The sequence below is a fragment of the Hippocampus bargibanti genome, linkage group LG16, assembly GCF_051943395.1.
Source record: "Hippocampus bargibanti isolate YZ-2025 linkage group LG16, ASM5194339v1, whole genome shotgun sequence".
NCBI classification, from domain to species: Eukaryota; Metazoa; Chordata; class Actinopteri; order Syngnathiformes; family Syngnathidae; genus Hippocampus; species Hippocampus bargibanti.
The window spans coordinates 13,835,213-13,892,635 of record NC_142749.1 but is presented as its reverse complement, the minus strand read 5'-3'; the positions used below and the strand labels follow the sequence as shown (position 1 = coordinate 13,892,635).

The 57,423-nt window shown below is 41.4% G+C and overlaps 1 protein-coding gene across 1 annotated transcript; it reads right to left on the bottom strand.

Moving 5' to 3' along the window:
• Positions 1-3,054: 3,054 nt before the first annotated feature.
• ephb4a (eph receptor B4a) lies at positions 3,055-53,575 on the bottom strand. The gene is made up of 17 exons (XM_089016545.1): positions 52,847-53,575; positions 23,091-23,161; positions 21,200-21,481; positions 19,201-19,591; positions 17,172-17,324; positions 14,222-14,557; positions 14,026-14,150; positions 13,339-13,504; positions 12,048-12,147; positions 10,238-10,302; positions 10,009-10,122; positions 8,633-8,880; positions 8,339-8,554; positions 8,049-8,198; positions 6,758-6,951; positions 6,219-6,377; positions 3,055-6,104 (listed from the first exon to the last, which is right to left on the bottom strand). The coding sequence occupies exons 1-17, from the start codon at positions 52,923-52,925 to the stop codon at positions 5,996-5,998; spliced, it is 2,958 nt and encodes a 985-aa protein (XP_088872671.1). The 5' UTR covers positions 52,926-53,575; the 3' UTR covers positions 3,055-5,995.
• Between the last annotated feature and the right edge of the window lie 3,848 nt (positions 53,576-57,423).

Sequence of the window (57,423 nt, the reverse complement as noted above, 5' to 3'; positions counted from 1 at the left end):
AATCGTCTTCCCGAGGCCTCCCCCCCCCCATCTCCACGCCACATACTTTCAAGTCCACGCCGCACATAAAGAATGAGAAACCAAATGAGCTTCCTAAACGTTTGAACAGCCACACGCAAATTGCTGCACTGATTTTCATTGATGACTTTACTACACACTCTGCAATGTACATTTGGAACAGTAATGGAAGGATTTTTTTATTTGGCCCCCATACACGATCACATGCCGCTTCCCCAACCCCTGCAGGGCCCCCTTATCCTTTCCAATACACACACACATGTACCTGTTCCACTGACAGACCCCCCCCCCCCCACACACACACACATACGCACACAAGCCCCACACTTCAATGCACTCAGGAATGTGAGTGGAATGACACAATCCGCCCAATGCAAAAAGAGCTGGTGGGTCTGCTCGCTTAATGAATAGCCATTCAGACGGCGGGACAAAGCTGCAGCTGGATTTGCCCCTCTACCGCGAGGTCAAAGGTCACTGACAAGTACAAAACCATGAGGGATGAATGCAATAGCTTTTTTTAATCAAAAATTAATATATATATATATATATATATATATATATATATTTTTTTTTTTGCTAAAAACAGCTATAGCATTCATCAAGTACAGTGATACCTTGCCTTACGAACTTAATTGGTTCCCAGACAGTGCGAAAGTGTGTATCCCAAAAATTAATTTCCCATAGGAAACCATTAAAATGAGAATAATCTGTTCCAACGTCCCCATAAAACAGAATTTTCTACTTTCTAATTTTCTAAGCCTTAAAACTACACAAAATATACTTTATTTTATGTATAATAAATTTGCTATGGTATGGTATGGTCTTTTTATTTACCTTTGTGATGGTCATTGATGGCTTGATGGAATGGAGTGTCCGGTTTCCTTAGCATTAAACACTAGATGAGGAACATAGCCTTCTTCTTTCACCATCTTGAGGAATGATCCCTTGTAGGTGTTTTCTCTGCGATAATTTTACCTAGTTTGTCATCAATTGTGTTCTGCTTCGCTGATGCATCAAGTGTACAGATGGCTTGTGCGGGTTATTTGTGGAGCCTGATTGATGGGAATTTTAACCTTGCAGTCTACACTCTGCATTTGAACCATCAAAGTTAAAAGGAGTCCAAATTTCACTGTTTTCTATCCATTATGTGACTCTCTCTCTGTCATCTGCCTGTCTCTTTAATGTTTAAACCACCTCCTCTCACTGCTGCGTTTTTGACCAATCACGTGGCTTTAACCAAAGACTGGGGGCGGGGAATAGAGGACAAAAACAGTCGGCTGCCATTTTGTTGTTCGAAGAACGGGCTCATTCGCGAACGACACATCACTCATTGAGGCAGCTCTGTGTGTATCGCGAAAAAAGTTTGTATGCCAAGGTAAAATTATCAAAAATCTACCGTTCGTAAACCGAAAAGTTCGTAAGCTGAGGGGTTCGTAAACCGAGGTATCACTGTATAAGGCTTTTATTTACCGCCACTGTCTGGTTGTTTCCGGGGCCGCGCAGATAGAGCAACGAATCAGGAATGAGATCATCAAAGCGCATTCATCAGGCAGACTTTCCAAAAGAAATAAAAATAAATAAAAGACCCGGCAGGTTCGCCGGAGTTTAAGACTCGTCGTCCTGTTAGCCCGAGGCGGAAGGCAAGAAAAAGAACATCTCCTCCTGATTAAAAAGGAGGCCGAGGACCAGGAAGGGAAAACATAGCAGAGGACAAGCTCTTCAGCCTTTGGGGCAAAAGCTCTCTGGAGGAACGCAAACCGGGAGTCAGCCTCAATATTGCACTCTTGTTAATAAAAGTGGAACAGGAGGGAGAGATGAGAGACCCCCTACCCCCAAAAGAAGCCCTTTAGCCCTTTTTGATATGAACAAGAAAGACAAGGAGCTGCAACTTCACATCTGTTAGCAATGAAAAGAACGGCAAGGTTGAAACCGATCTGGAAATGTCTTTGGTCAAAAATGGCGGATCTGCTTTATTGTACCGTTTAGACTTCGAGACGGGAGTTGTAGAGGGGTCACGGAGGGGGGGGGGGCGATCTGTCAGAAGAGAACGAAGACAGACTCATGACGTGGATGTTCACTTGAAGGCCACATGAGGACTTTGTGATATCATCTTAAGAGTACTTTTACGCAAAGGGGGGAATTTTCCAAGCACGTTGTTCAAATTAAGAAACCTAAAAAAAAACTGAATCTTGAGCTAATAGTCCAATGCAATTGATTTTTTCGAGGATTGGATTAGCCTTTCTTAGTTTCGCGGTGGAGAAATTTACATTTCACAGCAGTAAAGCTTTGAACGTAAGAGGAAAGGAAAGGAAGAAGTCGAAAAACAAAATCTCAGAGTTGCTGGAAAGGCAGCCACTCTCGCGGCGCCATCTTGAAGTCAAGAGAATTCAAAAATAACAAAATAATGACAAGACAAAGACACAGACATTCAATCTTAAGCACTATTATTATAATTAACAATAATATAATTATATATTATATTATATAAATTACATAAAATAATTATATAAACATAAATTCTCTATTTGATATTTAGCTGGCATCTATCTATCTAGCTAGCTAGTTATTAGCTATCTATTAGCTCGCGAGCTAGCTTTCTATCTATTTGAGTTACTTTCAGGTTGAGTGAATGCTGGCGCGTGTGGCTGCCGCTGCTCACCCACAGAAAAACGGATCCTGTGACTGTAAAGTGACTGTAAAGAGTTTTGAAAGGCGCTTATGAATTAAATGTATTATTATTATTATTATTATTATTATTTCCACACCCTCTTTGTTGCATAAAGCTGTTCTAGATGAAACAGGAGAGAATCATAGCCTCCTTTTCACCAGTGGATCAGCTACATCATAGTGAAATGCGCTGGTCTGCTACAAGCTAAATGTTGAAAGGAAACACAAAGCTGTCGCATCCATTGACGAAAAGAAATTGTCTCACATCTCCTGTCCCACGTGCTGTAAATACGCTTCAATTCCAAGCCGCGCCATCTTGGACTTCCTTCTCGTGGCTACCGACAAATAAAACGTCTTATACATTGAATAGTTACGAGCATCTTTATTTGTGAATGCTGAATACAAAGTAGCCTACACACAGGACTGTAATCAAACATGATTTTTTTTTTTTTTGGTACTCTTATTATTTCAAAATGGAGGACGGCGAGATCTTCAATATGAAGACCTCGCATCTTCCCACGATCCTTCATAAGGACCATCTGTCATACTTGCGTTACATCCCCCAGCGCTTTGGATGAAGGCTTGTCATGGTTTAGATGAGCATTAGAAAAGATGGCACACTAAGCGCCGCCAATTTGATCTACGCTGATTGCGGTCTCGGGTCCATTTTGTATTGATTATAAAAGTACGGCAGGAAAATGGCCGCATGTTTCCTGCACCTCATTTTCGCCGGCTTCTTGTTAATCACTTCGGGTTAATTGTGTCTTGATCTTTAAAGCCACCGAAAATGATCCCAGATGATGGAAAAGCCACGTTTAAGCTCCTCTGCGCCATCAGGTACAGCGAAGGGGGAAAAAAATGGATATGAGGTTGTGTGAGGGGGGGAGGGGCGTTGTGTATTACATGACTGATATTTAGTGGTGCAAAAAAAGGGATTCTGTGTCTTACGGCCTACAGAATGGAGCATTTCGAAAGATCCAACATGGCCGTTGCATGGATGGGTTTCTCCATTCAGCCTCCTGGGTCGGTGTTATGCAAACTACTGTGTTTTCCAGTGTATAAGGTGCACCCAAAAGTCTTAAATTTCTTCAAAAGATGACCCTCCAAAAGGTGCGCCTTATATGTGAAGTAATGAGCCACAACAGGTCTCGCAACGACTGTCAGGGGCCAACCATCCCCCACTGTAGCGCCTTATAATATGGTGTGTCTTATATTTGGAAAACTTTTATATATTTATATATTTGGAAAACTTTTGTCATTCATGGAAGGTGGGCCTTATAGTCCTGTGCGCCTGATGGATGGAACAAGTTTCAAAATACACCAATCATGGGGGTGCGCCTTATATATGGAAAATGTTTGAAAATACACCAAACATGGGGGTGCGCCTTATCTATGGAAACGGTTTGGAAATACACCAAACATGGGGGTGCGCCTTATCTATGGAAAAAGTTTGGAAATACTCCGGTGCACCTTATACAGGGAAAAGTTTGAAAATACTATTATTTCAAATGCTGGAGACATTTTTCTCCAGCCGCTCCATTCTTTGGGGGTGCGCCTTATACTCCGGTGTGCCTTATATATGGAGAATGTTTGAAAATACACCATTCATTGGGGGTGCACCTTATACTCCAGTGTGCCTTATATATGGAAAAAGTTTGAAAATACACCAATCATGTGGGTGCGCCTTATGTATGGAAAAGGTTTGAAAATACACCAATCATGGGGGTGCGCCTTATACAGTATATGGAAAAGGTTTGAAAATACACCAATCATGGGGGTGCGCCTTATACTCTGGTGCGCCTTATCTATGGAAAACGTTTGAAAATACACCAATCATGGGGGTGCACCTTATGTATGGAAAAGGTTTGAAAATACACCAATCATGGGGGTGCGCCTTATACTCTGGTGCGCCTTATCTATGGAAAAAGTTTGAAAATACACCAATCTTTGGGGGTGCATCTTATCCACCGGTGCGCCTTATATATGGAACAAGTTTGAAAATACACCATTCTTTGGGGGTGCGCCTTATATATGGAAATTGTTTGAAAATACACCAATCATGAGGGTGCGCCTTATACAATAAATGGAAAACGTTTGAAAATACACCAATCGTAGGGGTGCGCCTTATACTCCGGTGCACCTTATACAGGAAAAAAAGTTTGAAAATACACCATTCATTGGGGTGCGCCTTATTCTCCGGTGCGCCTTATATATGGAACAAGTTTGAAAATACACCATTATTTGGGGGTGTGTCTTATTCTCCGGTGCGCCTTATATATGGAACAAGTTTGAAAATACACCATTCATTGGGGGTGCGCCTTGTACTCCGGTGCACCTTATACACCTGAAAATACGGTAATTGCCGTATTTTCCGTCAGAAAGACTTTCCCCCTTCAAAAGATGCAAAATCTTGGAATTAGAGTGGAATTATTCACCAAAGTGCCTGTAGTTAGTAAAACGAAGTGGGGGGGGATTAGCACAGATCTAATCAAACAGCAGCTCTGCGCAGTTATCGACATTCCATTCTGAAACCGGGTGTGTTCGCCACACTGCGGGGCGTTATTTGTAATCTGGGTTTCTAAAGAAGACTTTTTGTACAGTTGGCGGCGAAAAAAAAAAAAACATATGATGTTGAAAAAGGCAAAATAATATCATAAAAAATACACTTTCTGTACATTTAAATGTAGCAAAATCGTCCAACGCTCCAAAAAAAAGTCAGTATTTCCACATTGACATACAAAAAAAATGGCACTGGAAGATAATGAACGTGACGTATGCATTGACGTTCAAGGTCCATATTCAAGTTTCCGTATATGCTGCAGAAAATATTCCGCTCCTTGAAAATGTCCTCTTTTATTTTGAAGGAGGAGGATGAGAGGAGTTACTGTATGATGACAAGCGAGCACGGCAAAGCCTGCTTTTCATGCCACACCTGAGTAAAAGAGAGGTCATGTTGAAATCAAATGCATGACTCAGAGGGTGGGGTAGGGGTGCAGATGGGGGTCGAAAACCTTGTTCAAGTGTTCCGTTGGGCGATACGAAAAATGGCAGTGGACGTACGTGAGTGGTTCTAACACAGCGGTGTGCGACCTCTTCATTGGCCTTTAGCTTCTTTTGCCTGCATTTGACTAGCAGCTGTTTTTCATCACCGTCTTCTTTATCCTTTTTCAACGCTTGGCACTTGAAATGGGTGATTCTCCCCCCTCCCCCGCCCCCTTAGAGGTGATGAATAATAAATCTGCCCAAAGTGTCACTTTGGGTCCAAAATACTTCATGGAAGAGTTTCTGACATCCCCTGTTTGGGCGAGAGCTAGAAGGTCACAGGTGACTGGCTCTTATTTTGAAAGTTCATGGTCTGGATGCTGGAGATGATCTTTCGCTGATGGCCGGCCAAAGTCACGCCCATGTGGAGCAAGTCTCTAAAAAAAAAGGGGGTGGGGGGTGCGGTGGTAGAAGTTACAATTAAAAAGAATATAGTTAAGTGGGCGACTGACTGACCCCATGACGGAAATAAACGAGAATCGGCTACTAACTGTGTCGTGATCTGGCCCAGCTGTTCCACAGTAGCGAGTCCGGCTTGCAAGAAGCTATCTTCGTAGCGTTCCATCTTAATGGCCCTCAGCCATTCACCCACCGAGGCGCAGGATGACAGGGCCATCGGTGACCGCTGGCCCAGCAGGGGGTAGGAAGGCCTTATGGGTGGGGAGGGGGAGGAAGCGAGAGAAGAAACAAAGGAAGTCAAGCACACAACAGCAAAAAAAAAATAGTTGACATACTTGGCTTGACGGCTGCATTCTTGTTGACATACCGACATATCACGTGAACCGCGTGATTGACAGCGGCAAATAATTGGATTTGTCAAGGGTGGGGTGTGATCTACCGAGTTGGGGGGGATAGCTGGACGGGGGGGGGGAACGCACACGGCAAGCTGCTGACAGGTCACAGCGGGACTTTGTAGGGTTTGATGAATGCCCGTCACGTGACTGACACAACAGCGGAATCATCACGAAAAAGTACACCCACGCACCCGTCGCTACCCCTGAACTGACCGCCGACCCATCCGTCCACTCACCCGGCTCCGTCCTGGGCGACTATTTTCAGCGACGCCGGATTGCGGATCAGTTTGTCCAAAGCGCTGACCAGTTCGGCGAAACGAGGCCGCGCCGAGCGGTCCTTCTGCCAGCAGTCCAGCATCAGCTGGTGGAGGTGCGTCGGGCAGTCGGGCGGTGGGGGAAGCCGATAGTCTTGCTCGATCGCGTTGATGACCTGGAACAAAGCGAATAACTACATTATTTCTCGTTATTTCATGGAATGGGCTCCTGATTTGAAATTTGACTGTTTTTTTTTTAAATAGCAAATCACACATTTTTGCTTGACTACTATCGTGTCGTATCGTGTCATATCGTGTCATATCGTGTCATATCGTCTCGTATCGTGTCGTTTCGTGTCATATCGTGTCATATCGTCTCATATCGTGTCGTTTCGTGTCATATCGTGTCATATTGTGTCAAATCGTGTCAAATCGTGTCATTTCGTGTCATTTCGTGTCAAATCGTGTCAAATCGTGTCATTTCGTGTCATATTGTGTCAAATCGTGTCATTTCGTGTCATATCGTGTCATATTGTGTCATATCGTGTCATATTGTGTCATATCTTGTCATATCATGTCATAAAATTAATTAATATACCATAAGGTCATATAATATAATGTAGTGTAATATAATATCATATAATTGATATATAATATAATATAATATAATTAATTCATCTCATATATTGTAGTATAATATAATTAATATAATATAACATAATATAATTAATATAATAGTGTAGTATAATATAATTAATACAATATAATTAATATAGTGTAGTGTAATATAATCAAATTAATATTATATATAATAAAGTGCAGTATAATATAATAGTATAATATATAATATATAATAATATAATATAATATAATATAATATAATATAATATAATATAATATAATATATCAGAAAACCTTTATTTGTCCCACAGTGGGGAATTAAGATTCACAATCCGATTCTTACCATTTAAAAAATCCTTTTTAAGAATATTGAGTAAAACTAAGCTTATGTTTTTTTGACAACGATACTAGTACAGCGTGTTCTACCGGAAACAAATTCCTTGTGTGTCCTACATACTTGGCAATAAAGATGATTCTGAAGATATTGATGTTTTCGATGGTGAAGTTTTCGATTGTGCCAGTGTACCTAATCATGTAATCAATAAGCGACCATATCTGATTAAATGATATTCCGACATATATATATATATATATATATATATATATATATATATATATATATATATTAGAGTATATTTTGTGGTCAACTTACATCTTGGTTGCTCATGTCCCAGTAAGGCCTCTCTCCAAAAGACATGACCTCCCACATGACGATACCGTAGCTCCACACATCTGAGGCTGACGTGAACTTTCTGAAGGCGATCGCCTCCGGCGCCGTCCAGCGGATTGGAATTTTACCTCCCTGGACAAGTGGGGGGAAGGGGGGAGGAGTTGAAACTTCTATCCCTTTGTTGACCATCAAATGTAAATTGTGCTTATATAATATAGTTCTTGTAACAGACCGTAGTCTCCTAGCTATTTATTTAATAATGTATTGCTTACCAAAGAACTGGTGTAGGTTGGGTCAGACGAGTTCTCCTGCAGGAAGCGCGATAAACCAAAATCCGACACCTTGCACACCAGGTTGCTGTTGATCAAAATGTTTCGGGCCGCCAGGTCTCGATGGACGTAGCTCATCTCCGCCAGGTATTTCATGCCCGAGGCGATTCCGCGCAGCATCCCCACCAGCTGGATGGGCGTGAACTGGCTGTCGTTGAGCTAGGCGGGGGAACACGGGGAGAGGTAGGTTTCAGTCCGACGATGCGCGACGGGTTGCGATTTAGTCAAGCAACTCACCCGCAAAAACGAATCCAAAGCGCCGTTCTCCATAAACTCGGTGAGGATCATAACCGGGCAGCTGGCTGTGATGATGCCCTCCAGGTGGATAATATTGGGGTGTTGGAACTGACCCATGATGGACGCCTCGGACAGGAAGTCGCGCCGCTGCTTTTCAGTGTAGCCGCCTTTCAGAGTCTTGATGGCGACGTAATTTTCTTTTTTCCCGGGAACCCTCAGTCGGCCTCTGCACACCTCGCCAAACTCTCCTGTGGCGACACACCCGCACATTTAGCCACTCGGCATCATCAGGGAGGGGATGAGTTAAAGGACAACCGACACCATTATTTTGTTTCCAAACTGACATCAGAAAAACGTTTTATAGCATCTAAAATACCCAAAACACGCAGGTTGATATTTTTTGTCAAATGCAAAACACCAATAAAAAATGAGTTAAAGTGTCCCAAAACTACTTCAAAATGACCTCGGGATGGCGAGTTTCAGAAGGTCCCGCCCCCTAGTTCGTGACGTCACGCTAGAACGTCTTGCCTTGCTCGAGAACCAAAACAATGGCTTCAGATTTGGAGATGCTTTCTTGTTACTCATCCAGTTATGAATATGATTCCGATAGTTCTGAAGAGGAAAGCATAAATGTTTGCAATCGATTAAAGAAGTCCTTCCGTATCATTTTGAGGCATCTGGACTCCAATGTAGCGTCAAAGAAAATGCACAAGATGGCGCCAAGCTCCGTTAGAAATGGGCTGATTTGTCTGCTGGGACTTTGTGTCAACTAGTATCAAATAGTAGTCTTGGACCAACACACAATGATTCACCATTGCGTTATTTATGTTTTTTCCTTCTAATTTCGCCATCAACGTGGCTCAACATGAAGTTTTCAGACCAAGTACCCAAAATGCATTGTGTGTCACTTTCTCGGTCAGGGGCGTTCCTTCAGTGACGTCACGTCAGGAATCGTCACCAACTCGAAAACAAGACTTCCTGAATATTCAGCGCGAGTCTTAAAACGTAAAATATCGCTATATGCGGTGGAATCTTTGTAAAATGCGCTCAGTAGAAGTCATTTGAAGTGATTTGACAAATTATGGACGCAACTAGTCCGAAGGCGTCGGTTGTCCTTTAATGTAAAGCTTGCTTGCAGCTAGCGTTGGCCTTTGCTTATAACGGGAACCGTTCGTACGGCTAACGCGTTTATCAGTTAATAGCTTTATACCGGCGTCGAATTCACCGCGATAAAGAAGAATGACGCAAATTGCTTTTAAATGTCACCATACCTGTTTAGCCTCGTCAATTCGATAAACTTCACATAATGACATTTCAAAAGAAGATCATCAGCGGTTAAACAAAACGCCAAATGTTGGTCAAATGAAGTTTCTTACCGGCTCCGATAACCTCTTCGATCTTGACAAAGGAAACATCGATTTCCTTGGCAAATTCACGCACTGCCTCATTGGGGTCCTCGTAGGTGAAGGGGTCGATATAAACTTTGACCCCTATGGGGAGTAAAGCAAACAAAGTCGTGGGAAAGGAAAACAAAGGTTAGACAAGTCCGAGTGGCAAGATTTTTGTTTTTCATGATATTAGCATGTTATAGCGAACGCGTTTTACCTTGGCCTACTAAGTACTGGCTGTTTTTGTCGCTCATTTCTGGATCCTTGATGCGGCTGTGTCTGCTGCAGATAGACGGGGACAAAATACGATTAGAAGGAGACAAGAGGTGCAACGACTTTGATTTTTTTAATGTTTTTTTTCCCCCTCTAGCCACGACTGTCATGCTCCATTGGTTGAATACTAGGCGTATCAAATGAATGCAAATTAACACATGCGAAAGATGAAAATCACACAATGGCTGATTGTTTTGTTTTTATTTTTTTTTTGTCATTAAAAAAATGCGTGGGGAAAATAAAAACACGGGATGATGACATGATTATTTAGAAATTAAAAAAAAAAATTAAGAATTTTTTTTCTGCTTAAAGCCAATATTGAATGACACACTTTATTTATTTATGTATTTATTCATTTATTTATTTAATCACCTATTTATCCTTCCATTTTCATGACCATTTTATATTTATGGATTTATTTATTTATTTATTTATTTATTTATTTGTCCATCCATTTTACAGACTGCGTTTTTAAATTTATTTCTTTATTCACTTATTTATCCATCCATTTTCCAGTACGTTTTATATTCATTTATTTATTTGTTTATTTATTTAGTTGTTTATGTTTTCATTTATTTATTCACCTATTTATCTATCATCCATGCATTCATTTTCCAGACCGCTTTTTATGTATGTATTTATTAATTTGTTATTTATTTAGTTATTTACGTATTTATTTATTTATTCGCCTATTTATTCATCATCCATCCATCTAGACCGCTTCTTATTCATTTATTTATTTACTTATTTTTATGTATTCGCCCATTTATTTATTTATTCATATTTTTATTTATTCACCTTTTTCCAGATAAGTTTTTATTTATTTGTGTCATTCATTCATTCATTCATTCATTCATTCATTCACCTATTTATCCATCCATTTTCCAGTCCACTTTATATTTATTTCTTTATGTGTTTATTTATTTATTTAAGCATGTATTTATTCACCTGTATATTCAGCCATTTTCCAGACTGCTTCATGTGTTTATTTATTTATGTATTTATTTATTTAACAATACGGGTGAAAAATATATGGTGGCGACGATCATGTTTTTTAAATAAGAAAACACGTCATTCATTTGACACATTATTAATGATGATCTTGTAAAACTCCATTAGCCGTGTAGCCGCTGCAATCCTGCCACCCTCCATTTCTAGTCCCTTACCCTCACCTCATACGCCTAAAATAGCAATCGTGCACCACCCTTACAAGTAGATCTGGACCTCTGACACTCGTGTGTGTGCGTGCGTGTGTGTGTGTGTGTGTGTGTGTGTGTGTGTGTGTGTGTGTGTGTGTGTGTGTGTGTGTGTGTGTGTGTGTGTGTGTGTGTGTGTGTGCGTGTATGTGTCACGAGGTCACTGCTATTGTTCTCCTGTCCTGTGGAAACAGGGTTGGGACGCCTGCATCCTGTCTCTCTCCCCTTGCCCGCTACCTCCAGCGTCATTTCACCCTCTCTCACCCACATCAACGTACACAAAAACACACACTTTCACAACTTGAGACACAGCATCGCGCACGTCTCGCCCGAACAATGAAGCCCAACCGAGGCGGCCCTTCCAACAGGAATACGTTTTAGCTACGCAAGCAAAACAAGCGTGTCGCTCGACCACAAAAAGCAGCGTGCCCGGCGACAAACGATTTTTGCGTCAACAAATGAACAAAGCGACGAGAGACGGTCAAACGCCACATTCCCTCTCTGTCGTTTTCCATTTCCTGTTATTCTTGTCTCTCCTCCCCTTGCCCTGAGTCTCACCGTATGCAATAAGCGGCCACAAAGATGAAAGTGACGAGCAGCAGCATCCCGATGGCGATAAGGATGCCCGGTACCAAGAACTGGGAGGAAGAGTCCATTCCTGGCAGAAGAGAATAGAGCAAATAAATTAATTAAAAAAAACAAAGTAGTGGTAGCGGAAGTCAAAAGAGGAAATTTACATCAATGACCAACAAAAGTATGAGGCGGAAATGAAGGAAAGCAGAAAAAAAATGTCATTTTCACTCGAATACCAGGACCCACAGTATATTGAGTTTTCAGACTACATAAACATTCGTAAGAAACCTAAGACATTCTTCTTTCATCAGTAAAAAAATCGAGTTAATTCCTAAATTACATGTGTCTGGAGTTATATGAGCTTGAAATGGGGGTAGATGTCCAAATTACAATGCAATACATACATATTGGTTTATACAGACGCTCCCCAACTTACGAACGACATACGTTCCGAATGGTTGTTCGTAAGGTGAATTTGTTCGTAAGTTGCTTCAGTGTTATATTTTGTATCGAATGTATGTTTAAGGTTTATATAAGTATGTTTAAGGCTCGTAGAAGTAACATGTATTGGTTTGTACTGTAGAATAAACATTTAAATAAAATATATGCTCTATAAATATATGTACATGTACAACCGGAGAGAATACTACGTATGTTACTACAAAAAATGTTCGTTTGTACCGTTGTTCGTAACTCGAATGTTCGTAAGTCGAATGTTCGTAACTTGAATGTTCATAACTCGACTGTTCGTAACTTCATTGTTCGTAAGTATAGGAAGCTGAAACAAAGCGCTAACATGCAAAAAAGGGAAAGGCTGCCCTCTTGTGAAAAAGAAAAAACATTGCCAGAGGCCATGGCCAGCGTTTTATCGGCACCCAAGCATGAAAAAAACAAAACCCGAACAAATTCGGGAATGGCGCTCTACGTCACATTTTCAATTCCCGAATACATTTGTGAATGGCAGTGAATGAGTTAATTTCATTTCAAGAAAAACAAAAATCTTTGGTTTTAACCTCCCTGAAAGAGGTTACGGTTTCATCACATGTAGCGTTTCGTAAGTGAGATGATACTACAAGTAAACCGCGAAGGTCATCTTGGTGTAGACTCAGGAATGATTTGTACTTTCATCAACATGGCAAGACGTTCGGTATCCGCCATGAATCATTCCAATGACGCTCGCAGGGGAGTTGAGCGGGGTCGTTTTGGCACAGGTAGTCTTTTTCTACATCCCACCCCAGCGCCTGTGTGGTTTTCCCGATATTTATTTTTGTATTACCGTCGGGCAAGGTGCGGAAGACTGCGGCGGGACTGAAGCTGCCGTAGCCGGCCATGGTGCGCGCCCGCACTTGGACTTCATACTGAGTGGCTCTGCGGAGGTCCGTCAGCACGGCCTGGTTTTTGTTAGTCTCTGCAAAGTGGCACGGATCCTCGGTGCGTCGTTCCTACAGACGGAACGAAAACAGTGTTTGGCAGGGGTAATGGATGTGTGAGTGAAACGCCAACGAATGAGGAGACGACAGACACGTCAAACATGGGCGCCAGACAGTTACAATGCGGCGTTTGTGCTCGTAACTCCGAACGATTTCGGCCAAAATAAATCAGGACTTGTTGAAATTGGTTACAGAAACAAATAAGACCGTCATCTGACGATGACAACAACAATTAAGATTGATCGTAAAAAAAATACTTGGGCTGAACTATTTTGAATATATATATATATATATATATATATATATATATATATATACTTGCACACTGCAAGACTCAAGACAAATCCTACTGGACCCTCCGCACCCTGCCCACCACCTTGACCAGTGACTCCCACATTTAAACAGCTTCTTCTTCCGTCGCCATTAACTCTCTGAACAGTAACCCAAATCTAACTGTATAGTACCTCTTTGGAATTTTGCACAATTCTGTGTCCAGAAAGCTTAGCTTGTTAGCTTATGTATGCTAACTGTACCTTCTCACAGTAGCGTAGTTGATACTGTAGGATGGTGTAGTGGGGCTGCACAGGGACCGACCAGTGAAGGGTTAAGCTGCTCTCCGTGGAGTCACTCTTGCGAATGACAGACACCAGCGACGGCACTGTGCGGATACGCGAAAAGAATTAAAAACCGTTCGGCGTGACTTGATCGACTTTTCTAGCAATTTCTTACCATCGTAGCTGGTAGTGATATTGACGCCTTCGCTGGCGGGGTCCTTGCCGCTAAACTGGGACACCCCGTTTAGAGCCTGGATGGCGAAGGTGTACGTGGTGTGAGGCAGCAGGCCCCACACCTCCACTCGTCGACTGGTCAGGCCGTGCTGAGCCGGCCGGTAGCTGACGCTGTCGCCGCAGGACACGCAAGAGCCTCTCGGCGTTCTACACATCAGGCACCTGATGCTGTAGCTCAGGTCGGCTCTGCCGCCGTTATCCAGAGGCTCGTTCCACTCCAGTCGTAGCGACGTGCCGTTAATCTGGGAGGCAATGCTACGAGGTGCCGAGGGAGGCCCTGCGGTGCAAAGTTTCAAACCATCAACCATTTACTAGAACATTTTGGGTTATTTTGCCCGCCGGAACACTTTCAAGGTTCATTTTCTCCTGCTCCTTTAGCACGCTATCACTTCGCAATAAGCTAACGGTCCTTTCGAAGACATGCTATGATGCTACAAATAAACAAAATTATAGTGAAACAGTTTCTTCAGCTGTCATATGTTACTTCTTTAAAAGGTTCTCGACCACTTCGCTCCTCATCCGAAAAGCTTAGTCAGCGAACTAAAGTAGCGCTGGTAGCTCTGGCTCTATAAATATACAGTATCCCTGAGGTGGCGGTGCCAGACCTCTAATTTGATTGGTCCTTGCTCTTTCAAGATTCATGTCCATGCTCCTTTAGCACGCTACCACTTCTGCGTTAAGCTAACGGTGCTTTTGAAGACATTATGATGCTGCAAACAAACCAAATTATAGTTCGTAATAGCAAATGGACACAAATTCAAACTATACAGGCAATTATTTTACGTCTTGGTCTAACATTTGTCAGAAAAATATCAAAATCTAAAGGTTTGCTGTAGCGATCCATGAATAACGGCACTCCCAAAGCCACCATAAGAAATGCGTTTATCGAATATTTGTATTCATTTTCATCGTGAACGCTATAAATACAAAAAAAAAAAAAAAAACAGCGGCATAACCCCTACACCAATATTGTATCATTACATTGTGAAAATGTAATCAGAATTTAATTCGACTGGTTTTTTTTAACCTGATGTAATCAAAGCATAGCAATTTTTTCACCATCAAATCCAATTAAAACCCCTGCTGTTGGCTTTTTACGCTGTTTCACCTTCCCGTGACCCACAACAGTCATATTTGTTTTTCATATCGGGAAAAGACACAAGATTCCGTTTTTACACGTAGCCGGGAAACAGAACGGTGAATGTTCACGTCGCAACGCGGGGAGAGGAACGTTATGTGTGGCAGAATTTCACCGGCGCAATTACGTGGCGCTGAAAACGCGGACGGTAATGAGCGCAGTGTGAAAATGGTGAGAAGATAACTGTTGCCTCAGGATGAGTGGGAGACAGGGGTTGGGGGGTGCTGGTAGGGGGGGGGGTGGTTCTGCCGCTGCCAAGGAGACGCAGCTTTGTCACGGAGCCTCCAGCAGCTGTCTTCCACACAAATACTTTTCTCACTGGAAACCCAAGTGGGACAACATCACAGACTGCGGCTGAGGTACGAATTCGGGACGTATCACCTGGGGGAAGGTAGTTTAGACGGCGTTCCCTTTTCCTACTTAACATTCAGATGACATTTTAGAACTTCTGAGTAGAAAAAGCAACTTGAGAGGCGGATTGAATCCTAAAAAATATGAGACGACTAATTTGCTAAGGTCCCAAATTAAGGATTTGTAGGTTAATCTGTGTTGGGAGGCGATCTTGCCCCAAGGAGTTGAAGTATCTGGGAGTCTTGTTCACGAATGAGGGCAGAATGGACCGAGAGCTTGTCTGCTGTTATGCAGACTTTGTACCGATCTGTCGTGGTGAATACGGAGCTGAGCCCAAAGGCGAAGCTCTCAATTTACCGTTCGATCTACGTCCTAACCCTCATCTATGGTCAGGAGCTATCGGTCATGACCGAAAGAACCAGATCCTGGATACTAGCGGCCGAAAGGAGCCCTAGGGCGTCCGGGCTCTCCCTTAAAGATAAGGTGAGAAGTTCTGTTATCCGGAAGGGGCTCAGAGTGGTTCTTAAACTCGGTTCGATCGAACCCTAGGGGTTCGGTGAGTCGGTCTCAGGGGTTCGGTGGATCCAAACCTCAGTCTCGTGTGAAGTTAGTGGATACAGTCATTGAAAGAAGGGTTTGGTGAATAAGCATATGAAACTGGTGGGGTTCGTTGCCTCCAACAAGATTAAGAACCACTGGTCAGATGGCAGCTCGGGTATCTGATTAGAATGCCTCCTGGACGCCTCCCTGGTGAGGTGTTCCGGGCATGCCCCACTGGCGGAAGACCTCAGGGACAACCCAGGACACGCTGGGGAGACTATGTTATCCAGCTGGCCTGGGAACGCCTCAGGATGGATAATGTGCTTCGGGTAGTGTTCTCAATGTGATTGAATCGTTAAGTGGTGAAGACAAACAAATCATATTTATTGAGTCCAGGAATCAATGGCCGTCATTCTGGGTCAGCTGCATCAATGTTAGAAGCCAATTCTGTGCAAAGTTGCATTGAAATCTTAAATCTGAAACACCCCCCCCCCACTCACTACCCCTTGAGTGCTAATCTCGCAAAGTGCACTGAGCTGTCCAAGTCAATTCCTTTTCACACGTGATCTTGAATCCCGGAATAGGCACGGAGGTGTCACTTAAGACCATCAATGGCTACTTCCTCTTTTTGGAGTGGAACCCCCTCCACCTTCCACCCCGACTCTACCCCCTCACAACAATCTGTCACTAATGACATACATGTCAATGGCCACCTTGGCAGAATAGAAACAAAGCAGATTAAAGGAGATGGGGGTGGTTAGGGAGTAGAATCAGAGGCCGGCAAGAGTCATGGCGAGTGTGTCACTTTGCACCTTTGCCAGGACAGACAAATTAAAAACATTTTTGGGGGGCGACTACTTACTCGTGCACGCAGCTTCCGGACTGTCGGATTGTGCTCGGAAGTATCCGGGGCGACACCCGCATACAGACTCCCCCCTGACGGAGGCGTGGCTGGCTCCCGGACAGACGGTGCACTGTCCCTCCGTGCTGGACTTGAAATGACCCACGGGACAAGCTGCGGAGGACAAATGAAGGAAAAGCATTATGTGGCTCGTACGTTGGAGATGACCTGTGGCTCCTTATACGCATGCTAACTCTGCTCAGGTGCCAGATGGCCCTAGATGAGATCGGGGGAGGACGGCGGGGTTGTAATGAGAGCTAAGTCATAAATCAGAGACTCTGCATTTATATGGGGGAGGTTTAAGCAAAACATGATAGTCCTTAGAGAGATAAGAGGGGAGAAAAAAACAACGGCAGATTTCCTGTTCCTGAAAAAAAATTGAGTAGAGCAATTTCAAGTCAAGACGTCTTCGGCGGTAAGATGTGACTGGAGATCACTTGGCGACAGGAAGACTGCGCACAGCATTGTTTGTTTCAAAGATGAACTTGAGTTCAACCAAGAGCTACAAATCACAGTCTTGAAGGGAGGGGGGGGGGTGGATGACACCTACATGGACCTCGGGGAAATAAACGAGAATACGCGTTGGCTAGCCAAGAGCTTTGTTTCAACGATGACGCCCGAATGATTGAGCACATCCGCCGAAACGAATCAAGGTGACAGTGTGCACCCGTTGTACAGTTCGGTGTTTGTGGGTGGGGGAAAATGTACGTACAGTGGGTGGAATTTCGTTTTTTTATTGAAACTACAAGGGAAAAACTGAAAGGAAAAGAAGAAGTATCCGCCTACGATAAAGCCAATCAACCGTTCAATCTTGTTATGAAGGCTATTTCCCACAATGATCAGTTGCAGTTGTTTTTTGCTTCGCCTTTGCATTATGCTCAAAGTGATGCATACGGTCTTCCAGTGGCGAACCGTCAAGGCCTGCAAAGCCTTCTCTGCTGGCCTAAAAATATCTGAATCACGGACTGCTGTTAATTATATTTTGTCCATGAATTCTTGTTGAATAATTCAAATTGTTTTTCAGCTTCTTTTCATTACCTTTCCCTTGTTATGCTGATTCCAGATGTGTGTTATCGTATTTAAGCATTTAACCAATCACATTCCAGCCATAATTTGTTACTAGGGGATCAAAAATCGACAAGAATGTCTTCACAATCAGTCGTGCAGGCCCTGGAGCGTAAAATAAGTGTCGATCAAACTTTAGCTCTAACCAATCAGATTTCGAATTGGCAACCGAAAAGGCCTTCTTCTGTCAGAGTTTTCACAAACTATGATTGGCTTGTCACTAGCCAATTATAGTTTGTGAAAACTGCTGTGATCACAAGCCACGAGTGACAAGAGCATACTGGCCAGAGCTAGCACACTATATCCGTAGCGATATATTGTGTTTATTTAATCGTAGTTTTGTCAACTCACAATGGCTGAATGAGGAGAAGAAATGGATTTGGTTGCAGATTTACTGTTAAAGCCATTTTCAAGATTGACCTTTCAAGAAAAAAAAATGGACATCATTAAGAAAGGTTGGTCAGTTATTTCCTGGCTAATGGTACCCTCTAGAGGACTCGTAGTAAATCACACCCCACTTTTTTCAGTCTGGATTGATTCAGACATAGCACTACTGAAGGCCTAGCAATGAAATCCACGGCCCGCCACTGCGATCTTCACATGACGCCCCCCACCCCCACCTCCCCCACTTCACCATCCTTCTATCGCACTCAACCAAACGTCACCCCGGCATTCAGCCTTTGACCTCGCTCTTCCCCTCGGAGATAAGTGCTGCTCGGCCTGACCTCTCCGCCCCCCTTCCCTCCCCGTCCTCTCTCTGTCACCGCTTCCCCCTCCTCTTTACATGCGCCGGTCTCCCACGTCCTCTGCAAATGCGTCTCCTCTCGCGGCGCACCCCGCCCACCGCTCGCCATTGTTTTCTCCTCCGTAGGCGTTGCCGACGCGGAGGCGCTGGCGCGCAAGCTAACCTACATCTCGGTCCTACCTGTGCATCTCGTGTGTCCCTCGGCGGCCTCGTATCCCGGCACGCAGGCGCAAGACGTGGTCGGCTGGCCCACCCACTGGCCGTCTTCGCCGCAGAAAAGCTTAGGGGAGCGAGCTCGGGGGCCCTGCTGAGCGGCGTGCTCCACGCACACGCCCTGCGCCTCCTGAACCAGAGTGCGGGGAATGGTCTCGGGGAAAGAGGAAAGAGCGCTGACGAGCGGGGGGCATTTCTTGAGGAACACTCTGACGGAGAGCAAGGCCATGCACGAGCCCTGAGCCTGAAAGGCCAAGTAGAAGCCCCTTTTGGATAAAGGGCCCAGTCGTATTGTCTTCATGTTGGATTTCCGCTCGCCGCCCTTCCTGAGGAGAAAGTCCGCTGCCACTGTATCCACCTTGGACGGGAAAGAAAGTGATTTTTAAGTCTTACCCTGGCCTGGGATCGACAGGCTTTTGGCGTGTTCGATACTTTAGAAATGGCAAACGGCACATCGCATATGCTTCACATTATTGGCACTTTTCCATATAGGGGGTTCTCGTAGATTTATTACCTTCCTGGTAAACTTTGTTTCCCACTGCTTATAAAAAATAATCTTGTACGCACGTGAAACACGCCCGGTCCGTTGTGACTGTTTATCACAATCAGCATTTCATAACTCAAAAAAACAACAACACAAAACAATTTGTAGTGACTGTAAATTTGAAGGAGCCTTTGTTTCGCTATGCGGTGCGTTCGAGAACAGCATTAAAAAGCGGAATATTTCATAGACACTTGGGGGGATGAAATTGAAGGGTAAAACGGCAGAAAAACATTGACTGGAAGGCCAAAAATGATTGGGGAAACCTGCTCACTGAACCCAAAAGGAGTGAAAATACAAAAATATAAGAGTAGTTTTCCACTTTTTGAATTGTCTTTGGATTTTGAATTGGCTTTTTGTTTTTTTTTTCTTCCCAATACTTTCACAAAAGATCGCTTACACTAACGCTAACGACCGCTTCTCAATATTTATGCTAAAGGATTTTTAGGCTAATGATTGTTTCTTAATATTTATTTATTTATTGTTACGCTAATGACCGTTTACGCTATGCTAAAGACTGCTTCCCAATCCTTCTTTTTTCTTTCACGCTAAAGACCACTTCCCAATACTTACGCTAATACTTACGCTAAAGATCTCTGACACTCAAAGACTGCTTCCCAATATATTTATTTTGTTCATTTACGCTACGTTAAAGACCGCTCTTCAATACTACCCTAAAGACTGCTGACACTTTTACTGAAGACTGCTTCCCAATACTTATTTATGTATTTATTGATTTATTTTTACGCTAAAGACCGCTTACACTGCTAATGCTAATGTCAAAGACCGCTTCTCAATAGTTACGCTAATACTTGCGCTAAAGACCGCTGACGCTTTTGCTAAAGACTGCTTCCCAATACTTTTTACATTTTATTTTTACGCTAAAGACCGCTTACACTAATGCTAACGCTAAAGAACGCATATGCTTTTGCTAAAGACTGCTTCCCAGTACTTTTTTTGGTTATTTTTTTTTCCGCTATGCAAAAGAGCGCTCCCCAACACTTACACTAATACTTGCTAAAGACCGCTGACGCTTTTGCTAAAGACTGCTTCCCAATACTTTTTACATTTTATGTATTTATTTTTACGCTAAAAACCGCATATGCTTTTTGGTAACGCTAAAAACCGCATATGCTTTTGCTAAAGACTGCTTCTCAGTACTTTTTTTGGTTATTTATTTATTCATTTATTTTTACGCTATGCTAAAGACCGCTTCCCAACACTGATGCTAATACTTGCACTAAATACCGCTTACCCTGATGCTAAAGACTGCTTCCCGATCGTTATTTATTTATTCATTTATTTATTTTTATGTATTTATTTATTTACTTTTACGCTAATGACCGCTTACACTCCGCTAAAGACCGCTTCCCAATACTGTTATTATTCTGCTTCGGCACCTGCATTCCAAGCGCAGGCGCATACCTTAATGTAAGGATTCTCCATCCACGGCGGGTACGTGTCAGTGGCCTCGTTGGATTCGGCCTGGTAGTAGTAGAGGTTAAAGGTCTCCTTGCAGCTGCGGTGGTGGCTGTTCCCAGAGGAGCACTCCATCATGGTGAAGCGTAGCTCCACGTAAACTTGCGAGGCTCCCCGTCGCGGGATGAAGCCGCTGCGCAGCCAGTGGCTGAATGAGCTGTCGGTCTGACAGATTTGGTACGTCCTCACGCTGTTGTTCTCCTCGTCCAGACCGCTCACTTCCTCCCACTGACAGCAGAAAACATTTTTTTTTTTGAAAGGAGAATCCGACCCAGAGAGACAAACAGTAGAATGTTTCCATTAGCCCGGCTGTTTGGAATTGTCTAGTAAAAAAAAGGAGTCTTTTGGAAGGCCATCGCATTAAAAAGTCATTCTTTTCTTTATCCGTGACCGCCAAAGTCCGCCTCTGAGACGTCAATTCAGGCTCCGTCACAACTTTTTTTTTTTAAATAAATCATTCCGCACACTGAAGTGAGTTGCAGCTTGTTGGATTTTTCACCCCCCCCCCCCCAATAATCCCACTTGTCAAGCATAGCACATTGCAGCAAACTCAACTGTCTTTCAAAAAAAAATAACACAGGAATGCAGAAGTTATGGAAGCCGTTTGTGAAATTCCAAATGCTCTGCTGAGCTGATTGAGTGGCGAGCAGCCTTTCTTGTCATCAAATATTTTGAAACGCAGGAAACGCCCTTGACGTCAACATAATCACGGCTGAATCGAGCTGATGTGCTGGAAAATGTCACTTATGTAAATATGTAAATGTTTATCAAAAAAAAAAAAACGTGTAGAGTGAGGCTAAGCTGAACACAGTCGCTTGCGCCACATTTTTACACATTCGAAGGGATGGTTGAGTTATTTATTATTATTATTATTATTGGATTTGTCTTTATTAGTCTCACAATGGAGTCATTTAAATTTCCCAGCAGCAAAGTGATGAAAGGAAGAAGAAAGGAAAGAAAGAAGTAGAAAAACAAAATACATGAGCTGCTGTAAAGGCAGCCACTCTCGCGGCGCCATCTTGAAGTCAATTATTATTATTATTATTATTATTATTATTATTATTATTATTACAGCGATACCTCAGCTTACGAACTTAATTGGTTCCCAGAAAGTGTGTGTAAGGCGCAAAGTGTGTCTTCCAAACATTAATTTCCCATAGGAAACCATTAAAATGAGAATAATCTGTTTCCAGGTCCCCATTAAACATAATTTTCGAATTTTTAAATAAGTAAGCCAAGGTTTCAATGTATGATTATTTATTTTATTCACAAGCGCCTTTCAAAACTCTCAAGGACACTTTACAGTCACATATTTGATCAAAAGGGGGCAGTGGAGAGTCCGGCAAAATATTTTATCAGCATATACGTTCTCCATTTTAGATGTGGGATTGTTGATCACAGATGAAAACATTTACGCGACTGATCATTTTTGTCCCCTCCCTTTCCCATTTATCACATTTTTTCCCATCCGAGACGTGAATAGAGGAGAAAATATGGTCGCCGCCGGCAAAAAATAACCCGGCAAACTACTCATTGGTTGATCAAATTACAAATCTGCCTGTTTTTTTTTGTGGGGGTTGCTGGAATCCCAAATTGTGGCCTGCCAACGGATTCCACGCCACGCTCGATAGGATGCATCAAAAGCATCTGCTTCCAATCTGCCGTCGAATCGCACTTTCTCTCCCTTACCGAGATTACCTGCTATAAAAGGAGCTCTTTCAGAGCCACGAGATGCCCCCCCCCCCGCCACCGCATACCCCCTTCAAATCTCTCCCCCATCGTCACGAGGTCCGACTCGGAAATACAGATAAGAGGACACGGCGCCGTGCTGGCATACCTCCGGCTTGGCCCGTGAGAAGATGGTCCATCTCAGATCCGATGTCTCTACCTTGGTGTTCATCAGTACTTCTATGAATGACATTTCAATGTTATTAGTCATGCGAAGCAAAAGTAAACAAATATTAGTCGCACCTGCATAATTTCAAAACTGCTGACTTGACGGCTGAATATATTTCATTGTTAAAATTGGAACATGAATTGATCGTGAAGGAGTCTCACCAGTGGATTACAGATAGCAAGATGGCCGCCGCACGAAAAAAAATACAGTATTTCCTGCTGTATAAGGCGCACCCAAAAGCCTTGATTTTCTTCCTTATACGCAGGTGCGCCTTATATGTGAAGTAATATTGGATTGGATTGATTGGATTGGATTGGATTGGATATGCCTTTATTCGTCTCACAGTGGAGAAATTTTCATTTCACAGCAGCAAAGTGATGAAAGGAATGAAAGTAGAAAAAAAATACATGAGCTGCTGGAAAGGCAGCCACTCTCGCGGCGCCGTCTTGAAGTCAAAAGAACAAAAAAAAACTAAGTAACAAATAATATGACAGCAAAGAGACAATATGACAAAACAAAGACACAGAGAGGCATTCATTCTTCAGGACTTGCTGTACCCTCTTTGTGATGACATGAAGCAGTTCTGGATGAAAGAGGAGAGGATCAAAGCGTCTTTCCACCAGTGGATCAGGGACATCATGGTGGAATGTGCACGTCGACTACAAGCTAAATGTTGAAAGCAAACACGCAGCTGTAGCATCCATTGACGAAAAGAGATTGTCTCACATCTCCTGTTCCACATAAATCTGCTTCAATTCCAATCCGCAACAGCTCGACATACGCATCGGCGCTCTGCGCTGACGCTCCTTTCTTCTTATCGCGGGTTCCTCAAGCCATGCATCCATCCAGCCGCAGACTGTCCAACAGCACTGACCTTTCCACTGAACAAAGCGCGGCTGTGAAGACGCTGCCCATTACAGGCGCAAAAAGCACAATGGCCCCTGTGGTGTCCAGCGATGGCAGTCAAATGGCTCCGACATTCCTCCCATTGAAAAACAGTACTGGCATATTCATGCTACCACAAAGGCGCAACCGCTCAGCACAGTCTCCTCCTTGATGAATGTCGAATATTGAGCCGCAACAGCAGCTACCGACTCCATTTCTATATTTGTATATCTGGAAAATATTGTTCATTCATTGAAAGTGCGCCTTATACTCCGTTGCGCCTTATATATGGAACAAGTTAGAAAATACACCTTTCATAGGGGGTGCGCCTTATACTCTGATGTGCCTTGTATATGGAAAACAGTTTGAAAATACACCATTTAATGGGGGTGCGCCTTATGCTCTAGTGTGCCCTATATATGGAAAAAGTTTGAAAATATACCAATCATGGGGGTGCGCCTTATACTCCGCCGTGCCTTATGAATGGAAAACAATTGAAAATATACCATTCATAGGGGTGCGCCTTATACTCTGATGTGCCTTATATATGGAAAACAGTTTGAAAAGACACCATTTATTGGGGGTGCGCCTTGTGCTCTAGTGTGCCTTATAAATGGAAAAAGTTTGAAAATATACCAATCATGGGGGTGCGCTTTAGACTCCGGAGCACCTTATATATGAAACAAGTTTGAAAATGCACCATTTATTGGAGGTGTGCCTTATACTCCGTTGTGCCTTATATATGGAAAAAGTGTAAAAATACCATTTATTGGGGGTGCGCCTTATACTCCGGTGCACCTTATATATGGAACACGTTTTAAAATACACCATTCATTGCAGGTGCACCTTATACTCTGGTGCGCCTTATATATGGAACACATTTGAAAAAACACCATTAATTGGGGGTGCACCTTATACTCCGCTGCACCTTGTATATGTAACAAGTTTGAAAGTACACCATTCATTGGGGTGCGCCTTATACTCCGTTGCGCCTTATATATGGAAAAAGTGTAAAAATACACCATTTATTGGGGGTGCGCCTTATACTCCGGTGCACCTTATATATGGGACACGTTTCAAAATACACCATTCATTGCGGGTGCGGCTTATACTCTAGTGCGCCTTATATATGGAACACATTTTAAAATACACCATTAATTGGGGGTGCGCCTTATACTCCGCTGCACCTTGTATATGTAACAAGTTTGAAAGTACACCATTCATTGGGGTGCGCCTTATACTCCGTTGCGCCTTATATATGGAACAAGTTTGAAAATACACCATTCATTGGGGTGCGCCTTATACTGCGGTGCACCTTATACACTGGAAAATACTGTATTTGTTTCCCTTTTCCCACTGAAGCGTCTTAACATCCGCTTATACTCAGAAACATGCACGGATATTCAGATTGTATATCACGACTTTAGCCCTTTCGGTCCCGATTTGCGCTTGCAAATGAATTGACCCCCCCCCCCCCCCCCCCTGACACCCCCCCTTATACCTTCTCCTGCTTATCTTTTATGGGATCAGACCGCGAGCTGACAAGCAAGCCATAAGTTTGCACAGCCTATTCAAGATCTCAGTTAAAACCTGAACTGCATGTGAAGCATTTGGTTTAAAATGACTTCTTTTCACGAGAGGACACCCCCCACCCTTGTCCGCGCACCCCCTTTGTCGCTCAGCTGGCTTTCCAGTTCGTCTCCCAAGAATTGTAGCTCAGATGAGGTTTTCGAGGCCACTGCATTCCTCTACCCTGAAATCTCATCTCCAAGGCCCGGCTGGCAGTTTGGTTTCGACCAATAAACAGGATTTAATACGACTCCCTCACGTGCCGTAATCAAGTGCATGAAAACGGATTTCGGAGCAAATGGAATTTTCAGCCTGCGTTTATGATTGTGGTTATTAACTCATTCGCTGCCATTTCCCGAATTTGTTCGAGAGTGGAAAAGCTCATTGATGCTGGGAGGGACAAATTAACCTCAGACCACATCTAAGTGCAACATTGTGTGTTTTCATATACAGTGATACCTTGGCTTACGAACTTAATTGGTTCCCAGACAGAGTGTGAAAGGCGAAAAGTGTGTATCCCAAACATAAATTTCCCATAGGAAACCATTAAAATGAGAATAATCCGTTCCCAGGTCCTCATAAAACATAATTTTCAACCAAATAAGCCTTAAAACTACACAAAATATAGCTTATTTTATGTATAATAAATGTGCTATGGTATTATAATAAAAAAAAATAAACTGTACTATATAATAAAGTGGTTTTTATTTACTGTTGTGATGGTTATTGATGGCTTGATGGAATGGAGTGGCCGGTTTCATCAGCACTGAACATTTGCTTTCTCTGCGATAATTTTACCATGTTCCTCATCAAATGTGTTCTGTTTAGCCGGGTTGATAGCTTTTTGCATCAAGTGTACAGATGTCTTGTGCGGGTTATTTGTGGAGCCTGATTGATGGGACTTTTAACCTTGCAGTCTACATCTACACTCTGCCTTTGAACTATCAAAGTTGAAACGAGTCCACATTTCACTGTTTTCTATCCATTTTCTCACTATTTCTCTGTCATCTGACTGTCTCTTTAATGTTTAACCCCTCCCCTCACTGCTGCGTTCTTGGAGAGCTTGCGAACGACACATCAGTCATTGTGGCGCTCCGTGTGTATCCGGAAAAATAGTTTGTATGCCAAGGTAAAATGTTCATAAATTTAACGCTTGTAAACCGAAAAGTTCGTAAGCCAGGAGGTTCGTAAACCGAGATATCACTGTACAAGCAAAAGGTGTGATTCAAGTTGACTGTGACCACTCCCACAGCGGCACAGCCCTCCCTCGTTCAGATTCACGGTGAGCTGCGAACTCACCCGCCAAAAGTTGTACATGTGCCGTAATCTACTGTCTATATTTTTCCCTGTTATATTATACCTGTATTGTCGATAAAACTAGTTTGTTTTATATATATTCTGGCAATGCGGTAGATTCAGAATGCCCAAAAAAATCAGCTTGAAAGTGACCAGATAATATTATAATAATACACAGGAAAGGGGCTCTCAACAAATGGGGGGATCAAACAGAAAGATGAAACATCACCTATGCTACTGACTTCCTTTCCTCCCGCTATGTTCGTTGCCATGGATTAATGACACCATTGTTGTCGTACACGTAAGCGCGTTCTGTCCTTGTCTGGCTTAATTTAAAACCACTGAAAAGTTTCTCTTTTGGGATAAGGTCAAACGGCGGCGTCGCACGTTTCTCGCCCGGACTCGCCTCGACATGTTACTCGCTTGTCCGGCACGTGCTCACGTTACACGGGATTGCTGTCTCAGATTTACTCATTGCCGCAGACACATCATTAGGCACACCTGCGCAATGTGATCGGATCTAATGCGAGGCCTTATCGAAAGAAATCTAGCCTGACCAAGATCAGTATCAGAATCGTCTTTAATGGCCAAGTATGTTGAACACACAAGGAATTTGTCCGCGGTAGAACACGCTGCACTAGTATCATCATAAAATTGCAAAGAAGCACTATACAGTTATATTTAGGTTATAGTTGATAGTTAAGAAAATGACTTAAAGTGTCCCAAAACTACTTCAAAATGACCTCAGAAATTGCGAGTTTCAGAAGGTCCCACCCCCTTGTTCGTGACATCACGCCAGGACGTCTTACCTTGCTCGAGAATCAAAACAATGGCTGCAGATTCGGAGATGCTTTCTTGTTACTCATCCAGTTATGAATATGATTCAAATAGTTCTGAAGAGGAAAGCATACATGTTTGCAATCGATTAAAGAAGTCCTTCTGTCTCATTTTGAGGCGTCTAGACTCCAATGTAGCGCCCAGAAAATGCACAAGATGGCGCCCAAGCCCGATTGGAAATGGGCTGATTTGTCTGCTGGGAATTTGTGTCAACTAGTATCAAATAGTAGTCTTTGTGCAACACACAACAATTCACCATCGCATTATTTTTGTTTTTTCCTTCTAATTTCGCCATCAACACGGATCAACACCAAACAAAGTACCCAAAATGCATTGTGTGTCGCTTTCTCGGTCAGGGGCGTTCCCTCCGTGACGTCACGTCAGGCATCGTCACAATATTCAGTGCGAGTCTTAAAATGCAAAATATAGCGATATCTTTGTAAAATACGCTCAGTAGACGTCATTTGAAGTGATTTTACAAATTATGGACACTTGTCCGGGGCCGTCGGTTGTCCTTTAAATGGATTTGGTGCGCATGGATCGGCCTGAGGGGAGTCGCTGTAAAAGGTGGTGGGCAGAGTGCAGAGGGTCCAGTAGGATTTCGTTTTGATTCTTACAGTGTGTAAGTCTTGGAGAGTAAGTAGGGCGGCGGCGAATATTGTTTTTACGCCGTTCTAAAGTGGGATTCTGTCCATTTTTGTGGCGGCCCCGAACCAAACCGTGATGGAAGAACACAAGATTGATTTGATGACAGCCGTGTAGAAATGTTGTCGATGGAGTTGGTGATAAGAATTCACAGCTTTGATTGGCGCCGTCAAGAAAGTTACGCTTACTTGCTTCGCGCCGTTTATTATAGATTTTGGTTTAGAATAAGGTAGGATGGGGGCATATTTAAAAACCCAAAACAGGTCCAGTTCTCCACCCCCTTGATGATGAAAATGTTCCCCCTTCAACGACAACCCGTGTTCATATTCACACTTGTCCAAAATATAAAAGGCGACACGAGTTGTAAATCTCCGCGGCCGCACGCCGAGTCTAAAATTCCTTCGCCGACTCCCATCGGCTGAAAGACGACAAGCAGCTGTGAGCCAGTCGGCAACCCCAACAAGCCCCACCCCCACCCGCCATCCCAACTCCAGGCTTCAACACCACCGGCTGTATTTGATTTAATTACACTAAGAACTGCATCGCCTACACTTATTCATCTCTGTGATCCCGCGTAAAGTGAGACACTTAACACACCCCGAAGAGCAACATCGAGGGGCACCCCCTCTCCTTTTTTTTAAATAAAAACACACCAAATAAAATGCACGTTATTGGACTTCCACCTCCAGACAGCTGCTTTTCCTTCCTAAGATAACATTTGAGCGCAGAATAAATAATATCAAGTGTCAGGTGACTCCCGGTGTCCTTGTTTTGCTGCTCACGCCTACAGCAGCTCACATCTTGCCTCCAGCTAATTCAATACATTTCTCAGGCAACACACACACACACACACACACACACACACACACACCGACAAATTCAGACCGCATTGCAATGCCGACCCGATTCACGCTGTCACAAAACCAAATTGCTTAAATCTCTCTTTGCGCATTCCACCTCTGTGTTATTTTCTCATCTTGGGTGATTGTTCGCCAACGCGGCATTCGAATGCGCATTGGAACAAAACACTGATCATAATTTTTTGTTTTATTTATTATTATTTTTTACCTCGTCCAAGCTTTGTTCATCAAATTATGGAATGTCAACTGAACACTTTTTGAAGTACATAAAACACATATACTGTATAGACGTTTTGGCTTATTTGTATTTGCAATAAAGGTTTACATCCATTATTTTTGGAGAGGGGGGGGGGGGGAAAGCTGATTACTCATTACTATTTTATTTTATTTTTATAATATTTTTAAATTTGTTAATTTAATTTTTATTTTATTGTATTTTTTATTGTATTGTATTATTTGTATTTTTTTATTTAATTGAATGTAATTTAATATTATTTTTATTACATGTTTATTTTATTTGTTTTATTTTATTGTATTTTAGTATTCTCTTATTTTAATTTGTGTTGTATTTTTTTAATGTTTGTAATTTAATGTAATTTATTTTTTGTTGTATTATACAGTAAAGTCTCGTTATATCGATATCGGATATATCGATAGTCCTGGTTATATCGATACTATTTCTATGCACGCACGGAGAAAATTACATGCAAACAGGGTCGGATATATCGATAGTCCCGGTTATATCGATATTTTTTCGGACTCCCTTGAATATCGATATAACGAGACTTTACTGTATTTTATTGTATGTTTAATTATTTTATTTTGTTTGTTTGTTTTATTTAATTTCATGTCATTTAAATGTTTTATTTTATTTTATTTTATTTTATTTTATTTTATTATTTTATTTTATTTTATTTTATTATTCTCTTATTTTAATTTGTGTTGTATTTTTTAATGTTTGTAATTTAATGTAATTTATTTTTTGTTGTATTATATTTTATTGTATGTTTATTTTATTTTGTTAGTTTGTTTGTTATTATTTAATTTCATGTCATTTAAATATTTTATTTTATTTTATTTTATTTTATTTTATTTTATTATTTTATTTTATTATTTTATTTTATTTTATTTTATTTTATTTTATTTTATTTTAGGTACATGGAGATCCAAAATCCAGGAGTTATTTTCAATGTGCATTTTCTGGTGGATGATGCGACAAAAACTAATGATAAAATATCAGCAAATCTAAGGCGAGCCGGGTCGTGTATCAATGAAGGTGCACAAATTGGAGGCAACCCAAATTAGGATTGTTTGTCTTGGGCCGAGTCTGCTCTCTCCCGAGTGGCGTGCTTGATTTTATCAACATTTTCACCCCTGGTGAAGATAACAACATGCTTGACATCGATTTTCACTTCAAAAGCAGAGGAGCCCGGCAGCTTCAGTCGGATGTTTACGGGAGGATGTTTTAAGTACAAAACGATAAAAAGACAGAGAAAAAACACCCGGTGTTGTTTAGGTCGTTGGTTTACATGATGTCTGCAATTTTGGAGCCAGAAAATGCAAACATTCAGTTTTTAGGACTCCTAGAGATCATGTTGTAGAATAATACCACGGCACTGTAAGCGTAGCATTTGTGCTAATGCTTTTCCAGCCTAATGTACATTTACTGCCTCTTTCCATCAGTTGCAGTCAAGTCTCCATTGTCGGTTGAAACTTTCTATGTCCAATTTTGCGCATTTTTGCTTCATCACAAAAATCGATCATAGTCAGTCACCCAATACACGGGTCTGTTGTTATTTGTTTGCTTGTTTGTTTTCTAACTTTTTTTTAAATTACAAATTATTGACCAATCTCCAGTTTTGGAAATGTCTTGCTCTTTGGCAATGTTTAGCAATATTATTTATTTATTCAGTTATTTATTTATCAGTTTTTAACGTATTGTTAATTCTTTTTATTGTTTTTTAATGTATTTTTATTATTTTAATTTTTAATGTAATTAATTTATTTTTAAATTCATTTTATTTCTTATTTATTCATTTATCTATTTATTTATTCAGTAGTTTAATATATATTAAGTTATTTTTTTATTTCTTATTTGTTTATTTATTTATCAGCTTTTAATGTATTTTTATTAATTTTTTTAATTGTATTTATTTATGGATTTATTTCTTTTAATGTATTTTTAAATTCCTTTGATTTCTTAATTTATTGATCAGTTTTTAAAGCATTTGAAATTCTTTTTATTTCTTTTTATTTATTTATTTGTTTATTTATCAGTTTTTAATGTACGTATATTTATTATTTTAATTTTAATTTTGATTTATTATATTTTCAGATATTAATGTATTTTTTAATTCATTTTATTTCTTATTTATTTGTTTATTTATTTTTTAGTTGTTAATGTATTTTTATTATTTGTCTGTTTTATTTATTTATTTATTTATTTATTTATTTATTTATTTATTTATTTATTGTGATCAACTGACATGCAGCTAATGGCCCCGCTTCTATATGACAGCCAGTCGATGTCATCACAGATCTTTTTCACAAATAGGGGAAAAAATGCCATGATGACTTGCTTCTTTTCATTTCGTGCAAAATGGGGCGCCGCCGCCATAAATTGATCAATGACAAATCGCACCGTGGTTTGATTTATCCGACTATTTTCTGTCAAGTGCACACCTGCCGCACTTTCATATGTTGATTAGACCCCCCCCCCCCCACCCAACCCCCAAAAAGCAGCACCAAACAACTACCCGTAGCCCGAGCATAGTAATCAGTGTTTATCACGGCTCTGTCATTAAAGTTTATGAGACAGGATGCGTGAGCGCGAGTGTTTTCCATGAGACGGCGAGTGTTTGTTTCACGCGCATGCACGGCAATGCCTCTCACTGAAGTCGACTCGGAATTAAGTCTCATTAGAGGAAGACCCCCCCCCCACCCCCTACCCCTCAACACCCCCTCAACTTCCCCTCTTCGCTTTCCACCCTGCATTCTTTCAGCGGCAGCAGCAGCAGCGGGGTTGACCACCCACCCACCCGCCGGAAACCCCCCCCCCCTACACCCCCACTGTTATTTCACAATAGCAGAAAACAGTGGAAACAATAAAAGGCTCGTCATCTGGCCGCTTTTAACTGCAAAAACAAACACGCGTACAGTTAATTGCGGTACAATTGTCAGATTAGAGCGACGGACACTAAGCTTGAACGGTCAACAAGAATGGCCGCTGATCTATTGACAAAGAAAGAAAACCAGATTGGCTTTCCCGTAGTTCAAAATGAAGAAAATGACAAGCGGGGTTTCGTCATATGACCGTTTCGGTGCAACCAACGGGGAATGAGAGGGTTTAAAGTTTTTGGGCAAGAAAGGAAGACAACAATGGAGGGTGTTGCACGGATCTCTTTTGAAATGTAAAACCTGACCTTGTATTCCTTTTTTTGGTGGAAGGTAAAACCAATACTGCAGCCTCAATTTGTCTTCAGGCTTGACAATGTAGTAATATTAAATTTCAGGACATTTTTCAGCTGATGCTTTGACATCATTCATTTTTTTTGTTTTGTATTAAAGCTTTTATTTCACCCCTTGGTGACTTTCAAAGCGAAAAGGGAAATGACAGCCTCACTACGGTCGCTTTGTTTTATTTAAGCTAAAAAAATCAAATAAAATGTCATTCATAACGTGCATAATGAGAAAAAAAGATGCAAAATCTCCCCCAAAAATATATACAGTGATACCTCGGTTTACGAACCCCTTGGCTTACGAACTTTTCGGTTTACAAACGTTAAATTTATGAAAATGTTACCTTGGCATACAAACTTATTTCGGGATACACACGGAGCTGCCTCAATGAGTGATGTGTCGTTCGCGAACGAGCCCGTTCTAACAACAAAATGGCAGCTGACTTCGTCTTCAATTTCCCGCCCCCAGTCTTCGGTTAAAGCCACGTGATTGGAGCAGTGAGGGGAGATGGTTCAAAGATTAAAGAGACAGGCAGACGACAGTTTCAACTTTGATAGTTCAGAGGTAGAGTATAGACTGCAAGGTTAAACTATCCCATCAATCAGGCTCCACAAACAACCCGCACAAGCCATCTTTATACTTGATGCAAAAAGCTATCAACACAGCTAAACAGACACAATTGATGAGGAACTAGATAAAATTATCACAGAGAAAGCACCTACAAGGGATCATTCCTCAAGATGGTGAAAGAGGAAGGCTACGTTCCTCATCAAGTGTTTAATGCTGAGGAAACCGGCCGCTCCATTCCATCAAGCCATCAACGACCATCACAAAGGTAAATAAAATGACTTTATTATACAGTACAGTTTATTTCTTTAATTAAAATACCATAGCACATTTATTATACATAAAATAAGGTATATTTTGTGTAGTTTTAAGGCTTAGAAAAGAACAAAATCATGTTTTAAGGGGACCTGGGAACGGATTATTCTCATTTTAATGGTTTCCTATGGGAAATTAATTTTTGGGATACACACTTTTCACCTTACACACTCTGTCTGGGAACCAATTAAGTTCGTAAGCCAATGTATCACCGTACAGCAGAACAAAGTCAATTTGTGCCTATCTTGTTTACTCTTTCCAAAATGGCTTCCCATATGTCATTGTTTTGGGTCTGCGGTGAAGCAGAAAGTAATTGCTTTCATGAGTAATTGCACACGCTGGCCGTCACTTGATCCTAATGTGCGTTTTGAAGACTATTGTTTGAAACAAAAAAATACTCGTCAATAAACTGAAAGGGGAATTAAAATAAATGACCTGCTTGCCTTTCTTTGTATCATCCAATAAGACAAAAATGAGGGTGAAATCGAAGAGGGAAAACTGAAGGTTTTTAAGTAACTCAATATGAGCAAGAAGCAGATAAAGGTCAGCTAGCATGTGGAGTCCAACCCCCCCTTTACCCCCACCCCCCTCAAAAAATAATAACTTTTTCGATCTAGCGCCACCTAGAGCTCACGTCAAATTCCGGGCTTCTGTTTCTTTAGCTTTGGGGCCGCGCTGAAAAGAAAACAGAGGCTGCTACAACAATAACGTTATACAGTTACAAGAAAAATGCTTTCATATGAGTAGGGGGGTTAAAAAAAATAGTTTTTTATTGTATTTTTTTTTTCCTCAAACAGCCCTAATTTTTCAATACCCAAAGCAATGAATTAAGATATAATTTTTTTGGGGAAGCACTAGGATGAATGGTCTTGAGGGGTGGGCTATGGGGGGGGGGGGGGGGGGGGGGGGGGGGGTCTGTTGCATATGTTTTCGATTTTTGGTCAAGGGTCTGACTGGTGCCGTGAGAAATGAGGGCGAACGTTTGAAAAATTACAAATGAAGCCTTCGGAAGAGATTTATTGGCCTGAGATTAGATTAAGAGATTGATTAGCAATGGCGCCGAACCACTAGCTTAGCATAAAGACGGCGAGCTAAAAGACATCTGGTCTGTTTAGTTTTTTTGTCATGAAAACAATATACAGTGATACCTTGGCTTACGAACTTAATTGGTTCCCAGACAGAGTGTGTAAGGTGAAAAGTGTGTATCCCAAAAATTAATTTCCCATAGGAAACCATTAAAATGAGAATAATCCGTTCCCAGGTCCCCATAAAACATAATTTTCTATTTTCTAATTTTATAAGCCTTAAAACTACACAAAATATACCTTATTTTATGTATAATAAATGTGCTATGGTATTATAATTAAAGAAATAAAATGTACAGTATAATAAAGTCGTTTTATTTACCTTTGTGATTGTCGTTGGTGGCTTGATGGAATAGAGTGGCCAGTTTCCTCAGCATTAAACACTTTATGAGGAACCTAACCTTCTTTCACCATCTTGAGGAATTATCCCTTGTAGGTGCTTTCTCTGCGATAATTTTACCTAGTTCCTCATCAATTGTGTTTTGTTTAGCTGGGTTGCTAACTTTTTGCACCAAGTATACAGATGGCTTGTGCGGGTTGTTTGTGGAGCCTGATTGATGGGATATTTTAACCTTGCAGTCCACACTCTGCCTTTGAACTATCAAAGTTGAAACTTTCTCACTGTCATCTGCCTGTCTCTTTAATGGTTAAACCACCTTCCCTCACTGCTGCGTTCGTGACCAATCACGTTGCTTTAATCAAAGACTGGGGGGGGCGGGGGAATAGAGGACCAAAACAAGCCGGCTGCCATTTTCTTGTGAGAACGGGCCCGTTCGTGAACGACACGTCACTCATTGTGGCAGATCCGTGTTTGCATCCCGAAGAATAGTTCGTATACCAAGGTAAAATTTTCCTAAATTTAACGTTCGTAAACCGAAACGTTCGTAAACCGAGGTATCACTATAATATCTAAGCAGTCCATTTAATTGGCGCTTTATTATCTTTGGACAGAACCAGGTTGGCTGTTTCCGCCTCATTTACTCCCACGACAAACAGACAAGCTCATATTTTTTAGAAGGCTTCATTCCTTGTGCCTGCTAGCATAACAGCACGGTAAATTAATGGCTCTCATTTTAGTAGTATTATTATTTGGTACTTTGGAGTATGAACGTCTGGGATTAATCACGGGTGCTTTTGTCAGATGAGAATTTCAATCATTGCGGAGGGATTATCACACTGATGGGAATGCCGTTCCCGTCCGTCGTCTTGATATATAACAAACATTATTGTTAGCGGCCTGGGTGAAAAATCAGGGCGTATTTTTCACTCCGTGTCAGCTTTCCAACTATTTACATACAACCTTGAGTGAGCTAGCATGGGCTGTGTTTGTATGTTTTATGGCAGAGTTGTGTCTAGTCGGATTAAACCTCAGTTTCCTGTAATTCCTGTCCCCTTCCTGTGTCCGGGGTCTGGTCGAAGGACGGGGGGGGGGGGGGGGGGGGGACTCACCGACGTGCAAACTATTCAGACACTGTTGAACTGCGAATCACAAAAGCCTCCTATGGCCCCGTGTGGATGCGCTTAGCTAGTTTTGAGTACGTGCGAGCTCATGAAATGGTTTCGCGAGAGCTGCGAGATTGAGATGAAAGAAAGGTGTTAATGTTTGACGCCTACCCCCCCCCCCTCCCGCTCCACATCCCCCTTTCTTGTCTGCAGGGATGCATATCAATAAGAGCGAGAGAATCTGCTTGCTTTCTGTCCTGGGACAGGATGTGACCTAGTTTGGGAGTCTTCGGAAAAGCAGACAGAAACCATAGGCAGGATCCACATTGCTGTCAATCAGGTCGACGGGAGATTCAAGTCCACTTTTTCGAAACGGAGTCTGTGTGTAATTTTTTTTGGCTGAGAGCCACACATTCATCAGAGTGGACAAACATATTACTTTAATAGGCGGTTTCGCAGCACAGGAACTCACCAGGTGGCAAGAACATTGACAGGAAAATCCCCCTAATTGTCCATGTCTGGCTTTCTGCTTCAATAGTAGCGCAAACTCGAAGAGTTGACAAGCCTTTCTTTTTTTATTTGCAAATCCAAACAATTTTTTGTGTCCTATTCTATATTTGAGTCAAACCTCCGGGAAACGCAAGCAAACAACGCCGTCGAAATCTGACATCCGCATGACGACCAAGTCGAAAATATTGAGAAAAGCTGATCTTTTCAAGTCAAAGTCGGCATTATTGTCAAATATGCTAATATGCATGACATAGAGCACAGATGAAATTAATGTCCTATCGGACCCAGCGTGAAAGGCACTTATAATGTGGCTAAAAAAGACATAGAATTGACAACAGACAATACATGTAATTTCTGAATGTAAAGTGAGGTAGTGACGGATGTAAAGTGAGGTAGTGTCGTATGTAAAGTGACGTAATTTAGTAATGCAAAAACACACAACAAAAAAAAGTGTTGAAGTGAGGTCTTGCAGAAAAAAATAAGAAAGAAAATAGAGTTCAGCATGATAGTACAGCGTGTAGCGTGTACTCAGAGTTCGGCGAGTGTGGCAGTGGGACGAGGCAGGGGAGGCAGGGCTAGGAGGGAGTTGAGTCTCCTGACTGCCTGGTGGCAGAAACTCTCCTTTCAAACCTCCGGGAAACGCAAGCAAACAACGCCGTCGAAATCTGACATCCGCATGACGACCAAGTCGAAAATATTGAGAAAAGCTGATCTTTTCAAGTCAAAGTCGGCTTTATTGTCAAATATGCTAATGTGCATGACATAGAGCACAGATGAAATTAATGTCCTATCGGACCCAGCGTGAAAGGCACTTATAATGTGGCTAAAAAAGACATAGAATTGACAACAGACAATACATGTAATTTCTGAATGTAAAGTGAGGTAGTGACGGATGTAAAGTGAGGTAGTGTCGTATGTAAAGTGACGTAATTTAGTAATGCAAAAACACACAACAAAAAAAGGGTTGAAGTGAGGTCTTGCAGAAAAAAATAAGAAAGAAAATAGAGTTCAGCATGATAGTACAGCGTGTAGCGTGTACTCAGAGTTCGGTGAGTGTGGCAGTGGGACGAGGCAGGGGAGGCAGGGCTAGGAGGGAGTTGAGTCTCCTGACTGCCTGGTGGCAGAAACTCTCCTTGAGCCTGCTGGTCTTGGCTCGGAGACTCCGCAGTCTCGTACCCAATGGCAGCAGATTCGCATATCAACTTCATCACGTCATATTCTTTATGTCGTCAACCATTCGTCCGTTTTTTTTGGACAGAAACCGCTATCAATTTATTAGCGCACCTTCTAAATTGCCTGGATCCAGTCAGCCTTTTTTTCGAGGTCACTTATATTGTATCAGTGGCGAGGCCGTGGATTTCATCGCAAGGCCTTCAGTAGTGCTATGTCTGAATCAATCCAGCCTGAAAAAAATGTGGTGTGATTTACTACAAGTCCACTAGAGAGTACTATTAGCCACGAAACAAGTGACCAATTGATCGACATTAGACGCTGCAGAATTCAGGCGTCTGTCATGAACGGCTGCGTCTCCAGCCGGCAGTAAAGACAATCTTTCTGGGTTCGAGTCTTTGTCCAAAGTGTCCGATCGAACATCTCTGACACCAACCTTTCTTAATAATGTCCTTTTTTAAAAAGTCTCTCTTGAAAATGGATTTAACAGTAAATCTCAAACCAAATGTTTTTTTCCCGTTTCCTTCAGCCATTTTGAGTGAACAAAACCGCTATTAAATTGACACATTTTTGCTTATGCGGCTCGCTACCGATACACTGTGCTAGCGCTGGCCAGTATGCTCTTGTCACTAGCGGCCAGTGATAAGAAAACTTTCTTATCACTGGTTTTCGACTCATAGCTCATAGCCAATCATAGCTTGCGAAAACTCTGACGTTGACCAGCGCCATGGTTTGCCAACTCGGACTCTGATTGGTTAGAGCAACAGTTTGATCGACACATTTGATGCTCCAGGGCCTGCAGAACTGATTGTGAAGGCGTGCAGGTAGATCCCTGACCCTTGTAACAATTGATGCCTGAAATGTGATTGGTTAAATGCTTAAATACAAAAATACACGTCTGGAAGCAGCACAATAGGGGAAAAGTCATGAAAAGAAGGTGAAAGACCATTTGGAATTATTTAATACAAATTCATGGAGAAAATATACTTAATAACAGTCTGTGATTCAGATATTTTTAGGCCAGCATAGGATAATTTGCAGGCCTTGACGGTCCGCCACTGCATTTTATTTACCATTGGGTCCATACCGGTAGGTGACCTTAACAGGTCCAGGATATGCAGACTGGTTCAGGCTTGTAGCAGAAACCACCCAATTGATTCTTTCTTTTTAGTCAAAGGTGAGTCTTTCCCAAATTACAGCCATGTCAGTCTTTCCGCGGGTCAGCTTTTTAAGTGGTAAAAGGTTGAGTATTCCTTTTTCGCGGTACAAGCCAGAAATTGCTTCCATTTCTGCCTCTGCCTCAACCACCCATAACCTGCCTCCCTTTCCAAACTTTTTTTTTTCACTGCCAAGACTTTTTATTTGCCGTCGTTGTGAGTGGCGTGATAACAACAGAAAGCATTCAATAATATATTTGGGGGTGTGAGGGGTGTTCCACCTGAATGAATAGTCATTCTGGAGGAAACGAAAACATGACATACTTCAAAATCACCCAAGTTCAAATGACTCTGTCCATCAGGGTGATATCAAAATGGCAGCCCCCTTCTCCTCCCCCACGTGGAATGGGAGGTTACCAGAAGGTAAAAAGGATATGAGACATCAACTTGGTTCTGCGCCATTTGCATGGCCGCCCACAAGTAATGAGTTCTGACCCGGGGTGTCAAACGCCGTACAGCGCTTGTGCGTCTTGGATTCAAACAATCTCTCCCTTTGTGTAAACAACATTCACGCTCAGCTTTTTGGAATATTCCCAAGAAGACCATTGCGTGCGATGAAAAATTAACGGTAACCACTCTGCGACTTTTGGAAAACAATTTGGAGCCTTTGTGTGATTTCTTGTTTAAGTACTAATAGAAGACAAGGACAAAACCAAAGCTGAAATCTGACTTTGCCAGTGTCGAATATTTAGATTTTACTCTCACTCTTATGTCAGTATAAGGTCTCAGTCGTACAGGAGTGGTCCATCGGTGAAAAGGTTTCTTCAGCCATCATCTGTACTTCTTTGAAAGGTGTCGGACGTTTCGCTCCTCATCCGAAAAGCTTTGTCAGCGACCAAAAATTTTGCTGGTAGCTGGCACCGCCACCTCTGAACACTAGGGATATATATGCCGCTGCTCACCCACAGAAAAAACACTATCCTGTGACTGTTAAGTGACCTTGAGAGTTTTCAAAGGCACTTAGAAATTAAATGTATTATTATTATTAGCTACTTATTACCTATCCATTAGCTAGCTGGCTGGCTGTAAGCTGCCTAGCTGGCTAGCTATTGGCTCTCTGGCTATCTCTTCGCGATTTATTTGCTATCTATTAGCTAACTAGCTAGCTTTCTATCTATTTGAGTTACTTCGGGGTTGAGTGAATGCTGGCGCATGTGGCTGCCACTGCTCACCCACAGAAAAACACTATAGTGTGACTATTAAGTGACCTTGAGAGTTTTGAAAGGCGCTTAGAAATTAAATTTATTATTTTTATTATAGAGGGACAGAGCTACCAGCAAAATTTTAGTTTGCTGATGAAACTTTTTGGATGACGAGCGAAACATCCGACACCTTCAAAGAAGTACAGATGACAACTGAAGAACACTTTTCATCGATCTCCCTCCTATGATTGACACAATCGCCTCGCTCCGCGGCACATTTCAGCATCTGCGGAATATCGATCCGCCATTTAAGTGGATTCATCTCCCCTCGTCTTTCAATTACGGAGGCGCCATTCTCTCAAGCGCTCTTCAAAATAAAACGGCCACGTGGAAATAGTCGAGAGCTTATTGAAAGCACTGTAGCGTCTCCCTGGTGGTTCACTGATACGCAATCCTCGGTAAGGAGGAATGAATTACCAAGGAAAAGTTGGAAAGAGAAACTTTTTAGATGAGCGACAATCAAAATCGTGATGAGGTAACGTTTGAAAGTGACTTTTAGGGTCAAAATAGTTGTCTGGAGATGTCCTCAGCTGAATCAATCCGCAGCTGTGGATTGATTCAGACATAGCACTACTGAAGGCCTACGGTTGACATGCATTGTGTTTTAGGATGGTGGCATTTTGAATTGCGATGGGAAGAAGTTCTTCCAAGATGAATGTTTATTGGACCTTGTAGCTTACGTTATATTTAAAAGTTAGACACTGACATAGTCCAGAAGATCTTTCACGAAACAACAAGCTACGCTCCACAAAGCAGTCCGATGCAGCAATCATCTTCATTAATGCACACGGGCAGCAGATTTTGTGTGCCATCCCAAACAAAAGCACCATGGGAAAGAATTGCTTATATGCTGTCTTTCTATGGAAGGGGGTGCATTTTCCAACCCCTTGTGCCTTGTCCACAAAGAGGCCCGGGGTTCAGGGGTCAGTGACCTCCTGCGGTTTGGACAATTTGAAGCCACGCAGGGATAAAATCTGGGATGATCTCCTCAACCAGCGGGAGACTGACACACACCCCCGCCCCCCAGCTTTAGATGCTTCTAATAACCCGAGTTGATCATTTGTCAGTCTTCTACAACAAAGTGTCACATTGTTACTTCTTTTTCATCCCAACATCCTCCCACCCCACCCCGAAAATCCGCCTTAAATCTTTTTTCACGGCTAACATTTACCCAAAAAGCAAATGCTTCTCTATTTAAGCCCCAGAAATGTTTGCTGGTGTCCTTTTTTTTTTAAATGAAAGATTTTGCTAAAGCTAAATATAAAACGCTTTTGGGGAGCAGGAAGAAAAAAAAACCCACAGTGACTAATCTGCTGTGGAGGTGGGCCGCTCCAAGTAGTCACGTTTCTGGTGAAATAAAACATCCAAGAACTACAATAAGAATCCCTACAACCCCCCCCCCAAAAAAAAATTAAAAATATATATATATATATATATATATATATATATATATATATATATATATATATATATTTTTTTTTTCTTTTGACACATTATGATTTTAGCCCTGCAAAATGACAATAATAATACTACTACTAATACTACTACTACTACTAATAATAATACTAATACTAATAATAATACAACTACTACTACTACAACCTCTACTACTACTACAACCTCTACCACTACTACTACCACCACAAAACTACTAATACTACTACTATTACTACTCATACTACTGCTGCTACTACTACTATAAAAGTACTATAATAGTACTATATGCAAATTTCCCCATTGCGGGACGAATAAAGGTATTCTGATTCTGATTCTGATAATATAATAATACTAATAATACTAATAATACAACTACCGCCACTACTACAACTACAACTACTACCACTACTACTACTACCACTACCACTCATACCACTACCACTACTATTACCACTAATACCACTACCACTAATAATACTACCACCACCACCACCACTACTACTACTACTACTACTACTACTACTACTACTACTAATACTACTGCTATTACTACTCTTACTACTACTAATACTACTACTACTACTACTACTACTACTACTACTACTAAATAATAATAATAATACATTGTATTTATAAGCGTCTTTCAAAATTCTCAAGGACACTTTACAGACACAGGATAAGATCAGCCTGTGCATTATTCCAGCTGGCGTGCAAGTTTGTGACTAAAATTCAACGCGTTGTTGGATGTAAAGCCATCAAAGAATTGATTTTGTTCATTGATGCACCAAAATTAGATTCCGGAATCTTTTTTGAAACCCAAAACCACGACTCTGTCCAATCTCAGGGCATTATCGTCATCATAACGGACAGTTAGGACGGCGGGAAAAAATAATTGGCACCGCCCTACCCCCTCTCAAGGACTTGCACACTGCAAGAATCAAGATAAAAGTCGCGGAAAATCCTACTGAACCCTCCGCACCCTGCCCACCACATTTTCCAGCGACTTTCCTTAAGGGATCTATGCGCACAAAATCTAGCATACATTTATAATAAGCTAGCTACCTATTGGTTATCTATTAGCTAGCTAACTTTCTATCTATTTGAGTTATTACGAGTTGAGTGAACGCTGGCGCATGTGGCTGCCGCTGCTCACTCACAGAAAAACTCTGACTGTAAAGTGATTTTGAGAGTTTTGAAAGGCGCTTTTAAATGAAATTTATTATTATTATTATTATTATTATTATTATTATTATTATTTGTCATGTCTTTTTTTTAATGATGATACTAGTGCGGAGTGTTCTACCGGAGACAAATTCGACATATTTGGCCAATAAAAAGATGATTCAGATTCTGATTATGATAATTCAGCCTCCCTCTTACTCCACTGCAAAGCGCAACCATAAAACTCTGCAAGTACCACTTTCATTAGCTAGTATGGGTACAGTGCAGCATAAATGACAATGAGCCAAGACAAAATGCGAAAGAAGCCGTGAGATGCAGCACTCCTTAAAAAAATAAAAAAAGAGGAATCAACCAGATGCCAAAAAAAGGCGCTCGCATGCATCGTAAAGTAAACTTGCCGACTCGGGTTTAAAAAAAAAAAAAAAAAAACGTGACTCCCTTGCTTAAGCTCTTAACTGCGTGCAGCTGTAGGAGGGCAAAGCGCTCACAGGAATGCCTCTGTTACGCCGTATAAAGCAGAACCCACACAGTGCTGTGCCTGCGAGACACGTTGGGGGTCTCTCCGATTTGCGTTTTTTGTGGAGTGAAAGCCAAAAAAAAAATCTTTCTATATGCGCATGCGACATGTGATCTAGGTCGGGAGGAAGGGAAGGGAGATATCATGGCCCTCCTGAGCTTGCGTTAGTGTGCATTCGGATTAGAGATGCCGCAGCTTTTTGTCAGATGTCGTCTTATGATTCTTGAAAAAAAAAAACCACAAACCACGCTGTAACAAACCACTCTGCGGCTAGATGGATGCATGGCTTGAAGGGCCTGCGATGAGAAGAAAGGTGGAACCGGTCGCGGCTTGGAATTGAAGCGGATTTACTGTACGTGGGGTAGGATATGTGAGACAATCTCTTTTCGTCAATGGATGCTAAAGCTTCCTGTTTGCTTTCAACATTTAGCTTGTAGCAGACGTGCACATTCCAACATTGACATCCCTGATCCACTGGTGAAAAGGACGCTTTGATCCTCTTTCATCTAGAACTGCTTCATGTAACAAAGAGGGTGCAGAAAGTGCTTCAGAATGTCTTTGTGTTGTCATATTATTTGTTATTGAGTTTTTTTCGTTGTTGTTTTGACTTCAAGATGGCGCCGCGAGAGTGTCGGCCTTTACAGCAGCTCCCGTATTTTGTTTTTTCTACTTCTTTTTTTCCTTTCCCTTTCCTTTCATCAATTTGCTGCTGTGATCTGTAAATTCCTCCACCGCAAGACTAAAAAAAAGGTCAATCCAATCCAAAAGTGGTTTTCCAGTTGATGACAGATCAACAAGAATGACAAACAACAGGCAATTTTCCCCCTAATTAAAAAGCCCTTTAATCACTTCATTATGATCACAAACGCGGCCCTGAGGTGTGTGTCATCATCAAATGCAAATGATCTCATTATGCGGATGGACTCACACTCGGGTCAGTATTCTCCAGCTCTTCTTGACTGGCAAAAAAAAGACAACCCCCTGCCCACCACCACCAATATCCATGAAAAAAAAAAAAGCAATTTCTTTGGCGCTTTACAGCCAATGCCCTCATTCACACACTTTGGCAGAACGTCCCCATTGTGTCCCACTGTCAAGGAGCAAAGTGTGGGTGGAGGACAGACGCAGGCTCTCCAGAAGTGAATGCCTGATGTGGATGTACGGATTGGGCATCCTTTCATCCACCTGCATTTGCACAAGGGACTATACCCCCCCCTCCCTCCACCCCTTTATGACGAGGGTACTTGTGGCACTCGGATGCCTGTTTAACTCTCGAGGAAGCTAATCACGGGGATTGAGGTGGCGAGGATGATGGGCGAGCAGGCTTTTGGAGAGAGGGAGCAAATGAGGCACTGGGGGGGGAGGGGGAAGAGGGCTTGCTTTAAATGCAAATCCCTTTCTTATAAAAATCGGTTCCGTTTAAAAGGATTTCTGTGTAAAAAGATCCACATTTCTGCAGCAGTGGGAGAGTGCAAAGCAAGGGAAATAAATAGCATGGCTGCAGTCGTTGCAAAAACAAAAGAGCTAAAAGTATTGGTGGTATCGTGTGAGGACTTGTGGAGAGCAGATACAACACAAATAACAGCGTTTCCGCCAGTCGTTTTTCGATGAGCGTTTTAGCTTAGCAACATTGCACTATTGTGAAAAAGGTGAAGTGAAAAAAAAACCACAAAAGGAAATAAGGAAGGACATATATGTTCTGTTCTGTTATATACACAGACATTTTGCCTAATAGTTGTGTTAAGTTCATACTGTCTACTTGTTATCTAATTTAATTTGGACACTGACGAAGGCGGAAGTATACACCGAAACGTGTATGAACTATGATCTAAAAAAGACACTGTCTGTCAGAAAATAATGTTTAAATCTGACATTTTGCCACTAGGGCTCCCTCCACCCAAATAGCCGACAACTACAAATATCGAAACCTTATACAGTAAAGTCTCGTTATATCGATATCGGCTATATCGATAGTCCCGGTTATATCGATATTTTTTCGGACTCCCGAGAATATCGATATAACGAGACTTTACTGTACCATATTTTCCAGTGTATAAGGCGCACCCAAAAGCCTTGATTCCCTTCAAAAAATGACCGCCACCTTATATGTGAAGTAATATTGAGCCACAACAGGTCTCACAACTGCTGTAAGCAGCCAATCACTCCATTTTAGAAATGATATTTATTATTATTATTATTATTATTATTATTATTTTCCCCCACTGTAGCACAAGTATTGTGCAACACCAGCCACTACTGTGATGTGCCTTATACAGGTAACATCCGACTTACGACCAAGTTCCGTTCCGACCAAACGGTCGTAAGTCGAAATGGTCGTAAGTTGAAATCCATTCAAAATGTTGAATAGAGACTCTGAGGCTAAATGACTCGCAAACTCCCCCTCTCTGGTGCCATCACACGGTCGATTGCTGCGAGAGAGTGAGATGCTGGCTGGCTGGCCAAAATTATTGTACGCGTTGCGGTGCCAGGCGTAGAATTAAAATTTCAAAAAATAGTTTCATGAGGTCGTAAGTACGGGTGGTCGTAAGTCGAGCTGGTCGTAAGTCGGATGTTACCTGTATTTGAAAAACATATTTTCATATGGTATACAGTGATACCTCGGTTTTCGACCATAATCCGTTTCAGAAACCTGTTCGAAAAACGATTTCTTCAAAAACCGAAACAGCACTTTCCATTAAAATCAATGTAAAAAATCTTAATCCGTTCAAAGTCTAGAAAATAACTTTTTAACTATTTCATCGCATAAACCGGATAAAAACTTAATAATAGAGCAGGTCATGTGTAAAATTCTATAAAAACAAACTTTTATTTTCACCAATTTTTAACATCAACATTAACATCTGTACATAAAAATCTCTCTCTTTCTGCCACGGGGCGTGTTGGCACCTATCCCAGCTGTCTTTGGGCAAACACAGGGCACACTAACTTTTCAAACTATCCTCTGCTTGCTTTAAAACCATACTATTCAGGAGATCTTAACCAAATAGTCGCAAAAATAAAACAACAACAATATTAATGCGTCGGTCACAATGAGACAATAAGAACGACGTGATATTTAAGGAAGTGACGTATAAGGAAGCACAGGGTAGTCGAGTGATGCATTCAGATGCACTCAGTTTGGTTGACAACCAAATTTCGGTTGTATAAAAAATATGACATTTTTGGTTGAAAACCGAATGGGAGAGAACCGAGACGTTCGAAAACTGAGGTTTGACTGTATTTGGAAAACCTTTTTCCTTCATTGAAGGTGCACTTGATAGTCTTGTGCGCCTTATATATGGAAAAAGTTTGAAAATACACCATTCCCTGGGGTGGGGGGGATGCCTTATACTCCGGTACGCCTTATACACCAGTCATAATTCACAGCCAATACCTCTTTTATTCCTCTGCAGGGAAAAAAAATAATACAATAAAAATCGCTAACTGTATCAAAGCTCCTGTTTTCCAATTTGCATACGGAGCGCCACTGTGAAATTTGCAACAGTCAGGGTGGAGCCTCCCGTCTCCCCCGGTTAGATAGCAGCTGAAAGAGCGCTGTCAACGTTTTTCACCCCCCCCCCTCACTCTACAGAACCCTTCGCTTAAACAAACTGGACTGGCGACTTCACTCTGACAAAAAAAACAGACTTGACTTTAAGTTTCAGCTGCTGAGACATTCCATCCAGTGGTTTAAAGGCGAGTGAGTCCGGTGTATAAGGCACACCCAAAAGCCTTGATTTTTCTTTAAAATATGAAAATTAAAATATATATTTATATATTATATTCGGAAAACTGTTTTCATTCATTGAAGGTGCGGTTTATACGCAGGTGCGTCATATATGTGAGGTAATATTAAGCCCTAGCAGGTTTTCCAATAATAATAATAGTAATAATAATAGTACGAGCAATAGCAGCAATAACAACAATAATGATAATAATAATAATAATAATAATAATAATAATAATAATAAAATACTAATAATAATAATAAGACTAATGAGACTACTAAGAGTACTACTACTACTAATACTACTACTACTACTACGAATACTCATACAAATACTAATACTAATACGAATAATAATACTAATGATACTAATACTAATGATACTAATACTAATGATACTACTACTAATACTACTACTAATACTACTGCTAATACTACTAAAACTACTACTACTACTACTAATAACAATACATTTCATTTCTAAACACCTTTCAAAACTCTCAAGGTCAGTTTACAGTCACAGGATAAGTTATTCTGTGGGTGAGCAGCGGCAGCCACACGCGCCAGCATTCACTCAAACCGGAAATACTTCAATAGATAGAAAGCTAGCTATCTAATAGATAGACAGCTAACTAGCTAGATAGCTAAGAGCCAACCAACTAGCTATATAGCTAATATATAGCCAACACCAGCGTTCACTCAACCCGGAAGTACTTAAATAGATAGAAAGCTAGCTTGCTAGATAGCTAAGAGCCAACCAACTAGCTAGATAGCTAATAGATAGCCAGCTAACTAGCTAGCCAGCTATTTCACTAACAGATAGCCCGCTAACTAGCTAGATAGCTATATACCTAATAGATAGCTTTCAGCATCCAACTGGGATTGAAAAATATTAGTAGCGGGCGCCATGCGGACGACCGTTTGCTTCCGATATGTCAAAAAGATTCTTTTGAGGGAAGTTATGTGGAAAGAGGAAAAAGTCAACGTGTTAGCCGCTTATAATGTGGTCTGCCTTATATCTGGAAAACGTTTATATATGTATATATTATATTTGGAAACTTTTTTAAATTTGTTAAAAGTGCGCTTTATAGTCCGGTCTGCCTTATATATGGAAAAAAAAATAAAAATACTATATATAATACTATAATATAAATATTCATTGGGCGTGCGCCTTGTACTCCGGTGCACCTTACACACCATAAAATACGGTATTCTCTCACGTCTCTACCAGGCTTCTCGTACACCAGCGTACAATTACCGAATTGCAAGCATGACACTCATTTTTACCATGACAACTTCAAATAGTCCCATTTGGTGAAAGAAACACCGTAGCGAAGAGAGAAAGCGGGCGCAGTCGACATGAGCGCCGCCACATCACAGGGTATGGCATTCGCCTTCTGAATAATGGCCTGTTTACAGGAGTGCGGTGGTAGGGTTTCTTTTTTTTCTTTCTTTCTTCTTTTCTTCCAATTGGGGTAATGAACAAAAGCCACCGTCTTTCTAACTGGTTTTTTTGACGCTGCCGCAGAAGCTTACACTCATATAATTTAATCTCCAAGCACAGAATGTCATTTTTATATCAACTGGAAGCTTCTGACTATGTCAGTTTGTGGGCCGGGGTTTGGACTTTTGTGTATGGGGAGTACCGTATTTTTTGGTGTATAAGGCGCACCCAAAAGCCTTGATTTTCTTCCAAAAATTACCTTATACGCTGAATATTTTATTCATTGAAGGTGCGCCTTATACGTTGGTGTGTCTTATATGTGAAGCAATATTAAGCCACAACAGGTCTCGCAACTACTGTCAGCAGACACCGACTCCATCCCACCACCCGTAAAAGAAGTATTGCATAACGCCAGCCTCTACTGTAGCGCCTTATAATGTGATGTGCCTTATATTCGGACACATTTTGTATATTATATCTGGAAAACTTTTTTTATTCATTGAAGGTGCAACTTTTACTCCGGCGTGCCTTATATATAGAAAAAGTTTGAAAATACACCATTCATTGGGGGTGCGCCTTATACTCTGGTGCACCTTATACACTGGAAAATACTGTAATTGTTACTCATATGGAGGTAGGGAGCAAAAAAAGCTGTTTTGTTAATTTTTTTAGGATTTTTTTTTCTTTGGAAACCCCAACCCGCAATGTTTATGCATTTCCAGCCAAAGTAATTATCCGATGAAGAGGTCTGGGGTTTTAATCTTCATAGAGGGGGTACAGAACGACAAGGTCCCGGAAGGATCTAGTAAGTCATTTCTGGCCTTGCTGAAATTTAAGGAAAAAAGGGGGTGGTGGGGGTGGGGGGTGGGGGGTACTTGGCGGCTTTGAGCATCATCATCTGTTCTCACTCCAGTGCGGAATAAACATTTTGGTTGATGACGATGGAAAGGAGCCTCCAAATTCAAAGACCCTAAAGTTTTAAAATAATTCAGTCAGTCCCAGCCATCTTCAGGCCCCTTTTTTTGTAATTTAGTCTAGGAAAAAAAAAAAAAGATGACCAGAAAAGTTCTTTTCATTGTGGCATTGGAAAATTGCACATTGCGCAGAGATAGGTTTGCCCAGTTGACGTCAATAAGGATGAAATGTTTACAGATTTGCATATCTAATGGAAATTATTGTTTCGGAAAAATGTACTGTGATTGTCTGTAGACTTCTATGTGTTATGCTAGCAAACAAACAAGTACATAAACAAAAAAAAACGTGAAATAATTTATAAAGTTACTTAAAAGACAACCGACGCCTCCGGACAAGTTGCGTCCATAATTTGTAAAATCACTTCAAATGACTTCTACTGAGCGTATTTTACAAAGATTCCACCGCATATAGCTATATTTTACCTTTTAAGACTGGCGCTGAATATTCAGGAAGTCTTATTTTTGAGTTGTTGACGAGTCCGTACGTGACATCACTAAAGGAACGCCCCTGACCGAGAAAGCGACACACAATGCATTTTGGGTACTTTGTTTGGTCTGACAACTTCGTGTTGATCCGTGTTGATGGTGAAATTAGAAGGAAAAAACATAAATAACGCGATGGTGACTCGTTGTGTGTTGCACCAAGACTACTATTTGATACTAGTTGACACAAATTCCCAGCAGACAAATCAGCCCATTTCCAACGGGGCTTGGGCGCCATATTGTGCATCTTGTGCATTTTCTGGGCGCTACATTGGAGTCCAGATGCCTCAAAATGATACGGAAGGACTTCTTTAATTGATTGCAAACATTTATGCTTTCCTCTTCAGAACTATTTCATTTCATATCCGTTACTGGATGAGTAACAAGAAAGCCTCTTCTCTGAATCTGAATCCATTGTTTTGATACTCGAGCAAGGCAAGACGTCCTGCGTGACGTCACGAATAAGGGGGCGGGACCTTCTGAAACTGCATCTCTGAGGTCATTTTGAAGTAATTTTGGGACACTTTAATTCATTTTTATTGGTTTTGCATTTGACTAAAAATATTAGCCTGCGTGTTTTGGGTATTTTAGATGCTATAAAACCTTTTTCTGATGTCAGTTAGGAAACAAAAAAATGGTGTCGATTGTCCTTTAAATCATCTCTTGGACTGTTACATTAGCCTGTAGCTGAAAGTGACTTGCGCAGATTACTTCAATCTATCCCCCCCCCCATGAGAACTGTTTTCGTCTTCTTTTATAAACAAGTAAAGATCACTGAACTTGAAGATTCCACTGCTGTCGAAAGAGATCCAGACCTTTATCCACAAGATAGGGAAATTGCGCCACCACAAAATAATTAGCGTCTATAAAAAGCCACATGAAAAAAAAAAAATATCTGCTTGATATTAACATCGTTTGTGCATCTGGAAAGCATCAATAACGGCACAACTTATCATGTAGATTCCCCATCTTGGAATGTTTGACTACACGCAACAAAAAGCACGGCTGAACTTCATCAAAGCTTTATTTGGGAATTGAAAAAGCATGACGTGGAGCGCCATTCCCGAGTTTGTTTGCATTTTGTTTTTTCATGCTCGGGTGCTGATAAAGCGCTGGCCATGGCCACTGGGAATGTTTTTTTCTTTTCCACAAGGGGGCAGCATTTCTTTTTTTTTTCCATGTTAGCGCTTTGTTCTAGCTTCAGCTGTTGTTAAAGCGCTATATAAATCAATAGGTATGATGGTATTGTATTTTGGACCGCCGCCCCCATTTCAAGCTCAGATAACTCCAGACCAATATACCTTAGGTTTTAACTTTTTTTCCTGATAAAAGTTGAGAGACAACGGTTTCTTGCGCTGAATTGAATGTTTATGTAGTCCTTAAACTCAATATTTTGTGGGTCTGACAATTTGAGTGAAAATGACAAAAACCCTGGCACTGGCCTCTGGCTGTTTTTTTACTTTTCCACAAGGGGGCAGCTTTTCCCTTTTATTCCATGTTAGTGGTGCTTTGTTCCAGCTCCAGCTATTGTTAAAGCGCTGTATAAATCAATGTATGGATTGCATTGTATTTTGTACAGCTGCCCCCATTTCAAGCTCAGATAACTCCAGACCCATATAACTTAGGAATTAACTCTTTCTTCTGATGAAAGAAGAGCATCTACGATTTCTGACACTGAATTTAATGTTTATGTACTAAATTCTGTGGGTCCTGGAATTTGAGTGACAATGAAAAAAACCCTGGCACTGGAGTGAACACAGTTTTGCACGTCTGCCAGTTAAAGCGCTATATAAATCAATATGTATGCATTGTATTGTATTTTGTACAGCTGCCCTCATTTCAAGATCAGATAACTTCAGATCCATATAATTTAGGAATTAACTCTTTTTTTCTCTGATAGAAGAAGAGTCTAAGGTTTCTTACGCCGAATTGGCTGTTTATGAAGTCATAAAACTATGATATAAAACTAACTATATTTTGTGGGTCCTACAATTTGAGTGAAAATGACAAAAACCCTGGCACTGGCGTGGACACATTTTTACACATTGTCTGGCAGTGAATGAGTTAAGAAAGACCCAACCGGAGCCCCCAGATTGGAGTTCCTCCCTACAGAATAAGTGAAGTCGAGCGTAATCCTTGTGTTCCTGTTGACAAGCGGCATTGATTGAAACTTGGCATGAGATGCATTGTTTCGTATTTCAAAAGTGATGAGCAGCGCCTGCCGCGATGGTTTGGGGAAGTTTGCCAAAGAATTACTACAACACCATGTGACCTCTTCTAATGGATTTTCGGCAACTTTTAACAACATTAGGGCTTCAAAGAAAAGACGTATAACTGCCACCGGTTGTGCCTATACTTTATGGCCTAAATGTCCTTAACCAGAAAAAAACGGATGCTGGATTATTTTTATTGTTTAGAATACAATCCTAATAGCTCATATACTGATGCTCCAAAAAGACAAGATAACTAAATACAAAATCAGTCTAAGCAACTCAGTAATGACTTTTGAGGATCCTTTACAAAGACAAAACGGACCTTTGAGACTCTTCTTTACGCCTTTGGACCACCCACAAGGCTTAAACGTTTGTTTCCTGGACTACGGTTTTCATACCCTGTATTTACATTTGGATTCAGATCTAAAGGAATGCAATAAGAGCTTTGGTACACTCCAAAAAAATGACCAAAGTAAGTAACAAAAATCGGGGCATGGCTGTTTTGATGTATCTATGGTGACTAGCACTTAAGTGATATTTGCAGTAGCCTTATTAGAGAATTTGTTGCGGTTTGCACTCCGTGCCCTTTTTTAAAAGGCCATTGTAAACTGGAATTCCCCTCCCACCACAATAAAACAAACAAAGTAGTTAAGACTCACCTTCCTCAGCACAAGTCCAAGGAACCCAGTCCAGGAAGATGCATCCCAGCAGGCCAATGATCCTGTATGTCAGCTCCATTGTGATAGCGAATGGCTCACAATGCACTTGTGTCCTCCGTGTCCTCCCTTTAGCCTTGAATGAACAATCGGATGGCACCGACGTCTCGGATGTGTTCTCGTTGACCACAGACCAGTCTGCATTTAAAGTGGACCACCGAGATGCAAAATACTAGAGGTGTCTGAGTTATGTGTGATGATGAAAAATAAAAACCACCCCAAAAAATGGTGCGGGTGCGTCACATCAAGTCCAACTTGAAAAAGTCCAGATGGCGAAATTACAAGTTATCTGTCACGGTGACAACTTGTTATTTAATAAGCTCTTAGTATGGCACAAGACTTCTCCCAAAGTCTCCGGTTTTCAGGGGGAATCACCCAAACAGTGCAAATCGCTAAAAACACCACTTCACATTTTTACGAGTCCTTTCAAGAAAACGCGCATAGTCGTTGACACGCAAATGCACCACACGAGTTGGCTGACCGGTGAAATAAGTGAATGGACGAAAACAATGATTAACGACAGGTCTTACCTGGCGAAAAATCTCAAGCGCGTTGAAACAAAAATTAACCGAGACGATGCATGAGATGAAAGTTAGGCGGCCAGTCGCCGTGTGATGGGAAGCTGCACACCCAACAACAGAACGCTGCTCATCTTCCCCGCAGCGTTCAGAGTCCAGCGGCAGGCAGGCACCAGCAAGCTCCGCCCACTCCAGCCTCATGGACAGCGGAGCTATGTCAAGTCACGTGCGAAATTACGGACCACTTCCTTAAAGTACCGTCAAAATAAAAGAGAGGCTTCTTTTATCCAACGTACGAAATTCGTTCTCAAAAATCTCCCACCAAAAGGCGAAATACTGTACTTTAAACGTAATTCAAGGCATTATTGAAAAATAATAATAAACCAGTGAGACTAATTATAATATTATAATATAGTATTTAATAATCCCTATACACTATTCAATTCATTTGTAACGTTTCTCTTCGCTGCGCTGCTTGAAATTAGCTTGTGATTGCTAAACTAAGTAACTAATCCATTGCCATTCACGAATGTATACAGGAATTGAAAATATGGCGTAGAGTGCCATTCCCGACTTTTTTGCGGTTTTGTTTTTTTTTCATTTTTGGGTGCCAATAAAGCGCTGGCCATGGCCTCCAGCAAAGTTTTTTTCTTTTCCACAAGGGGGCAACATTTCCCCTTTTCTATATTAGTGCTTTGTTCCAGCTTCAGCTGTTGTTAAAGCGCTATATAAACCAATATGTATGGATTGAATTGTATTTTGGATAGCCACCCCCATTTCAAGCTCATATAACTCCAGACCCATATAATTTAGGAATGAACTCTTTTTTTTTGATGAAAACAGAGATTCTAAGGTCTCTTACGTTGTATTGAATGTTTATGTAGTCTTATGAATCGCCATATGAATCAATATGTATTGTATTGTATGCCACTGAAACTCAAACGATCCTGTCGGTATTTCACAGTTTTACTTTTCACATTTTCCAGTGGAAATGAGCCTTATTCTGACAATAGTGGGGACTTCTCATACCAAGGTGATACTCCTAAACGGCTCTATACATTCTGTTAATGGTGTGTTGACCTCATTGTGTCGTTTGTTTATTCCCACTCAAAGAACTGAGCTTTGACTAAAAACACCTTTATGCTTTTTTTCCCCATCAGTATTTTATTTTGAAGTAAAATTAGCATGGTTTCCGTTTTTTTTTTAATTTCTCTTGACAACGGGACAAGCAACCCAGAAGCATGCTGTAAAATTGTGCCAGATGAAACCTGGTGGTCGATAGGGGTACTATCACTCTATCCCGATTTAGTTGGCCCGATTCTGTCCTGAATTTGGCCCTCATCTTGGCTCTGCTGGCTGGAGGGGGTGGGGCTGAGGGAGGGTGTTTGGGGGGTGATTTTCTAGGCCACAATACATGTTCAGGCCTGAAGAATATGAGCTTTTCAAGGACAATCCCTTAGGCCAGATACCCTTTCACCTGGGATTTAAATGGCTAAAGTCTGTGAAATGTAGATAGTGGACTTAGCGTATTTCCATTCTGCCAAATATACTGCGCCTTCTGCAATATTCACAAGCTGGAGTCTGCGGAAAGTGTCTGTTGAGATAATATTGAAATTGCATAATTAAACCCCGTCAGCTTTGAAAATGAGCTTTGGTGCATTTGCGCTAATTCGGTGGTTGCTTTGATACGTGGCCGTCTAATGACATCTCTTGTGCAATGTTTTTCTAACAAGCCAAGTGAACGCAGCATTCTTTTTAATGAGAGTCATAACATTACACTTTCATTGCATCAGTGATGCAGCATAGACTGTTAAAAAAAAAAAAAGAATCTAATTAATGAGTCCTTTTCTCAAGAGGGATTGGATTGAATAACTTCTTGAAAAAGAGCCGTGAAAGACAGCTTCATTAATAATTGTGCAAAATATGCAAATTTGAAGTCAAAACGACAAAATATAAACATGACATTAAAAATTCAGATGCGTAACAAGGCCAGGCACGGTGTAATCTTGGCAAGGCGGGACCAGTTTTTCTTGTTTTCGGGGTTCAGCTATGTTTTTGGCAGAAGTTGAATGAAGCGAGAAACCGAATCTATTTCAATGACTCTGTCGCGTTGCGATCACCTCCAGCTCGTTTTCTGTAAAAGAGTTCAAGCTAGCGTCGATTAAAGCTGTCATATGTGGGCCAAGCAGGCCTTGTGGGGACACGGCAAACAACAAACGGCAGAAAAAAGAGCACCGACTTATCTCCCGCCGTGCTTTGAAGAGACTCTGAAGCCTGGAGAACATGTTTTTCATTCCGCTTCAAGTTCTGTCAAGGAGGAATCTAAATAGTGATCTGTTAGCCTCTTTCAAAACAAAAAAAAAGACAAAAAGCAGGTGAAGAGCAGACTTTGTCATTACAAATTAGAAAAAAAAAACAATTTAAATCTGTTTCCACTTCACTTAAGCCAATCAATACGGTTGCTTGTGGGAGGCTTTTATTTGAGAGAGAAGACAGGTAGTTTGCTTGCTGGACAGATGTCTTTTGTCTCCGTGGAAAATGAATAGGATTAGATTGCTGCATTTAGGAGGGGCGGCGGCTGGCTAATTCCAACCACTTTAATACGGGGGCCAGAGGGGGCCAGCTAACGCCACACTCAAAGCTGGATTCTTCACACAATTCCTGCCTTTTACAACAAGTCCAATCCTATTATAGAGAAAGAGAAACTCAAACTGGAACCGCTGCCTCGGTAGATGGATAGATAGAGAAAAAAAAAAGGATAAAGCTAGCTAGTAAAAGTATTTGTCGAGTGTGAAACTTTACAGCAGCCTTCTGCAATTGTCTTTTACGAATCCACACCCCTCCACCGCCCGATACAATGACTGATACTAGTCACACGTTCCCCCTTTTTTTTCTTATTCTAGGCTGGTCACTTTCACAGGACAAGTTAAACGTGGTGAGGTTAAAATCAGTGGCGTTTCACTCCTAGGCCTTCAGTAGTGCTATATCTGAATCAATCAGCTATGAGTGTGGTGTGATTTACTACACGTTGGCTAGGAGATAACTTGTGACTTGAAAAAAAAAACTGAAATACTCTCATTAAACTGTTTGAATTTCTACTATGAACGTGCGAATTCATAACGTCATAAAATTGCTATATTATTTGCTATTTTTGTTAGCTTCGGAGCTGCCCAACTTTTCTCAATTCATTCACTGCCAGACGTGCAAAAATGGGCCTGCTCCAGTGCTCGACCTACAGAATATTGAGTTTTAGGTCTACATAAACATTCAATGCAGCGTTAGAAACCGTAGACTCTCTTTTTTCATCAGAAAAAAAAGAGTTAATTCCTAAATTATATAGATCTGTAGTTGTTTGAGCTTGAAATGAGGGCAGCTGTCCAAAATACAGTGCAATACATACATATTGTTTCATCTATCGCTTTAACAACAGCTGAAGCTGGAACAAAGCGCTAACATGGAAAAAAGGAAATGCTGCCCACTTGTGAAAAGCAAAAACATTTCCAGAGGCCGTGGCCAGTGCTTTATCGGCACCAAAGCATGAAAAAAAACTTGAACAAATTCGGGAAAGCAATGAAAGGAACCTGAATTCATGGACACAGTCTAATTCACATTAGTCTGTGATTTAGATATTTTTAGGCCAGCAGAGAAGGCCTTGCAGGCCCTAATGGCTCACCACTTGTTAAAATGGAGAATAGCATCAGGCTGCAGGTGTGTGTACTTCAGTATGAGTATAACTCAACTTTGTTCACTCCCCACAGATAAATCTGCACATGACATTAACCCGATCGACCAAAACGTAACAAATGAGTGCACAGTTCGAAGTAGCCAGATGGGATTTGTCGGGCCAAATAGCCCCGAAAAATGATTCGGGGCGGTTGGGGTTGCTGCGACGCAAAGAGCGAATGATTAAGAGCCGCTCAGCACGTTGAAATAAATAATAGAATAAGACAATCGAAGGCAGCTGTTTGAGCCTCCACTCCCGACTGGAGCTGTCAGGTTGCA

Coding starts and splice junctions, on each gene's coding strand:
- ephb4a (XM_089016545.1), bottom strand. CDS start 52,925: ATGGAGCTGACATACAGGATCATTGGCCTGCTGGGATGCATCTTCCTG. Junction 8,881..10,008: donor CGAAGAGGTTATCGGAGCCG/GTAAGAAACTTC, acceptor GTGTCGCCACAG/GAGAGTTTGGCGAGGTGTGC. Junction 6,952..8,048: donor GGGACATGAGCAACCAAGAT/GTAAGTTGACCA, acceptor GCTTTGTTCCAG/GTCATCAACGCGATCGAGCA.